At 42.5% G+C, this 62,224-nt stretch overlaps 2 protein-coding genes and 1 pseudogene across 5 annotated transcripts in view; 2 read left to right on the top strand and 1 right to left on the bottom strand.

Moving 5' to 3' along the window:
- Positions 1-2,296, top strand: part of LOC311138125 — a 5,602-nt pseudogene extending 3,306 nt beyond the window's left edge. Inside the window, exons 3-4 of the transcript in view lie at positions 352-576; positions 2,040-2,296. The product of the transcript in view is annotated as an uncharacterized misc_RNA (transcript). The remainder of the gene's footprint in view (positions 1-351; positions 577-2,039) is intronic.
- An 11,409-nt stretch (positions 2,297-13,705) lies between these two features.
- LOC311139012 (uncharacterized protein) lies at positions 13,706-49,907 on the bottom strand. 3 transcript variants are annotated; one of them, XR_014614074.1, is made up of 12 exons: positions 49,519-49,838; positions 37,713-37,902; positions 37,531-37,622; positions 37,200-37,432; positions 33,431-33,667; positions 33,269-33,343; positions 32,853-33,069; positions 31,725-31,933; positions 30,796-30,868; positions 20,892-21,009; positions 14,403-14,650; positions 13,706-14,286 (listed from the first exon to the last, which is right to left on the bottom strand). XR_014614074.1 is itself a non-coding variant. In XM_084173840.1 (11 exons), exons 1-11 carry the CDS (start codon positions 49,532-49,534, stop codon positions 14,455-14,457), a joined length of 1,656 nt encoding a protein of 551 aa, XP_084029966.1. In that variant the 5' UTR covers positions 49,535-49,907; the 3' UTR covers positions 13,706-14,454. The 3 variants fall into 3 exon arrangements, 2 of the variants coding, with proteins under 2 accessions (XP_084029966.1, XP_084029967.1); XM_084173840.1 differs by having other exon boundaries at positions 13,706-14,650; positions 49,519-49,907; XM_084173841.1 differs by lacking the exon at positions 49,519-49,838 and adding an exon at positions 43,086-43,171 and having other exon boundaries at positions 13,706-14,650.
- A 971-nt stretch (positions 49,908-50,878) lies between these two features.
- Positions 50,879-56,800, top strand: LOC311138929 (2-epi-5-epi-valiolone synthase-like). The gene is made up of 5 exons (XM_084173743.1): positions 50,879-51,155; positions 54,634-55,273; positions 55,480-55,716; positions 56,003-56,255; positions 56,369-56,800. Exons 1-5 carry the CDS (start codon positions 50,980-50,982, stop codon positions 56,443-56,445), a joined length of 1,383 nt encoding a protein of 460 aa, XP_084029869.1. The 5' UTR covers positions 50,879-50,979; the 3' UTR covers positions 56,446-56,800.
- The last annotated feature ends 5,424 nt before the right edge of the window (positions 56,801-62,224 follow it).

Here is a 62,224-nt window from a genome sequence, read left to right on the forward strand (position 1 = left end):
CTAACAGCTGGAGGTGCATCACTGTGTAGATTTATGCTGTGGAAACTAGGCTGCAATAGAGGATAGCTTAAAACCAAGCCCAGATGTTATTCTGTGCTGGGGAATGGACAGTTGTCAAGTTCAAGGGAGGTTATTCAATCTAAACTCTTTATAACAGTTTTCAATCAATAATTTCCCCCACTGGATAGCTACATTGCTTTTCAGCGTATTCTGCTTCCCGGTTAAGTATTTTGTGAATGACAGTTTATTTTTATGGAAACGGACAGGGGCGCAACTTTCACTGGGGACGGGGGGGCATGTCCCCCCCCCCCCCCACACACACACATTCTGAAATGATTTCCTGTTTGATAGGGGAGGTTCTGAGCGAGGCCCCAGTCAGTGTCCGGAAGCTGAGCGTCATTCCAGAGAACGAGACAGATCCAGGGAAGGCCGACACAGACCAGGCCTCCCATGATCCTCAGCGGCCCAGGGAGAAGGACAGCTCCACTTCCTCTCTGTTCACTGTGAACAAGTACCGCAGGAACTCCTCCTCATCAGACTCTCTCTCCACCTCCTCTAATCAGACCGACACAGGAGGTAAGTCACACAAGCTGCATTCACACCAGCCTCATGATTGAACTATTATAATGTTCTAATACACTCCACAGTCCAAGTGACAAAGACAAAGTTCCCTAACACTGGTCTCTGTTTCATGGCAATTGTCTTCTATAAACAGGTAGTCAGGACATTAGCAATAGGATGTGCAGTAGCTCAAGTCAAAGCTGTATACTCAATTCACATCCTCCATGGTCAAGCCACAGACCTACTGGTTGATGTTTGTAAACCACTACTTAGTAAGAATGTAAAATGCGACCTATTACTAGCTTCATATTTTACTCTGCTGTAAGCATGTTTAAATGCATTTTTATTATAAGTTATTAAAATGTGTGAATAATTCAGATACAGAAACGACAGTAGAAGAAAATCCTATAATGTAAAAACTGGTCACAGCAGTGGAAACACTTTCACTTAATGCAACACAATTGATTGCATATGTACTTGAATTATTAAAAACATGGATCAGTAAAATTGCAATGCACTGATTAGATACATATTTATTAAGCAATTGATTCAAAATTATGTTTCACTACATAGTTGTAGAGATGTTGGTGTATGGGATAGATTATGAAAGTTAGCCTTTTATTTGTTTGTTTACTGAGTGTATTTGGACACTTATCCAAAAAGCCTGGCATAAGTTGCATAGCTAGTTATACTGCACTTGTGTGTTGCAAAGCTCTTTATATTATAGCATTATCTCCATATTCTAACTGATTAACAGTTATAAAGACCAACTCCCAACATATTTCTCAGCAACAACCCACATTATTGCTGTCTCTTCATGGTCATCATTTTAGCCCAGTGACCTCATGTTTAATGGCACCCAGGGGGGCAAACATTTTTGCCAAGGGTGCTGGGAAGACCCACAGCACATTGTTTCAGAGTAGCCACGGTGCAACTTTAGAATATTCCTAGTGAAAGACCCATAGAGGCTGACGGTAATTGATTATGTCTCCAAACAGCTTCCTCAGTTGTCTCCCTGTAAGGGAGTGAGAGGTGATTTGCTAAATTATGCATGTATAAAGGAATGCCCAGGGAGAGCGTGGAAGCTTTTAAAATGTTCTAAACAATAAGTGAGGACAGACAGCATGCAGGTCTTTTAGGAGCACAGATAATCTATGTCCTGAAGACAAATCCCAAGGTATAGTGGCTGGCCGTTGGAAGCATTTATTACAGTGCAGACTTTTAAATGGGTCACAGTTATGGATTGTCCAGGCTGCCATTTTTGTTTTAGGAGATAACATTTTCCTGTCACATTTTTTGGAATATAATGTCCTTAAATAGACATGTTCATTCATTCATAGTATGTCCTAATTTCACTTATTAATTAAATAAAAAAGTAACAACTTATAAAGTAAGAGGGTTCAGCATTATCTATGTAATGTTGTACTAGAATCTGATCATTCCTAATGTTCTCCCATGTTTTTCCCTCTGCCTCTCAGCTGACTGTGCAGGGATTGTCCTGGACTGCCTCTTCTGTAGGTTCTACGATCTGTTCCTCATGTTGCCAGCCTCATGTGACGAAGCCACCTATTGCTGCTGCCCTTCCTACAGACAGTACTCCTCCTCAGTGGAGGCCATACCTAGCAACGACTGCAACTGTAACTTGGACTTTGACTGTGGCCTGTTTGACACCTGTCAAGAGACAGGTGAGTTTCTGGAGCTGGCTATGGAGCTTTCTGAGATATGTTACCGCTAGGTATCACTAACGTTATGGGCTGAAGAACAAGGAGGCTACGCTAGGGCTAACCTGCAGTAAAGCACAGCATATGTTCAACAAATAGGCCTAAGAATATACTGCTAACATGGGGACCTGGACTGATGTTGATCAGGGAATTTACAAGGCTTTAACAATCAGCCACACCCTGCAGAATGGCTGACTTCAACCTCTATGAACAAAATAAATTATCATTTTCATCATGGGCTTGCATTCACTGAAGGATGGTAGAGGGGTCAAACCATGACCTTTACTAGTTACCTTGTATCAGCACGTATAGATGTTATGTCATGTGCCTGACTCGGACATTGACCTAGCTTGTTGCATGTGAAGTATTGTATGTGTTAGCAAAGCTAAGATGTGCTGAGGTCCTAACTGCTGAGAACAGTGAGGTACACAGTGGGCAATGCCTGCTCTGAGAGTTGTGGATTCCACCACTGAAGTGTTGTACACCAACATACACTTCAGCTTCTGCATGTCACTTCCTTTTCCTTTTTTTCTGAAATACAAACAAATCTTAAAACCTTCCATGTTCACAGGTCTATTTCAATTTAGTGTCATTGTTACCACAGAAGCAGTTGGAGATGGCATGTCTAGGACACTCGTCCGTGTAGTTCCCATCGACCTCTGTTCTCTGTTCGTGAAGATGGTTCTCTCAAGTGGCGGCTGACTGTTTGGATCGCTTCAATCTGAAATGGGTCCTTGTCAAATAATAGGAAATGGACACTGGAGTATTGGTGGGTACGTCACTCTCTCTGGGTAGAGTACCCAGCGAAAGCAGCATGAAGTAATGCATCATCTGTTTCTCTGGGAGGTCAGGCAGAGAGGGCCCGTGTACAGTGACTCTTCACCACCATGCACACAGAGGGTTATTATATTTCTCTACTCGCTAAACATTTATTTTCTGTTATCAGATGTGAGGACCAACAGAATAATCCTGCTGTTCAAACAAGAAGAAAGTCACACCCATGTTGTCGTAGACACTGAGCTCATGTAATGCTGTTGTATTGTTTGCTGAGAGTTACCAAGTTATACTAGTTTATGTGAAAATGCATATGGATAGTATTTGTGAAAACACGTAAGCTTTCGATTGTGAAAGTTAGGCTAAACTATTATACGAAAACTGGATCTTGACGTTTTAAGAAGACTTAACCACAGTATGCTAAATTAAATTGGTGACACTCCTCCCTAGACCGCAGTACAGTAGAACAAACAGTAATACTGTATGTAGACACCTAATGACCATGGATAGTAAGCATGCTGTGCAAAATGGTATGTTTCTGGTCATGTGGACAGGGAACGCTGCTTGTGACCAATTAGCTTATTACCTGACTACTCTAGCTGATGCGGCACCATAGAATCTATTGAAGGTCCTTTGTGGGTTTTCAAACATAAAGTGTGTCTGCATAAACAGAGGCCTGGCTTAAACTGAAAACATCTGCCCGTCTTAAACTCGCTGGAACTCTTTCAAATTACCTGATAGCTTGGGGAGTAGCATGGGTTTCAGGATCTCTAATGCTTTTTAATCACATCCAAATGGCCTGTCCTATAGAGCCCGGTTCACAGGATGTCCCAGCTAGATGTCCCAGCTCAGTCCAGCAGGAGAGGAGGTCAAGAGGCTGTCATTGCTTTGTTCTGTACCACGTGCATGCGGTCAAATGGCTGCTTACAGAATAGTGTTAACCCGTTATCTTGCACATCTCACCACTGTTCACAGCTGAACTCAAAATATGTGTGCAAAGAGTGTAATCTTTTAACATCTGCTTTGTTATTATGGTTATATAATGATGTGCTGATATAATTCTCCATGATTGTGTTTAGTGATGCTAGACTTGCATTAACTAAAGTTGATCTTATTATATGCTGTGTTAGCTGGCATGTTGACATGCATCTCTACTCTCTAATCGGATGTGAGTTTTTCTTTGGAGTTTGAGGCACCAATCGCTTTATTAGCGTGATGCAGGCTCTTCCTCCAGAGCACACAGCCCTAATGCAAACTTCCCTCAGACCCTCTCACACAGCCCTAATGCAACCTCCCCTCAGACCCTCTCACACAGCCCTAATACAACCTCCCCTCAGACCCTCTCACACAGCCCTAATGCAACCTCCCCTCAGACCCTCTCACACAGCCCTAATGCAACCTCCCCTCAGACCCTCTCACACAGCCCTAATACAACCTCCCCTCAGACCCTCTCACACAGCCCTAATACAACCTCCCCTCAGACCCTCTCACACAGCCCTAATACAACCTCCCCTCAGACCCTCTCACACAGCCCTAATACAACCTCCCCTCAGACCCTCTCACACAGCCCTAATGCAACCTCCCCTCAGACCCTCTCACACAGCCCTAATACAACCTCCCCTCAGACCCTCTCACACAGCCCTAATACAACCTCCCCTCTGACCCTCTCACACAGCCCTAATACAACCTCCCCTCAGACCCTCTCACACAGCCCTAATACAACCTCCCCTCAGACCCTCTCACACAGCCCTAATACAACCTCCCCTCAGACCCTCTCACACAGCCCTAATGCAACCTCCCCTCAGACCCTCTCACACAGCCCTAATGCAACCTCCCCTCAGACCCTCTCACACAGCCCTAATACAACCTCCCCTCAGACGCTCTCACACAGCCCTAATACAACCTCCCCTCAGACCCTCTCACACAGCCCTAATACAACCCAGAGTGGCCTACTGAGGAACAGCAACATTAAATATTAACATCATGTGTTTAGTCGGTTTTTATTTCAAACAGCAGGTTTGTCAGCATCTTATGTACTGTTCCTCAAGATTCAGCCTGTGTGGAGATGTGTTCCCTGGAGATGTGTTCCCTGGAGATGTGTTCCCTGGAGATGTGTTCCCTGGAGATGTGTTCCTTCCAATGGCTTTATGTAGCACGGTGCCTTTGGAATAATTTAGGCATGTTTTTCTTATGTTCTTTCTGTGTTCATATTGACAACATTTTCACTGTAATTATTTTAAACAAATGGAGCATTATAAGTGAATTTAGGTAATGCTTACTGTATCTTGAAGTGCAAAATGTAGCCGTCGGAGAAGTGAAGAATGTTTGGGTGTGTTAGGTGGGAATGCGTCATTGCTGACACAAATGTTGATGCATGTGTTTCTCATAAGGCCCTGTAATTCCTCTGTCAAATCTTTCTTTATTTTTATATCCCAAATTACACTCATATTGAAGAATGCACACTCCTTATTTTCCATAACTGCTGTGCTTCAAGGAAAAGTCATTGTACATGAGCACAGAATGATTATAGGAACATGTAAAAACATCTCATTTTTGGGATTGTACTTTTGCTATTGTCCCAGTTTAGTTTACATGTCTGATTTCACTATTACTCCTTTAAATGAACTTGACCTTACTCTTTGAGGAATGGCATGTGAGTTCTATGTGCATCCTACCCAATTAGGCCAGAGGCACTGGAGCAGTAGAAACTAGCACTCCCACAGCATCCTCCAGGATTTGAGCCTGACACTACTGCCTTTCTTGAATCTATATTTGGGCCATATGTGTGGATCTGTGTCACTCAAGAGCACAGGCCCAATCTACAGTCGAGAAGGTAGAGTGAGCTCTGGGCCTGTGGGTGCCAAGGCACAAAGGGAGCTCCCTCCCAGCAGGAACAGTTGTACCAACCAGGCCCTGGGCAGGCTTTTATGATACCTTTCGATCAGCAGCTGATTCCCATTTGAAATGACAGGTGATTTGACTCAGCCTCCAATTAATGGCCTCATTTTAACAATTAAGAGCAGGAGGAAGGGAAAATCTCATGTACTGACTACTGAATGAAGGCTGGAGGCATAGTGATGATCGCCTGATAGTGGAAGAACACTGCTGTCTCATCATCATCACAGTCTCCCTCACCGAACGTAACTGATGCCCATGGTATCCTCCCAGGTTGGGTGGCCCGAAAACTCCACCAGGTGTTGTCCCATACTATAGGTGGGGCCCAGACCTCTGTGAGGGGTGGGTAAGGGGAATGGAGGAGGGGTAGGGAGGGAAGTTGAGTTGAGTTTAGTCTAGGGTGGGGTGGGGGGGGCAAACATGGCAGGGGATGATGGACTGCATCAAGCTTGCCGTGGCCCCCCTCCCCTCCCCTCCCCTCCTGCCTCCACCCCCCACAGCGTAGATGAAATTAAAGAGCTGTGTAGCAGAAGAAGGAGGGGGGAGGAGGGGGTGATTTAGAGTGTGGCGCAGGGGGATGGGGACCCGGCGCATTGGAGTTAATTACTGAATAATGAGGAACAATTTATTGTGTTCTTGTTAGAGACATCAAAACGCTGGACGCTGCCTACAGAAAAAGAGCATGCCTCTCTCTTTATACGTCTCACTAAATGCAGTATTTAACTTGGAGTCATTAAAAAGTCACTGCCTTGCCTCGTTCCAGTCAGCAGGGGAGAGCAGCTTCCCAGGGCTTATGAAGGAACAGCTAACACTGTCCTAACACCAGGTACCTCCTAAGTGCCTGTCCTCTGGAGAATGTATTCAAATAAATAATGAGAATTGCATTAGCTGCAGATCGATCTCTCCCGTATCTTCCAGGCTTCTACTGATGAGCATGGCATAACTCCTCCTATTCACCTTTCAACCCCTGTAAATCTACACAGGCCAACTGTAAAAGGGCTTGTCATTCCCCTCAGGGAATGTGCCTCTTGTCATGTTCATGACTGTTACGGAATCCAGATGCCTGTGGTTTTAAGTTGAAACATGTCATGGAGCAGTTTTAGACATACTGTCATCCAGTTCTGAAGAAAAAATGAATCATCAAAAACTTTTGAGTATAGCTGCTACTGTACATTGAAATCACATCTTCCACCATATCTTCAGTACAGTATATCATACTAATTAGAAGACAAGCTAGCTTTTACATGGTTATCCGATTTGCACAGAGCATTATACATGCACCTTTATGATGTATCCTATTGAGCAGAGGTTCCTAACTCCGGTCCTCCAGTACCCTCAACAGTACACATTTTGGTTGAAGCCCCAGACAAACACACCTCATTCAACTTGTCAAGGGGTGGATGATTAGTTGACAAGTAGAATCAGGTGTGCTTGTCCGTGGGCCACAACAGAAATGTGTACTGTTGGGGGTACTCGAGGACAAGAGTTGGGAACCACTGGTATAGAGGGAGGCAAATGCGGTGTCCGATGTGGTGCGTGAAGCAGAGATACTCTTTGATGTGTTAAATATGAGATCTGACCACAGAACAAAGCAGCTGTCAGACACAGACTGATGTCAGAGGCAATCCACATCGATTATTATTGGGTATCTGTCATGCATGATACAGAGGCTCCAATGCTACTGAGGTATGCCTAAGGCAGGGTTTCCCAAACTCGGTCCTGGGCCACCCCCCTGGACACACGTTTTGGTTTTTGCCCTAGCACTACACAGCTGATTCAAATAATCAAAGCTTGATGATGAGTTGATTATTTGAATCAGTTGTGTAGTGTTAGGGCAAAAAACTAAATGTGCACCCAGGTGGTAGGGGGGCAGGAAACACTGGCCTAAGGGGATTATTGGTACTACAAACATAACCTTCATAAACTCTTTACAAATAAACATAAGACTGGTCAGTTATCTTTATCAAATTGTACTGGAGGCAATTGTCTCGTGTGATCATCTGTGAAGATATTACGTATAGCATGCAAGTTTCACCTACAATCAAATAAATGGTTATTCATTTAACACTCAGATCTTTGAGTTCCTGTGTTACACCACAGTATAACCAGTAATTTGGCCAATTGTATTTCATCACAGCACACAATCATTATATCATATTCTCATACAACTTTATGAGAGTTACATTTTCAATGCCTCAAATGACATCGAGAGAGAGAGAGAGAGAGAGAGGTTGCTGAATGTGTTGTAACCATGCTGTGTAACCAGAATAAACATGTTCAATGTGAGGCCTACGGAACGATCGCACAACACAGATGAGTGCTACTCGAATGTTAATGAGGTCTCCTTTAGACACACATAACTTAAATTATTACATATCTGCACGAATGCAAGGACCTGAGGTGCCCCCTATATATGGCATTTGAAATGTAGCTGGATTTATTTACGACATGTCTCCCTGCACAGGCCTCTCCACCTGAGCAGCGTTTTTAAAAGACACGGTTTTCTTTTAATGACCTGCAAATGAATCACTCTGGCAGAACCATAAAGAAGCAGAATCCCCTTTGAAAATGAACAAAACAAAAGATGAAGATTCTGCCAATAGATCATAGAAACCAACCACAGCAGTGCCAGAGCAGAGGTATAGGAAGCAAGAGGCACGTAAAAATGCCTTTCAGATATGTTGCTATTTATAATCATGATGCAGTACAAGAGACTACTACAGTGTCATCCACTGATGGGTCCAAATTCTTCCTTGTAGGGGGTTCCTCTGATTCTAGAGAAGCCACACAAAGACACCACAGCACAACAGCTAGCTAACTTTATTACAGCATAATTCATCTCTTCAGGCTCCAGTGGTGTGGTCCCTAAGGACAAAACATGTCAAGATCTCAACCAAGGATGAACACACAGTACAAAAGACAGAGATGGGAACTCATTCATCAAAATAACACATTTTACATAATGCTTTCAGTTTCATACTGTAGTGTAAGCCAAGGAAGTCACAGAATCAACTGCAACAAAATAAAATTAACCCCATTTTATTCTAATAAAGCATTTCTAGGACGTATTGCTCATTAATGTAATAATCAACCAGGGTGCTTAAAAGATGCAGCCATGTGTATCCAAATACCCCAGCAAGCTGAATGCTGAATGCCTTTTGATGGAGAGTTGCTAAGTGATTGCTTTTCTATTGAATCATCAGGCCTTTTTTTTAAAGACATCTCAGGGTCTTGAGAACACCCTTGGGTGCACAGGCAGCAACAATGAGAAGTGTATATGTTTGAATCCTCCACTCAAGCCAAATTCAGGGCTTTTTGTGGGGAAGATAAATGTATCTTAAGATTCCCCTCCCTCATTTCCTTCTATTTATTAGGATAATGAATTTCTGAGTGCTGTGCCAGTTCCACTGAGCCTGCTCCTCGGCCTAATTCTCTGTAACATTTCCACATAGCCGCTGGGGAACATTATATGAAGGCAGGGCTTACAATACCATCAATATGCCGAAGACGACAATCGGACGTTTCATAGATATTAATGGAAGTGCAAATTAAATCAAAGTTGGAGTGGAGCTATCGGGTTATGATCAATGCCTTTTGCGCAGTCAGATTTAATAGAGGGTTTGTAATTTGAGCATCCAAACAGAATGTGTATCTTAAATGGGGAAGATGAAAGTAATCCCACATGGGGAGGAAATAACACGTTAGCAGCATTATAATTAGAGAACTCGCAGTACAATGTTTCCCTCACACAGTATTGATGTTGAATAAAAATCGTATACATCTGTAATGCAGACACAGGATATGGATATTGGAATGGGATTTTAGCCACCTGTTATTAAGATGTCATTAGAGGTATTTGTCTAAAGCAAAAGTGTCAACAGAGTATTGTATTAGATGCATAACATAGTCTACCCAAATCATTTAGATAATTCAGTGGGCAGCTGAATCAAACAGAACAGCTTTGGCAATGGACCCACTCATTTTATTGTTATGTTGATGGGCAAAGAGCCATTGTTAGGGACAAATATACTGTAACCACCTTAGCTATGGTCATTACAATAATGACAGAAAACAATAAAGGCACAGTAGTTGAATTATTAAAAATGTGAATCATTTTATAAAGTCAATTTAAAATGGACTTGACAGCAATTTGCTCGGTCAGCAAAGCATTGGCTCAATTGATGCATCATTGGTCATGAAAATCATGAATTCATAAGTTTTACTGTGGATAACAAAAACACAAAGAGAAAAGCAATTCATAAAAGACATGAGCAGAAAGGGGCCTTCCCAGAAAAATGTATTTTAATAAAGCATGTGTATGCATCTAGTTTGCTACCTCTGTTCAAATATAATACAATATTATAACACAGGTTGACAAAATGTTCACCTTTTTATGATTTATTGGAAATCCATCTCCCAGTACATAGCACAGCAGCCACCTAAAATTAAATTGTGGAAGTCACCAGGTGAGCATGATACCAGCCAACAGCACAACTAGACTGCAATGAATAACACATGAGCTGACCAACAAGGCTACACAGAGCTCTACATACCAGCTATACAGCTAGTAACCACACACACACACACACACACACACACTAGAGCAAGATACAAGCAGGTGAGCTGATGCAACCCTCACCATCAGAGAAAACACATCTGTGGTGGTATAATGAAAATTAAATGTACTTGAAGGAGCTTTAAAAAATGAATTAAACAGTCTTGACGGCCATTTCCATCCCCTGGGCTTGTGCAACTAGGTTGTATCAATAATTGCTCATTTAAACATGCATATAATTAAAACCACTATTATTCCCAAGTTTGAATCAAGGTCCCTAAAATGTCAACCAGTCTGCAGTTTGGAAAGGTTACTTGGCGTCTGTGTGTCTTTCCCTACATGTGTTGCCATTGTTTTATCTCGCTGGAGTGGGGTGGATAAACTTTGAAGGACAATGGCTAACTCATGTTAAAGGCCCAGTGCTGTCGAAAACGTCATGTCCTGTGTTTTATATTTCCACACTATGAGGTTGGAATAATACTGTGAAATTGTGAAAATTATGGTTATGCCATTTTAGTGTAAAAACTGTTTGAAAAGACAGCCTGAAATGTCAAGTTGTTTTGCTGGAAGGAAGTGAATAGACCAATAGCAAGGAGAGTTTCAAACCTCTCTGCCAATAACAGCTAGTTTTCAGGTTACATATCCCTCTCATTAGGTTCCTCCAATAAGGCCCCTCGCTTAGGCCACTCCCAGACAGTCCTAGCTAAATTCTTGCTAGAGAAATAGCTTTCTACCAAGACACAAAAATAAACAATCACAGTAATTGGACCTTTAACCTACTACAGAGTTGTGACACCGTTGTTAAAATTGACAGAGGCTTTTATTGTGTCAATTGTCTTTCAACACTATCAAGGTACTTGGTCCCCCATTTTCTACTCTCTACCCTTCCTAATTTTGATAAACATATAATCTCAATATGGTTGAGATGTGATTTAATTTGATTTACATCAGTAAAATTAAGCATTTATTGAGCTGTTGAAAGCTAAATTATTTTTTATAATTGATTTTTGTCCACACTTCTTATTGACACGATAGGCCATTTAGACTTGCTGTAGTAGGAGCCTTAGCTCCATTTATAAAGGCTATACATTTCATTTTCAAATATCTCACTCACTAGACTAGGCCTGAGGCACAATAAAATACATAAATAAAAGGGTATTGATGTTGTCAAATATTAATATGTCATCTATAAACCCTGACGTACTCTCTCACCCAGATACAGGCTGTGCTCCACTCTGTGTTGTCTCCTCCTGTTGTCGCATCGACCCAGGGCTACTCACGATTCACTTCTGCTGTAAAATGTTGCATTCCAGGACAGGCATGGACATTAATCAAAGTTGATTTGAAGTGCGAGGGCACAAATGCTTTATGCTGAAGAACCCTTTCGCACAACACCGGCATGTTCGCGTGCCCCGCTCCTGAGCATAATTGCAGGAGGTCATAAATAATGTATTCAAGATCACTTACACCTCATGAAGCAAGCCATAGGTTTGGAGAGAGATCACATTTTCAGCTCAAAATACTTGATTTGGCTCTTGTGGCTGCACTTTCCAGGGAAAACAAGACCTTCAAAAAGGGCTTTGAAACCGTTTAGAGCAATACAAAACATAATAACATCAAAACAGTTTAGACTGTGCCACAGAATTATGCTGTGAATAAACTCCTGACTAAAGTGAGGTGTTGTAGGCAGCAGTACAGAGGATGGAGTTTACATTTTACATTACATTTTAGTCATTTAGCAGACGCTCTTATCCAGAGCGACTTACAGGAGCAATTAGGGTTAAGTGCCTTGCTTAAGGGCACATCGACAGACTTCTCACCTAGTCGGCTCGGGGATTAGAACCAGCGACCTTTCGGTTACTGGCACAACGCTCTTACCCACTAAGCTACCTGCCGCCCATGTTGCTGTGGATGCTACAATAGTTATGCCTTAGAAACTATAGGCAACACTTTAATGAATTGACAAAATTATACACCTACTGTTTGTATGACCCGTCAACCTGTGTTTAGGTACATCTGATGGAAAATCACAACTGAAGTTGTTAACTGACATGTCTTTACTTAAGATTATGACGGTAGATTACAATCAGAACAGTTATTACAATTCCCAACATAAACTGGCTAGATATTTGCATAACAATTACTGTGAACCTTGACAATTACTCACCTCATCTCTTGGCAAGCAGTAGCAACAGATGAATATATAGTAATTACATTTTTCATACATTGGAAATGTAACCATTTCAGTTAAACTGCATTTTAAATCGAAAGTACTGTACATTGTGTTTGTTCAACATTTCATCATAGATTCATCCCATGTCCAGCTGTTTGCACTCTAGAATTGCAGATGTCCTTTTAATCATAATTTCCTCACATATACATATAGCAGACCCTTTGTTATTACCCTCGGATAGTGGCAAATAATGTTCTTGATAACCCCACATTCAAACAGTGATTATCCTGTATCCTGAAAGGTGGAGATGGCAAATATCTGTGGCTTCCTGTCTCTAGACTGCCCCTTTGTGGCCATCTGACGAAATGCCTAACTAATATTCTACCCTCATTACATTAACATGTTTATTAGCTCATTCTGGATAGATTCTTACATTCACTGATTACATAAATCTAATTTCTGATACTGTCCTGTGAGGAAGATGTATCTATCTACCATGCAGGTTTGGTATGTCTTCTACATCAAATCCAACTGAAATGCAGAGATCGTCAGATCTTTCCATATCTAAATGGGATCCTCTCACTCACTAGCCCAGTTAATGACCAGACCCCATTATGTAAATCTGAGTATGGCCACTAATAGTGAGAAGTTGCTCACACAAACACAAGCACTGTCTCATAGCATAGATGGTGCTAATTGGACACTCCTTTGGTATAATTGCAGTGACTAAGGTCGTGCCCTCAGCTAACCTCCTTTAAGCATTGTTTTTCAGCACATAAACAGATCAGGGAGCAATTAAGATGCAGATTGTAAGCACCACTTGAGGGACCAATCAGCAAAACCATGAGAGAGAAGAGCTGAGGGGGGGTGGGGGTACGCTATGGTACCCAGAGAAACACAACCAGCCCAGGACTGTCAAACAGGGAGATATTACACATTTCTATGCATACAATGTCTAGATAGTTTTGAAACCTTATTTCTGTGTTCAGTATGTAGTCCCCATAAGGAAAGGATTACGTTACAATATTAGTTTTGATAGTGTTTATTTGAGAAACAGATAGCATCTTGTCATACACATCTCAGTACTGTCTACTATGCCCAACCCATCTTTTGCAATCTAATATCCAGTATGTACTGTACTTGCACAGTAGAAAGCAGCATGCATTCAGTGTATTAAAATCTTGAACTATGAACCCTATTCAAGTACTTTGCACTTATGAAACAAATACCTCTGACGGGGCCAATGGTGTCAATACTTCTATATAAGAGTCACTCACAGATACCAGCGTGAAAAATGTTTCTGTATAAAAACACAGATGTCCAAAGGATAGCACCATGTAGAAGGGATATGATCAGCATACAAAGGATGGCAACAAAGTGTGCATTTCTGTCAAGAAAATTAACAGAGATATAAAAGCACAATTGTGTCTAAATAAATGTCCCTTTTATGTGAACAGTACTGTATGAAACTAAAATAATCTCCAATCTGACATAGATAATGGTAAACCAGTGAGGTAATCAGTCTGACCTAATCTCTCTGTTATCCAATTCTCCCTGTGGAGATCAGTCACAGTGGGTGCCACAGGAGGCTGATGAGGGGAGGACGGCTCATAATAATGGCTGGAATCGAGTGAAATCAAACACATAGAAACCAAGTGCTTGATATCATTCCATTTATTCTGTTCCAGCCATTATTATGAGCCGTCCTCCCCAATTAAGGTGCCACCAGACACCTGTGGTTCCAAGAGTGGAAAATATGAAGCTTCTCCCCCTCTCTACCACAGACTTTGCCCACCGTCTATGACTAAGTTATGCCCTGTCATGTAGTCGGAGGCGTCAGATGCCAAGTAGACCACTGCAGCTTGCAGGTCTGTCACTAGAGCCAGTCGTCCAGCAGGGATATCTGACAGCCAGCGCTTCACCAGAGGCCTCAAACTCTCCGAGTGGATGAGAGGGGTGTCAACAATCCCCCTGAAAAGAGAGAGGGAGAGACAGAGATGGAGGGAAAGAGAATTCAGAGACATCAGACTACAAAGCCAGGAGTGACAGCAGTGGGGCATTTCAGAGCCACCATTTTGGTAACCAAAATAAAATAATAAATAAACCCAATTACCCTTCAGAAAAAGGGTACATCTCTGATGATATTTACAGTGAGACCCGTGGTGTTAAATGACTGGCACGTCGCAGGAAGCGCCACCGGGTACGACAGGATCCTAGGTGTAACTTGCCTTCAGCAGCCTGTACATAATCACTTTCTCTGCGTCTCCCTGATTCCTGCTTGATATGTGCTTGAGCCGGTTTGATTCTCAGGCATAGTGCTTGAGTGGCATTTAAAGGAAACAGGTGTGTTGGTACTGTAGTGATTTCCTAATTGGATTTCCTCCTCTGAGACATAGGTACTTTCAAGTTTAGACGATACTTCATCCAATCTAATGTCAGAATTAATCTATCATGACCAATGATTTTCTCTCCACCTATTGAAATATATAATTTGGATAAACATGTCAACACAGCTGTGTCTAATGTGAGACGACTTCAGGCTTTTCACACAATCAATATGACAGTAACTAAAAGCTTCACGGTCGACTCATCTTTAGCCCGTACCCAACATGTTAGGCATAGAGAGTATTCCTGGCTGTGCCTTGATACAAATTCCAACATTTGGATAAATTAGCGGCTCCAAGAAGCATGTGACACCTTGGTTAACATATTCCACCTCAATTATATTTCTCTTCAGCACCCTGTTATCTGGAACCTTTCCTGGCAATCAGAGGTGCTGTTTTCCCTCAGCCAATTTTCTAGATAATGCAGCTTATCACTGACGCGGCTAAAGTTGCCAATGAAATCAGGCTGCAGTCAACCTCGCACTCGCTAATTGTGTCCCTTTATGCATATTTACCGACTGTCACTTCTAAGAAATCAGCGCCCCATTGAGACCACCAGTTAGAGGGGGGAAAGAATTGCTTCTTTGCAAATTAAAATTAGCAAACAAGCTAGCGATAAATAAAGCAGAGTGGCGTGAGAGTGGGCGCTTTGTTCTGGGGGCGGTGACGGGGCCCCGCACGCCGAGCCACCGGACAGATTTGCTCAGGGATGGCTAAGGGATGCTCCACTTAACACACACACACACACACACACACAGCAAAGAGCTCTTCCTCTGTCCTCTTCTTCCCACCACACAGCTTCACAGACAACTAGACACAAACAATGTGCTATTGTTGTGGAGACACTTTGAGTGAGGATGCTCATTTGATTCCCTAATTGAATATAACAATTAGAGCAAGAGTTTGGTTGATTCCTCCCTCAAGACACCATCTAATTATGCCTGAGCACATTGTTTGAGGGCTTAAATGGGTGCCTCATTCTCAAATGGAGCCTTTCCAATGGGGGAAAACAGTCAATCAACACCTCATCATTACTGTTCTTGGCAGCTCAACAAATAACAATATATACTGAACAAAAATATAAACGCAACATGTAAAGTGTTGGTCCCATGTTTCATGAGGCGAAATAAAAGATCCCAGAAATGTTCCATATGCACAAAAAGCTTATTTCTCTTTTGGTCACAAAATTGTTTACATCCCTGTTAGTGAGCATTTCTCCTTTGCCAAGATAATCCATCTACCTGACAGGTGTGGCATATCAAGAAGCTGATTAACCGCTTAAGGAACGGACACTTAATATAATATCGCAGTTTAGGCGCAATTTATATTTTGTCCACTAGACAGAAGCAGTGTGTGCAAAGTTTCAGATTGAGTGAAGCATTGCAATACTGGACTATTTTGTATCAAGTCTGCCCAAAAGTGCCGAATTGGTCAATTGATACATTTTCAAGTACATAACTATAGAGAACATACAAAAATGATATGGAAATACAAAATGTAAGTTTACACACTCCCAGGAATGTCATACATGATGGATCATTAGCTTATACACTAACTTTCACACATCTAGATGGCCGGGCGGGGTGGGTGTGGAGCCAGAGACAGCAGGGATTCAAACAGTAGAACCCAGTTCCTACATTTGAATATAAAAATGGATTTTATCATACAAAAGTACGCTACATTTTATCTCTGGGACCATTAGGATGACAAACAAGAGCAAGATTACTGAATGTAAGTACATTATTTACCTTCAGAGGTGAATGTATCAAATCACATTTTATTTATCACATACATGTGTTTAGCAGATGTTATAGCGGGTGTAGCGAAATGCTTGTGCTTCTAGCTCCGACAGTGCAGTAATATCTAACAATTTCACAACATATACCCAATACACACAAAAAAGTAAGGAATGGGATTTAAGAATATATACATATATGGACAAGCAAGAGCGGCATGGACTAAGATACAGAATAATATTATAGAATAGAATGCAGTATATACATATGAGATGAGTAGTGCAAGATATGTAAACATTATTAAAGTGACTAGTGTTCCATTTCTTAAAGTGGCCAGTGATTTCAATAGGCAGCAGCAGCAGCCTCTAATGTGCTAGTGATGGCTATTTAACAGTCTGAAGGCCTTGAGATAGAAGCTGTTTTTCATTCTCTCGGTCCCAGCTTTGATGCACCTGTACTGACCTTGTCTTCTGGATGATAGCGGGGTGAACAGGCAGTGGCTCGGGTGGTTGATGTCCTTGATGATCTTTTTGGCCTTCCTGTGACATCGGGTGCTGTATGTGTCTTGGAGGGCGGGTAGTTTGCCCCCGGTAATGCGTTTGGCAGACCGCACCACCCTCTGGAGAGCCCTGCGGTTGTGGGTGGTGCAGTTGCCGTACCAGGCGGTGATACAGCTCGACAGGATGTTCTCAATTGTGCATCTGTAAAAGTTTGTGAGGGTTTTAGGTGATAAGCCACATTTCTTCAGCCTCCTGAGGTTGAAGAGGCTCTGTTGCGCCTTCTTCACCACACTGTCTGCGTGGGTGGACCATTTCAGTTTGTCGGTGATGTGTACGCCAAGGAACTTGAAGCTTTCCACCTTCTCCACTGCAGTCCCGTCGATACGGATAGGTGGGTGCACCCTCTGCTGTTTCCTGAAGTCCATGATCATCTCCTTTGTTTTGTTGATGTTGAGTGAGAGGTTATTTTTCCTGACGAGCCCTCACCTCCTCCCTGTAGGCGGTCTCGTCATTGTTGGTAATCAAGCCTACTACTGTTGTGTCGTCTGCAAACTTGATGATTGAGTTGGAGGCGTGCTTGGCCACGCATTCATGGGTGAACAGGGAGTACAGGAGGGGGCTGAGCACGGACACTCGTGGGGCCTCAGTGTTGAGGATCAGCGAAGTGGAGATGTAGTTTCCTACCTTACCTGTGCAGTGTGATGGCAATTGCATCGTCTGTGGATCTATTGGGGCGGTAAGCAAATTGAAGTGGGTCTAGGGTGACAGGTAAGGTAGAGGTGATATGATCCTTGACTAGTCTCTCAAAGCACTTCATGATGACAGAGGTGAGTGCTACAGGGCGATAGTCATTTAGTTCAGTTCCCTTTGCTTTCTTGGGTACAGGAACAATGGTGGCCCTCTTGAAGCATGTGGGAACAGCAGACTGGGAAAGGGAGAGATTGAATATGTCCATGAACACACCAGCCAGCTGGTCTGCGCATGCTCTGAGGACGCGGCTAGGGATGCCGTCTGGGCCGGCAGCCTTAAAGGGTTAACATGCTTAAATGTCTTAATCACGTCGGCCATGGAGAAGGAGAGGCCACAGTCCTTGGTAGTGGGCCTCGTCAGTGGCACTGTGTTATCCTCAAAGCGGACGAAGAAGGTGTTTAGCTTGTCTGGAAGCGAGACGTTGGTGTCGGCGACGTGGATGGTTTTCTTTTTGTAGTCTGTGATTGTCTGTAGACCCTGCCACATACGTCTCGTGTCTGAGCCGTTGAATTGCGACTCCACTTTGTCTCTATACTGATGTTTTGCCAGTTTAATTGCCTTGCGGAGTGAGTAGCTACACTGTTTGTATTCTGCCATATTCCCAGTCACCTTGCCATGGTTGAATGCGGTGGTTTGCGCTTTCAGATTTGCGAGATTGCTGCCATCTATCCACGGTTCCTGGTTAGGGTAGGTTTTAATAGTCACAGTTGGCACATCATCACCTATAGACTTCCTGATAAACTCAGTCACTGTTTCAGTGTATATGTCAAAATTATTTTCGGAAGCTACCCGGAACATATCCCAGTCCACGTGATGAAAACAATCTTGAAGCGTGGATTCCGATTGGTCAGACCAGCGTTGAATAGTCCTTAGCATGGGTACTTCCTGTTTACATTTACATTTTTAAATTTTTTTGTCATTTAGCAGACGCTCTTATCCAGAGCGACTTACAGTTAGTGAGTGCATACATTATTTATTTTTCATACTGGCCCCCGTGGGAAACGAACCCACAACCCTGGCGTTGCAAACGCCATGCTCTACCAACTGAGCTACATCCCTGCCGGCCATTCTCTCCCCTACCCTGGACGACACTGGGCCAATTGTGCACCGCCCCATGTTTGAGTTTCTGCCTATAGGAAGGGAGAAGCAAAATGGAGTCGTGGTCAGATTTGCCGAAAGGAGGGCAGGGGAGGGCCTTATAACCATCCCGGAAGTTTGAATAGCAATGGTCGAGGATTTTAGCTGCGCGAGTACAACAGTTGATATGTTGATAGAACTTCGGCAGCCTAGTCCTCAAATTTGCTTTGTTAAAATCCCCGGCTACAATAAATGCAGCCTCAGGATATGTGGTTTCCAGTTTGCATTAGGGCCAGTGAAGTTATTTGAGGACCGTAGTGGTATCGGCTTGAGGGGGGATATACACGGCCGTGACTATAACCAAAGAAAATTATCTTGGGAGATAATACGGTCGGCATTTGATTGTGAGATATTCTAGGTCGGGTGAACAGAAGGACTCGAGTTCCTCTATGTTAACTACAATTACACCACGAGTCGTTAATCATGAAACACACACCTCCGCCCTTCTGCTTCCCGGAGAGATATTTATTCCAGTCTGCGCGATGAACTGAGAACCCATCTGGCTGGACCGATTCTGACAGAATATCCCAAGAGAGCCATGTTTCCGTGAAACAGAGTATGTTACAGGCCTTGATGTGTCTCTGGAAAGAAATCCTTGCCCGTAGTTCGTCGACTTTGTTAACTAAAGACTGAACATTAGCGAGTAGAATACTTGGAAGCGGTGGGTGGTGTGCACGCCTCCTTAGTCGGACCAGCAGGCCGCTCCAAGTGCCTCTCTTCCGCCGGCGATGTTTTGGGTCAGCCGCTGGAATCAGTTCAGTTGCCCTGGGGAGAGCAACCAAAGGATCTGCTTCGGGAAAGTCGTATTCCTGGTCGTAATGCTGGTGAGTTACCGCCGCTCTGATATCCAATAGTTTTTCCCGGCTGTATGTAATGATGCAAAACACTTTCTGAGCTAATAATGTAGTTGCCGTGATAAGTTTTTTGATGCTATGCACTCTCCTCAAACAATAGCATGGTAGTTTTTCACTGTAATAGCTACTGTAAATTGGACAGTGCATTTAGATTAACAGGAATTTAAGCTTTCTGCCTATATAAGACATTTCTACGTCCTGGAAAGTTTGATGTTACTTACAACAGTTATGCTAATCACATTAGCGCACGTTAGCTCAACCGTCCCGTATAAGGGACACCCGATCCCGTAGATGTTAAACAGCATGATCATTACACAGGTGCACCTTGTGCTGGGGCCAATAAAAGACCACTCTAAAATGTGCAGTTTTGACACACAACACAATGCCACAGATGTATCAAGTTGAGGGAGCGTGCAATTGGCAGGCTGACTGCAGGAATGTCCACCAGAGCTGTTGCCAGAAAATGTCATGTTAATTTCTCTACCATAAGCTGCCTCAAACGTTGTTTTAGGGAATTTGGCAGTACGTCCAACTGGCCTCACAACCGCAGACCACGTGTAACCACGCCAGCCCAGGACCCCCACGTCGGGCATCTTCACCTGCGGGATCGTCTGAGACCAGCCACCCGGACAGCTGATGAAACAGATTAGTATTTCTGTCTGTAATAAAGCCCTTTTCTTGGGAAAAACTATTTCTGATTGGCTGGGCCTGGCTCCCCAGTGGGTGGGCCTTATTTGTGATGTGTAAACTGTTGTGGCATGGGGATACAGATAAGACCTGACATTGATACTATAGGCCTATTCTGAAGCCAGGCCATTTATATAAAACAAACATGTGGGACACAAACTTACGGTGAGATGCAGTTAACACGGACCCCTCTGTCGATCCACTCTGTGCCAAGTGTCTGTGTCAGTTTGACCACTCCTGCCTTTGAGGTGTTGTAGGCAAGCTGCTTCTGTGGATGGGGCACTGCAGAGGGGACAAATTAAATCAAGTAGTATTGGTCCAACTACACCTGCACACTTTTTTTGTATTTGTTTTTATCTGTATTGTTGTCTATCACTTGTTTTAAACTAAACTTAAAACTAAATAAAACACATACAGTGCCTTCAGAGAGTATTTATACACCTTGACTTATTCCACATACAGGCTGAATTAAAAAATTAATTAAATAATTTTTTTCCTCACCCATCTACACACAATACCCCATAATGACAAAGTAAAAACATGTTTTTAGAAATGTTAGCAAATTTATTTACATAAGTATTCACACCCTTTTGCTATGACACTCCACATTTTGCTCAGGTGCATCCAATTTCCTTTGATCATCCTTGATATGTCACTACAACTTGGAGTCCACCTGTGGCCAATTCAATTGTTTGGACATGATTTAGAAAGGAACACACCTGTCTATATAAGGTCCCACAGTTGGCAGTATACACAATAAATACAAAAAGGTATGTGGACATCCCGTCAAATTAATGGATTCGGCTATTTCAGCCACACCCGTTGCTGAAAGGTCTATAAAATCGAGCTCACTGCCATGCAATCTCCATAGACAAACATTTGCAATAGACAGGCCTTACTGAAGAGCTCAGTGACTTTCAACGTGGCACCGTCATAGAATGCCACCTTTCCAACAAGTCACATTTGTGCCCTGCTAGAGCTGCCCTGGTCAACTGTAAGTGCTGTTATTGTGAAGTGGAAAAGTCTAGGAGCAACAACGGCTCAGCCGCGAAGTGGTAGGCCACACAAGCTCACAGAACAGGACCACCGAGTGCTGAAGCGCGTAAAAATCGTTTCACTACCGAGTTCCAAACTGCCTCTGGAAGCAACATCAGCACCAGAACTGTTCATCGGGAGCTTCATGAAATGGGTTTCCTGCCCCAAAGCGTAGTGCCAACTGTAAAGTTTGGTGGAGGAGGAATAATGGTCTGGAGCTATTTTTCATGGTTCGGACAAGGCCCCTTAGTTCCAGTGAAGGGAAATCTTAATGCTACAGCATACAATGACATTCTAGATAATTATGTGCTTCCAACTTTGTGGCAACAGTTTGGGGAAGGCCCTTTCCTATTTCAGAATGACAATGCCCCTGTGCACAAAGCGAGGTCCATACAGAAATGGTTTGTCGAGATCGGTGTGGAAGAACTTGACTGGCCTGCACATGACCTCAACCCCATCGAACACCTTTGGGCTGAATTGGAACTGACTACGAGCCAGGCCTAATCACCCAACATCTGTGCCCGACCTCACTGATGCTCGTTGCTGAATGGAAGCAAGTCCCCACAGCAATGTTCCAACATCTAGTGGAAAGCCTTCCCAGAAGAGTGGAGGCTGTTATAGCAGAAAAAAGGGGGGACTAACGCCATATTAATGCCCATGATTTTGGAGTGAGATGTCCGACGAGAATGTTTCCACATACTTTCGGTCATGAAGTGTATGTCGAAGCAGAAACTATACCATGAAGTCTAAGGAACTGTCCGTAGGTCTCCAAAATATAATTGTGATGAGGCACACAGTGCCTTGCAAAAGTATTCATCCCCCTTGGCATTTTCCCTACTTTGTTGCATTACAACCTGTAATTTAAATGGATTTTTATTTGGATTTCATGTAATGGACATACACAAAAGTCCAAATTGGTGAAGTGAAATGAAAAAAATGAACTATGGAAAAGTGGTGCGTGCATACAGTGGGGAAAAAAAGTATTTAGTCAGCCACCAATTGTGCAAGTTCTCCCACTTAAAAAGATGAGAGAGGCCTGTAATTTTCATCATAGGTACACGTCAACAAAAAATCCAGAAGATTACATTGTAGGATTTTTAATGAATTTATTTGCAAATGATGGTGGAAAATAAGTATTTGGTCAATAACAAAAGTTTCTCAATACTTTTTTATATACCCTTTGTTGGCAATGACACAGGTCAAACATTTTCTGTAAGTCTTCACAAGGTTTTCACTCACTGTTGCTGGTATTTTGGCCCATTCCTCCATGCAGATCTCCTCTAGAGCAGTGATGTTTTGGGGCTGTCGCTGAGCAACACGGACTTTCAACGCCCTCCAAAGATTTTCTATGGGGTTGAGATCTGGAGACTGGCTAGGCCACTCCAGGACCTTGAAATGTTTCTTACGAAGCCACTCCTTCGTTGCCCGGGCGGTGTGTTTGGGATCATTGTCATGCTGAAAGACCCAGCCACGTTTCATCTTCAATGCCCTTGCTGATGGAAGGAGGTTTTCACTCAAAATCTCACGATACATGGCCCCATTCATTCTTTCCTTTACACGGATCAGTCGTCCTGGTCCCTTTGCAGAAAAACAGCCCCAAAGCATGATGTTTCCACCCCCATGCTTCACAGTAGGTATGGTGTTCTTTGGCTGCAACTCAGCATTCTTTGTCCTCCAAACACGACGAGTTGAGTTTTTACCAAAAAGTTCTATTTTGGTTTCATCTGACCATATGACATTCTCCCAATCCTCTTCTGGATCATCCAAATGCACTCTAGCAAACTTCAGACGGGCCTGGACATGTACTGGCTTAAGCAGGGGGACACGTCTGGCACTGCAGGATTTGAGTCCCTGGCGGCGTAGTGTGTTACTGATGGTAGGCTTTGTTACTTTGGTCCCAGCTCTCTGCAGGTCATTCACTAGGTCCCCCCGTGTGGTTCTGCGATTTTTGCTCACCGTTCTTGTGATCATTTTGACCCCACGGGGTGAGATCTTGCGTGGAGCCCCAGATCGAGGGAGATTATCAGTGGTCTTGTATGTCTTCCATTTCCTAATAATTGCTCCCACAGTTGATTTCTTCAAACCAAGCTGCTTACGTATTGCAGATTCAGTCTTCCCAGCCTGGTGCAGGTCTACAATTTTGTTTCTGGTGTCCTTTGACAGCTCTTTGGTGTTGGCCATAGTGGAGTTTGGAGTGTGACTGTTTGAGGTTGTGGACAGGTGTCTTTTATACTGATAACAAGTTCAAACAGGTGCCATTAATACAGGTAACGAGTGGAAGACAGAGGACCCTCTTAAAGAAGAAGTTACAGGTCTGTGAGAGCCAGAAATCTTGCTTGTTTGTAGATGACCAAATACTTATTTTCCACCATAATTTGCAAATAAATTCATTAAAAATCCTACAATGTGATTTTCTGGATTTTTTTTTCTCAATTTGTCTGTCATAGTTGACGTGTACCTATGATGAAAATTACAGGCCTCTCTCATCTTTTTAAGTGGGAGAACTTGCACAATTGGTGGCTGACTAAATACTTTTTTCCCCCACTGTATGTATTCACCCCCTTTGCTATGAAGCCCCTAAATAAGATCTGGTGCAACCAATTACCTTCAGAAGTCACATAATTAGTTAAATAAAGTCCACCTGTGTGCAATCTAAGTGTCACATGATCTGTCACATGATCTCAGTATATATATATATATATATATATATATCACACACACCTGTTCTGAAAGGCCCCAGAGTCTGCAAAACCACTAAGCAAGGGGCAACACCAAGCAAGCGGCACCATGAAGACCAAGGAGCTCTCCAAACAGGTCAGGGACAAAGTTGTGGAGAAGTACAGATCAGGGTTGGGTTATAAAAAAAATATTAAAAACTTTGAACATCCCACGGAACACCATTAAATCCATTATTTAAAAAATGGAAAGAATATGGCACCACAACAAACCTGCCAAGAGAGGGCTGCCCACCAAAACTCACGGACCAGGCTAGGAGGGCATTCATCAGAGAGGCAACAAAGAGACCAAAGATAACCCTGAAGGAGCTGCAAAGCTCCAAAGCGGAGATTGGAGTATCTGTCCATAGGACTACTTTAAGCCGTACACTCCACAGAGCTGGGCTTTACGGAAGAGTGGCAATAAAATAGCCATTGCTTTAAGAAAAAAATAAGCAAAAACGTTTGGTGTTCGCCAAAAGGCATGTGAGACTCCCCAAACATATGGAAGTAGGTACTCTGGTCAGATGAGACTAAAATTGAGCTTTTTGGCCATCAAGGAAAATGCTATGTCTGGTGCAAACCCAACACCTCTCATCACCCCGAGAACACCATCCCCACAGTGAAGCATGGTGGTGGCAGCATCATGCTGTGGGGATGTTTTTCCATTGGCAGGGACTGGGAAACTGGTCAGAATTGAAGGAATGATGGATGGCGCTAAATACAGGGAAATTCTTGAGGGAAACCTGTTTCAGTCTTCCAGAGATTTGAGACTGGGACGGAGGTTCACCTTCCAGCAGGACAATGACCCTAATCATACTGCTAAAGCAACACTCAAGTGGTTTAAGGGGAAACATTGAAATGTCTTGGAATGGCCTACTCAAAGCCCAGACCTCAATCCAATTGAGAATATGTGGTATGACTTAAAGATTGCTGTACACCAGCAGAACCCATCCAACTTGAAGGAGCTGGAGCAGTTTTGCCTTGAAGAATGGGCAGAAATCCTAGTGGCTAGATGTGCCAAGCATATAGAGACATACCCCAAGAGACTTGCAGCTGTAATTGCTGCAAAAGGTGGCTCTACAGTCGTGGTCAAAAGTTTTGAGAATGACACAAATATTAATTTTCAAAGTCTGCTGCCTCAGTTTTTATGATGGCAATTTGCATATACTCCAGAATGTTATGAAGAGTGATCAGATGAATTGCAATTAATTGCAAAGTCCCTCTTTGCCATGAAAATGAACTTAATCCCCCAAAAAACATTTCCACTGCATTTCAGTCCTGCCACAAAAGGACCAGCTGACATGTCAGTGAGTCTCTCGTTAACACAGGTGAGAGTGTTGACGAGGACAAGGCTGCAGATCACTCTGTCATGCTGATTGAGTTAGAATAACAGACTGGAAGCTTTAAAAGGAGGGTGGTGCTTGAACTCATTGTTCTTCCTCTGTTAACCATGGTTACCTGCAAGGAAACATGTGCCGTCATCATTGCTTTGCACTAAAAGGGCTTCACAGGCATGGATATTGCTGCTAGTAAGATTGCACCTAAATCAACCATTTATCAGATCATCAAGAACTTCAAGGATAGAGGTTCAATTGTTGTGGAGAAGGCTTCAGGGTGTCCAAGAAAGTCCAGCAAGCGCCAGGACCGTCTCCTAAAGTTGATTCAGCTGCGGGATCGGGACACCACCAGTGCAGAGCTTGCTCAGGAATGGCAGCAGGCAGGTGTGAGTGCATCTGCACACACAGAGAGACGAAGACTTTTGGAGGATGGCCTGGTGTCAAGAAGGGCAGCGAGAAAGCCACTTCTATCCAGAAAAAACATCAGGGACAGACTGATATTCCGCAAAAAGTACAGGGATTGGACTGCTGAGGACTGGGGTAAAGTCATTTTCTCTGATGAATCCCCTTTCCGATTGTTTGGGGCATCCGGAAGAAAGCTGGTCCAGAGAAGACAAGGTGAGCACTACCATCAGTCCTGTGTCATGCCAACAGTAAAGCATCCTGAGACCATTAATGTGTGGGGTTGCTTCTCAGCCAAGGGAGTGGGCTCACTCACAATTTTGCCTAAGAACACAGCCATGAATAAAGAATGGTACAACACATCCTCAGAGAGCAACTTCTCCCAACCATCCAAGAACAGGTTGGTGACGAACAATGCCTTTTCCAGCATGATGGAGCACCTTGCCATAAGGCAAAAGTGATAACTAAGTGGCTCAGGGAACAAAACATCGACATGTTGGGTCCATGGCCAGGAAACTCCCCAGACCTTAATCCCATTGAGAACTTGTGGTCAATCCTCAAGAGGCGGCTGGACAAACAAAAACCCACAAATTCTGACAAACTCCAAGCATTGATTATGTAAGAATGGGCTGCCATCAGTCAGTATGTGGCTCAGAAGTTAATTGATAACATGCCAGGGCGGATTGCAGAGGTCTTGAAAAAGAAGGGTCAACACTGCAAATATTGACTATTTTTATAAACTTAATGTAATTGTCATTAAAAGCCTTTGACACTTATGGAATGCTTGTAATTATACTTCAGTATACCATAGTAACATCTGACAAAAATATCTAAAAACACTGAAGCAGCAAACTTTGTGAAGACCAATACTTGTGTCATTCTCAAAACTTTTGACCATGACTGTACAAAGTATTGACTTTGGGGGGGTGAATAGTTATGCACGATAAAGTTCAGTTTTTTTGTATTATTTCTTGTTTGTTTCACAATAACAAATATTTTGCATCTTCAAAGCGGTAGGCATGTTGTGTAAATCAAATGATACAAACCCCCCAAAAAATCCATTTTCATTCCAGGTTGTAAGGCAACAAAATAGGAAAAATGCCAAGGGGGGTGAATACTTTCACAAACCACTGTGAAGGGTATAAAACAATTTCTAGTGTTGAAAGTTTCCAAGAGCAGTGGTCTCCATCATTGGGAAATTGAAAAAAAATATGGAACTACGCAGACTTTGCCTAGAGCTGGCCGTCTGACCAAACTGACCAAGAACCCAATGACATAACTACAGAGTTCATTGGCTGAGATGGGAGAACCTGTCAGAAGGACAACAGTCTCTAAAGCACTTCACCAATCTGGGCTTTAAAGGCCAGACAGAAGCTACTCCTGAGAAAAATAAATCACTGCACGCCTGGAGTTTGCAAAAAGGCACGTGAAAGACAGAGCATAAGGCAAAAGATTCTGTGGTCTGAAGAGACAAAAATTTAACTGAATGCAAAGCGCTGGAGAAAACCAGGCACAGTTCATCAACTTTCTAACACCATCCCTACCCTGAAGCATGGTGGTGGCAGCATCATGCTATGGTGATGCTTTTTAGCGGCAGGGACTGGGAGACTGGTAAGGAGAGAGGAAACAATGAATGGAGCCAAATACAGGCAAATCCTTGATGAGAAGCTGCTTCAGAGTGTAAACGAATTTAGACTGGGGGAAGATTTACGTTCCAATAGGACAATGACCCAAAGCAACACTGGAATGGCTTCAGAACAAGAATGTGAAAGTCCTTGAATGGCCCAGCCAAAGCCCAGACTTAATCCCATTGGAAATCTGTGGAAAAACTTGAAGATTGCTGTTCACCGCTGCTCCCCATGTAACTTAACAGAGCTTGAGAAAATCTGCAAGGAAGAAAATCCCCAAATCCAGATGTGTATAGCTTATACAGACATACCCGAGACAACTCAAAGTGTAATCGCCGTCAAAGTTGCTTCTACAAAGTATTGACTCAGGGGTGTGAATAATTATGTAAATTAGATATCTGTATTTCATTTTAAATAAAATGTGCTAACATTTCTCAAAACATGTTTTCACTTTGTCATTATGGGTTATTGTGTGTAGATGGGTGGGGAGAAATCTATTTAATCCATTTTGAATTCAGGCTGTAACAACAAAATGTGGAATAAGTTAAGGGGTATGAATACTTTCTGAAAGCACTGGATTTTGCAGATGTTATTGCAGGTGCAGCGAAATGCTTATGTTTCTAGCTCCAACAGTGCAGTATACCTAACAAACAGACAAAAGAACAAAGACACCAACGTCAACTGTTTTATCCCAGACCATATAAAACTGCACTCAATGTCTAAAAGACTAACCTTACCCCTCTAATAACCATGAAACACAGATTACAATATAGACGTTCTCTGAGCGTACCCCTGCATATTATTAATTCAATGCATTACTTAATTTCAATCATAACTCATCTCCCTGGTTTCTACTGCATGCTACATGAAAACACCTCCATTAGCTATTGGGGACCCCGTGGATGAAGCCATGTCAAATTAATTGCTTGTAATGTCCAGTTACGCTCCGTCTTCAGCAACAAAGGCAACACACCATTTGTTTGCCTTGACCATCACAGATGCTGCACAATGCATGGGATGCTGGGACAGCGGCTCATTTTCCTCTGGTTGATTAATCATCACAGGGAAGCCTCCAAGTTACATACAACTTTAGTAGTTACCTCGTCGCCCCTTGATCTCACTGCCAAATTGCTTCGGTCGGAACAGAGAGAATAAATATGACAGCTACAGAGCGGCAGGGGCTGGTCCTGGGGAGACAGACTGGACCAGAGATTCACTGTCCCTTGTTTGTTTAGAAAGGAAAAGAGCTGATGTGAGGAGAGAAGCGGATAAAGGATGCTTCCATGATGGAGTGAGGAGGCTGAGGAGGATGTGCAGGCCCTTGGGTAGGACCCCAGCCTAGGAGGAGAGGAGGCGCATGTGAGGAGGAGCAGAGCCCAGGGCTTACACCCAGATTGAAGGTGAAAGCCAATTTATCAGGACAGGAAACACAGCTAAAAAAGCCTAACAGCGCTAATCCTCACTGAAGACCTGATGATACAGCTCCAAAATACCATTCAAAACAGGCGTTCATCCTTCAAATAAACCTGCATTGATGTTTTCCGTCTTTAAGAGTAGTAATCCTTAGAGAGGGAGAAAGAGGCAGAAAGGGAGCACTGTCTAAAACCCTCCTTAAACATTCCCCCTGCTACTTATTGCCCATTCTATGTGGGGGGAAACAAGCCCTTTTCATCAGACAGGCCTACACGTACTCAAGTCCTCAGGACAGATAGGAAGTAAAGATGGCTGAATGAGCGTAACACTGTCATGATTCCCTCTATCCTCCTCAGTCAGGTCAAATTCTTTACATCTACTCTCCAATACAGCCAAACAGCATGGAAAATAAATATTAGAGTTTGTTAGCATGTAAAAATACTTGTAATGCTCTTCCTTCTGTGTGGCCTACCATCATTCTCTTGTGATGTACAGGGGAGGGGAAAAACACATTTTATTCAGCAGATGGACAAAAAGCTGTCATTGAGCATTTTAAATGGACATTCACGGCTGCTTTTTGGTACCCTACTTGGCTAGAACAGGTCCCATCTGATTATGCATTATGACAATATTATAACAGATGTCCAGTACAATAAAGTAAATTCCTGCAGGACTTCACATTGTGTGTGTAATTGATCAAATTGTTATGCAGGCCTCTATTTACCAGCATGGCCCTGTTTTTCAGATTGCCCCTGCAGTTGGGACTCAGGCCCATATGGTGCAGCAGTTTATTGGCGATTTGACTATATTGCTGATTAAGTGTTACTGTTCCTCTGGAGGAACCTGTAGGAGGATTTACACTGGGCTGTGAATAACTCAAATTTCACAATGCATTCTAAAAGCATCTTCTGCTGCTTAAACACAGCCCTTGACAAAGGCAGACAGGGTTGTTGCACAGGAAGCCCCTTTACATGTTGGACCTCAGGTTGCCTTCCTGGCACTTCCTCCCCAGAGCTCAGGAGATGGATGTTTATTATGATGCAAAACTGCCTTGATGAGCAGCAATCACAACTAACTGTTTGCAGCGGGAGAATAATGTGGGTGGATGAATTACTATAGCATTGTCCTGAATAAACAGTTATATGGTGAAGATTAGCAGTAGTAGCAATTATACTTTTAAACAATAAGATTGCATCTGAGAAATGGGTCACCAAGTTTCCTCCTCTGTCATTTTCAGTTCACTAAAATACACTGAAATGGCAAGACCGTAGAATACCAAGCACAATGAAGTCTGTTTGCAACATTATAGAAACAAACTGTATACAATTATGTTCTGGTGCACAAAAGCACTGTGATGAGTATTACATTACTGTACTTCTCAGTGTACTGTAGGAGACATATCAATGCAGCAACAAAGCTAATCTCATTACTCATCACTTTATTCACAATACATGGAGATGAAAAGAAGACATTCTCCCTCTAAAACGTTGATGAAATCTAAAGGAAACATACAGGATAGATAGAATATTCACTCACCTATTAGACTGGCCATGGATGCTGTGTTAATAATCTTCCCATATCCTTGCTTCAGCATCACACGACCTGCAGCCTGAGGCAAGAATTCAGGGGGAATGGGCACATATTAGAAACATTCATCACACTTTTAGTACTGACACCCTATTTATACACTTTTCATTATTATTCATACTAACTCAAAGACCCTAACTCAAAATATCATATATTCCATGTGTATCTTACATGTCAAACATTCCCTACCCAAAACTGTTAGATATGCAACTGAAGTGCAAACTACTGTACATGTTTCCCATTTTCCAGACAGGCCTACGCCACTGGTATGATCCTCTGAGTAATGAAATAGATCACACAGGCCTACAGTAGCATGCTAGCCTACATTTACATTTTAGTCATTTAGCAGACGCTCTTATCCAGAGCGACTTACAGGAGCAATTAGGGTTAAGTGCCTTGCTTAAGGGCACATCGACAGATTTTTCACCTAGTCGGCTCGGGGATTAGAACCAGCGACCTTTCGGTTACTGGCACAACGCTCTTACCCACTAAGCTACCTGCCGCCCCGCAGCCGATAGTGGGCGCTAGATCTGCGCTATCTAGGATTGATGTGCCCAACCGGTAATACACTTGTGTCCTCCGTGGACCGGCTCGTACATAAAGCATCCTCCATTCAGGCTGCAAAGGCATCATTTTCCTTTTTAACTACCTTTAATGGCGGGCCGTTGAAAATAAAAACTGGAAAAATATGTGTACCATCTTAATAAAACAATTTTCCACCACCATTTTAACTTAGGATGTCGCGCACCGCATTCAGCCGGTCCACGAGGGACACGAGTGTATTACTGGCTGGGCACATCAATCCTAGATAGTGCAGATCTAGCACCCCCTACAGGCGGCCTAGGCTTACAACAGAATACAGCAGAGAAATCACACACCTGACAACACATGAAGGTCCCCCTCAAGTTGACATCAAAGGTTTGGTCCCACTCTTCCAGACTGGTGTCTTCACTGGCTGAGTTCATGTTGATCCCTGCGTTGTTGCATGCTATTTGGATCGCTCCCCATTTGGACACAATGCTGTCAATCATCCTCTCAACATCCACCGATTTGCTGATGTCAGCAGTAATCGCAATGCAATTTATCCCTGGATTAGAAAGTAGTGGCTGTTTAAAATGCAATAATAGGCAACATGTCTAGCCTTTTAAAGACTGAAGTTTGGAATTATTGATATTATCATTCATTTGTGTCTTCATATGCAAAATATGTTTTCTTGAGCGGAGGGTCAGGGGACCAGAACATAATTAAAAATAATTTGTAGACTGCAAATTGACCGCAAGAAGCCCAAACAGATATAATATTTCACTAAAGCAATCATTTCAAACCTTGCTTATGTTTGTATACGATCGCATACACTGAGTGTACAAAACATTAGGAACACCTGCTCTTTCCATGACAGACTGACCAGGTGAATCCAGGTGAAAGCTATGATCCCTTATTGATGTCGCTTGTTAAATCCACTTCAATCAGTGTAGATGAGGGGAGGAGACAGGTTAAATAATTTAAGCCTTGAGACATGGATTGTGTATGTGTGCCATTCAGAGGGTGAATGGGAAAGAAAATATTTAAGTGCCTTTGAACGTGGTCTGGTAGGTAGTAGGTGCCAGGCGCACCGGTTTGTGTTAAGAACTGCAACGCTGCTGGGTTTCACGCTCAACAGTTTCCCATGTGTATCAAAAATGGTCCACCACCCAAATACATCCAGCCAACTTGACAACTGTGGGAAACATTGGAGTCAACATGGGCCAGCATCCCTGTGGAACGCTTTTGACACCTTGTAGAGTCCATCCCCCGACGAATTGAGCCTGTTCTGAGGGCAAAAGCAGGGGGGGGGGGGGAATAAAACTTGGGGGGCCAAATAAAATCTTGGCCCGCTAATTGGGGAACCATGATATACAGTATTTCCTTGACAGTAGAGCACCATCTGCTGGCAGTACATGGAAGGTTAATATGAAAATCCAGCATTGTAACAATCATAGTGGTGTGCTCTAATGCCAAAGCCTTACCTTTCAGTGTGAGCTCCTCTGCCACGCCCTCAGCCTTCCCTTGTTCCAGGTCTACCACAGCCACTTTGGCCCCAGCCTCTCCCAGGGCATGTGCGAACGCCCTGCCTATACCCTGGCCTGCCCCTGTCACATAGGCCACCCTGCCGTCCAGACGCATCCGGTCCAGGATCGACCTCCCGTTCAAACCCCGGAATACCTCATCGTCTGTTATCTTGCTCTGAGACAAGTCAAACACAAACGAGTTATAAGTGAGAAGGGAAAAAGTCTGTATGAACTTTTAAGCACTGTAAAGTCACCATTTGACTCATGGTAGTAACTACCGCTGTCAATGACAACAATGGTAGTGTCAGTGCTAAAAGTAAAATCTGACAAGAAAATTCCTAAGTGTGGTTCCGACTGAGGATGTCTTATGTTACCTGTGTGCCTGCACATGCTGTTGACATAGGTACTCTGCGGATGATGCTGATGCCATCTCTGAGAGGGACAATGACCTTAAAAAAGCAAACACTTCTTTATTAACACAGGAGAAAACACACAGAAAGAATCAGACAGATTACAAGCCATGTCTCTCCACTGACCTGCTCCACACGAGGATCACTCATCACAAACTGGTTAAAATCCCGAAGCGCCAATCCGTTTTCATCAGCGGTGTCCTCTAGGTAGACCTTAGCCTTAAACAGAGAGTTATCCACACATATCACACCACTCAGCCGTAGGAGGTTATGGTCCAGAATCAACTTGTAGTAGTTGATGTAGTTGTTCTTGTCTGCGTCGATGAAGACCATGTCAAACTGCTCACCTGCCGCAGCCAATTCCTTTCAAAATAGACAATATTAAAAGAGAGCTGGACCATTCACTGTCAATGAGCTTGATATACTGATACAGTGTATAGCCTTTTACTCCTGCCAGTCATTCAATTAACAGGGGTAATGGTTGCTATATATACAGCACCAGTCAAAAGTTTGGACACACCTACTCATTCAAGGGGTTTTCTTTATTAAAAAAAAAAAAAATTACATTGTAGAATAATAGTGAAGACATCAAAACTATGAAATAACACACATGGAATCATGTAGCAACCAAAAAGGTGTTATATCAAAATATATTTTATATTTGAGATTCTTCAAATAGCCACTCTTTGCCTTGATAACAGCTTTGCACACTCTTGGCATTCTCTCAACCAGATTCATGAGGTAGTCACCTAGAATGCATTTCAATTAACAGATGTGCCTTGTTAAAAGTTAATTTGTGGAATTTCTTTCCTTCTTAATGGGTTTGAGCCAATCAGTTGTGTTGTGACAAGGTAGGGGGGTATACAGAAGAAAGTCCATATTATGTCAAGAACAGCTCAAATAATCAAAGAGAAACGACAGTCCATCATTACTTTAAGACATGAAGGTCAGTCAATCCGGAAAATGTAAAGAACTTTGAAAGTATCTTCAAGTGCAGTCGCAAAAACCATCAAGCGCTATGATGAAACTGGCTCTCATGAGGACCGCAACAGGAATGGAAGAACCAGAGTTAACAATGCTGCAGAGGATAAGTTCATTAGTTACCAGCCTCAGAAATTGCAGCCCAAATAAATGCTTCACAGAGTTCAAGTAACAGACACATCTCAACATCAACTGTTCAGAGGAGACTGCGTGAATCAGGCCTTCATGGTCGAATTGCTGCAAAGAAACCACTACTAAAGGACACCAATAATAAGAGACTTGCTTGTGCCAAGAAACATGAGCAAAAGACATTAGACTGGTGGAAATCTGTCCTTATTTGAGATTTTTGGAAGAGGAGATGTGATGGTGTGGGGTAGCTTTGCTGGTGACACTGTCTGTGAATTATTTAGAATTCAAGGCACACTTAACCAGCATGGCTATCACAGCATTCTGCAGCAATATGCCATCCCATCTGGTTTGGGCTTAGTGGGACTATCATTTGTTTTTCAACAGGACAATGACCCAACACACCTCCAGGCTGTCTAAGGGCTATTTTACCAAGAAGGAGAGTGATGGAGTGCTGCATCAGATGACCTGGCCTCCACAATCACCCAACCTCAACCTAATTAAGATGGTTTGGGATGAGTTGGACCAGAGAGTGAAGGAAAAGCAGCCAACAAGTGCTCAGCATATGTGGGAACTCCTTCAAAACTGTTGGAAAAGCATTCCAGGTGAAGCTGGTTGAGAGAATGCCAAGAGTGTGCAAAGCTGTCATCAAGGCAAAGGGTGGCTATTTGAAGAACCTCAAATATAAAATATATTTTGATTTAACACTTTTTTAGTTACTCCATGATTCCATGTGTTATTTCATAGTTTTGATGTCTTCACTCTTATTCTATAATTTAGAAAATAGTTAAAAATAAAGAAAAACCCTGGAATGAGTAGGTGTGTCCAAACATTTGACTGGTACTGTATGTATGCATGTATGCATGCATGTATGTATCTACAGTGAAGGAAAAAAGTATTTGATCCCCTGCTGATTTTGTACGTTTGGCCACTGACAAAGAAATGATCAGTCCATAATTTTAATGGTAGGTTTATTTGAACAGTGAGAGACAGAATAACAACAACAAAATCCAGAAAAACACATGTCAAAAATGTTATAAATTGATTTTCATTTCAATTAGGGAAATAAGTATTTGACCCCCTCTCAATCAGAAAGATTTCTGGCTCCCAGGTGTCTTTTATACAGGTAACGAGCTGAGATTAGGAGCACACTCTTAAAGGGAGTGCTCCTAATCTCAGCTTGTTACCTGTATAAAAGACACCTGTCCACAGAAGCAAGCAATCAAACTCTCCACCATGGCCAAGACCAAAGAGCTCTCCAAGGATGTCAGGGACAAGATTGTAGACCTACACAAGGCTGGAATGGGCTACAAGACCATCGCCAAGCAGCTTGGTGAGAAGGTGACAACAGTTGGTGCGATTATTCGCAAATGGAAGAAACATAAAAGAACTGTCAATCTCCCTCTGCCTGGGGCTCCATGCAAGATCTCACCTCATGGAGTTGCAATGATCATGAGAACGGTGAGGAATCAGCCCAGAACTACACAGGAGGATCTTGTCAATGATCTCAAGGCAGCTGGGACCATAGTCACCAAGAAAACAATTGGTAACACACTACGCCGTGAAGGACTGAAATCCTGCAGCGCCCGCAAGGTCCCCCTGCTCAAGAAAGCACATATACATGCCCATCTGAAGTTTGCCAATGAACATCTGAATGATTCAGAGGAGAACTGGGAGGAAAGTGTTGTGGTCAGATGAGACCAAAATCGAGCTCTTTGGCATCAACTCAACTCGCCGTGTTTGGAGGAGGAGGAATGCTGCCTATGACCCCAAGAACACCATCCCCACCGTCAAATATGGAGGTGGAAACATTATGCTTTGGGAGTGTTTTTCTGCTAAGGGGACAGGACAACTTCACCGCATCAAAGGGACGATGGACAGGGCCATGTACCGTCAAATCTTGGGTGAGAACCTCCTTCCCTCAGCCAGGGCATTGAAAATGGGTCGTGGATGGGTATTCCAGCATGACAATGACCCAAAACACACGGCCAAGGCAACAAAGGAGTGGCTCAAGAAGAAGCACATCAAGGTGCTGGAGTGGCCTAGCCAGTCTCCAGACCTTAATCCCATAGAAAATATGTGGAGGGAGCTGAAGGTTCGAGTTGCCAAACGTCAGCCTCGAAACCTTAATGACTTGAAGAAGATCTGCAAAGAGGAGTGGAACAAAATCCCTCCTGAGATGTGTGCAAACCTGGTGGCCAACTACAAGAAACGTCTGACCTCTGTGATTGCCAACAAGGGTTTTGCCACCAAGTACTAAGTCATGTTTTGCAGAGGGGTCAAATACTTATTTCCCTCATTAAAATGCAAATCAATTTCTAACATTTTTGACATGCGTTTTTCTGGATTTTTTTGTTTTTTATTCTGTCTCTCACTGTTCAAATAAACCTACCATTAAAATGATATACTGATCATTTCTTTGTCAGTGGGCAAACGTACAAAATCAGCAGGGGATCAAATACTTTTTTCCATCACTGTATGTATGTATGCATGCATGCATGCATGCATGCATGCATGCATGCATGCATGCATACATGCATACATACATGCATACATGCATACATGCATACATGCATACATGCATACATGCATACATACATCTCACTGGCTATTTATTATACTCATCATATTTATTACACTAACAAATAGTTTTGTTACCATAAGTGATTTGGTTTGCATTGTATATGCATGTAACTATATGATGTGGTTATTAATCAAGTAGACCAACATGTGTAATCACTGCAGGCTAAACTTAATCAATGTAGTTACACAACATGTAGTTAGTCACCTTCAAGCTATCCATGGCAGAACCAATCTTCACCGTTATCTTCTTGCCATGTGGAGACCTGTCAAATATGGGCTTAGCAAATTCTTTAAGATATTGCTCAAGCTCACAGGCAACAAGTGAACCATCCTGGGGCAGTCCTTCAGCCATTGAGAGTGCACCATACCCTGTGAACATGCCTATCTCTAGGATCCTCTTGGCTTTACTCATGTGGACCAGCATTTTCAGAGTCTGGCCTGCCAATGAAACATCAAGACAAATATTTAGCACTTCTTAAAATATGCATCTCTCTAACCAACCATCCACACAACTGTACCCAATAGAGATGTCTCACCTTCCACAAGCCCAGTGATGCACTCTTTTGGAAGCCGAAACTGAGTCTTGCCCTCCTCGAATACTTTATCCCAGTTGTGTTCCATTGTTTTCCTACACATCCATATGAGTTTAAGTAAGAAATGTGCATGAGAAACCATCCATGTGAACTGTGTCTGTGGGACAGACAAGGGAAATACTCACTTATACAGCTCAGCAAGAGGTGCACTTTCCTGGCTACTCATTTTCTCCAGGTAGCCGTCTAGACCACACGCTATGTCCAGGGCCTTCTGTAGGTTGACCCTCAGTTCCTCTGGAATGTTGGCATTGCTATCTGCTATCTCCTTGGCTTTGGTTAAGAAATCCACCATGAATTCCATCGGTGTGTCAGAGACTGCAGAGAACACAAGACGAAAACTGTACACAAGCCTATAAAGTATAGGCCTAATGAGTACAGTAGGCGATGATACTAATGAAAAATGTGAGACAGGGAGGGGGGAGAAAAAGGTGATTATGGTGAAGGTATACAGTGAAGGAGTGATTCTAATGACACATATGTTATAATAATATGGAATTCCAGTGGTATAAAGTACTTCAGTAAAAATACATTAAAGTCCTACTTAAGTTGTTTTTTGGGGGTATCTGTACTTTAATATTGATATTTTTGACAACTTTTACTCCACTACACTCCTAAAGAAAATAATGTAGTTTTCACTCCATGCATTTTCCATGACACCCAAAAGTACTTGTTACATATCGAATGCTTAGCAGGTCAGGAAAATTGTCCAATTCACACACTTATCAAGAGAACATCCCTGGTCCTCCCTACTGCCTCTGATCTGGCGGACTCACTAAACACAAATGCTTCGTTTGTAAATGATGTCCGAGTGTTGGAGCATGCCCCTGGCTATCTGTAAATAAAAATAACAAAATACATTTGTGCCATCTGGTTTGCTTCATATAAACAATGTGAAATTATTTATAATTTAGCAATTACATTTACTTTTGATACTTAAGTATATTTAAAAACAAATACTTTTACTCAAGTAGTATTTTGCTGGGTGACTTACTAGAGTCATTTTCTATTATGATATCTTTAATTTTACTCAAATATGACAGTTGGGTACTTTTCACACCACTGGAAAATTCACAGACTACTCTGTCATGACAGAACTATACCACTAGATGGACATAGAGCTCTTGGAAGGACTGATGAGAACTATAAATAACTGCAACTGGTGGGGTTATAATTTTGGTATATGGATTTTCACCATTGGAGAGGAACATCGTATTTGCGGCTAGGAACACACATCTCTGTATGTTCCTAGAGATGCGGTAATGAAGTCAATGGAACTCGACCAAAACAATGGAAATGCGTGGTGAAAAGACGCCTCCTACATTTTGGCTATTGTTTGTGTATTTCACACTGTTGATGTAAAAATCGGCGTATACTGCTTGTATGGATGTCAACCCCAATACATGTTCATGTCATCGTCACCAATCAACTGCATTACAGTTAAAAACGACTAAGGGGATGGCTGCCGTTTTATGGACTCTTAACCAACCGTGCTATTTTGTGTTTTTTTCACATTGTTTTTAACTTATTTTGTACAAAATGTTGCTGCTACCTTCTCTTATAAGAGCTTCTGGACATCAGAACAACATAATTTTTATTTTATGAGTCGGACGAGAGAGATTTGCTCCAGACAGCCGACAGGGCCCTCATCCACGTCATTCGCAGTACAAAGAAAAGGAGATATCGTGGAAGGAGATCGGGGTGCTTGCTAATGAGCCGGTGACGAGTTGGCAATCTGCCTTTGCCATCGATACTATTGGCCAACTTACAATCGCTTGATAATAAAATGGACGAACTACAGGCACGAATATCCTACCAACGGGACATTAAAAACTGTAATATCTTATGTTTCACAGAGTCGTGGCTGAACGATGACATGAATAACATACAGCTGGCGGGTGGTGGTCTATGTATATTTGTAAACAACAGCTGGTGCACGATACGTGAGGAAGTCTCGAGGTTTTGCTCGCCTGAAGTAGAGTATCTCATTATAAGCTGTAGACCACACTATCTACCAAGAGAGTTTTCATCTACATTTTTCGTAGCTGTCCATTTACCACCACAAACCGATGCTGGCACTAAGACCGCACTCAGTTAACTTTATACAGCCATAAGCAAACAGGAAAACGCTCATCTAGAGGTGGCGCTCCTAGTGGCCGGGGACTTTAATGCAGGGAAACAAATCAGTTTTACCTCATTTCTACCAGCATGTTAAATGTGCAACCAGAGGGAACGAAACTCTCCCTTGCCCTCCATTTGGAAAATCTGACCATAATTCTATCCTCATGATTCCTGCTTACAAGCAAAAACTAAAGCAGGAAGCACCAGTGACTCGGTCAATATAAAAGTGGTCAGATGAAGCAGATGCTAAGCTACAGGACTGTTTTGCTAGCACAGACTGGAATATGTTCCGGGATTCTTCCGAAGGCATTGAGGAGTACACCACATCAGTCACTGGCTTCATCAATAAGTGCAACCAGAAGCCATGGATTACAGGCAACATCCACACTGAGCTAAAGGGTAGTGCTGCCGCTTTCAAGGAGCGGGACTCTAACCCGGATGCTTATAAGAAATCCCGCTATAACCTCAGACGAACCATCAAACAGGCAAAGCATCAATACAGGACTAAGATCGAATCGTACTACACCGGCTCCGACGCTCGTTGGACGTGGCAGGGCTTGCAAACTATTACAGACTACAAAGGGAAGCACAGCCGCGAGCTGCCCAGTGACACAAGCCTACCAGACAAGCTAAATTACTTCTATGCTCGCTTCGCGGCAAATAACACTGAACCATGCATGAGAGCATCAGCTGTTCCGGATGACTGTGTGATCACGCTCTCCGTAGCCGATGTGAGTAAGACCTTTAAACAGGTCAACATTCACAAGGCCGCAGGGCCAGACGGATTACCAGGACGTGTACTCCGAGCATAAGCTGACCAACTGGCAAGTGTCTTCACTGACATTTTCAACTTCTCCCTGTCTGAGTCTGTAATACCAACATGTGTCAAGCAGACCACCATAGTCCCTGTGCCCAAGAACACTAAGGTAACCTGCCTAAATGACTACCGACCCATAGCACTCACGTCTGTAGCCATGAAGTGCTTTGAAAGGCTGGTCATGACTCACATCAACACCATTATCCCAGAAACCCTAGACCCACTCCAATTTACATATCGCCCCAACAGATCCACAGATGATGCAATCTCTATTGCGCTCCACACTGCCCTTTCACACCTGGACAAAAGGAACACCTATGTGAGAATGCTATTAATTGACTACAGCTCAGCGTTCAACACCATAGTGGCCTCAAAGCTCATCACTAAGCTAAGGACCCTGGGACTAAACACCTCCCTCTGCAACTGGATCCTGGACTTCCTGACGGGCCGCCTCCAGGTGGTAAGGGTAGGTAACAACACATCCGCCATGCTGATCCTCAACACGGGTGCCCCTCAGGGGTGCGTGCTCAGTCCCCTCCTGTACTCCCTGTTCACTCATGACTGCATGGCCAGGCACGACTCCAACACCATCATTACATTTGCCGATGACACAACAGTGGTAGGCCTGATCACCGACAGCGACGAGACAGCCTATAGGGAGGAGGTCAGAAACCTGGCCGTGTGGTGCCAGGACAACAACCTCTCCCTCAACGTGATCAAGACAAAGGAGATGATTGTGGGGGGCTGTAGTGGAGCAGGTTGAGAGCTTCAATTTCCTTGGTGTCCACATCACCAACAAACTAACACGGTCCAAGCACACCAAGACAGTCGTGAAGAGGGCATGACAAAACCTATTCCCTCTAAGGAGACTGAAAAGATTTGGCATGGGTCTTCAGATCCTCAAAAGGTTCTACAGCTGCACCATCGAGAGCATCCTGACTGTTTGCATCACTGCCTGGTATGGCAACTGCTCGGCCTCCGACCGCAAGGCACTACAGAGGGTAGTGTCCCAGTACATAACCCTCCCGAGTGGCGCAGTGGTCTAAGGCACTGCATCGCAGTGCTGGCTGTGCCACTAGAGATCCTGGTTCGAATCCAGGCTCTGTCGTAGCCGGCTGCGACCGGGAGACCCATGGGGCGGCGCACAATTGGCCCAGCATCGTCCAGGGTAGGGGAGGGAATGGCCGGCAGGTATGTAAGCTCAGTTGGTAGAGCATGCTGTGGGTTCGATTCCCACGGGGGGCCAGTATGAAAAATAAAAAAATAATGTATGCACTAACTCACTGTAAGTCGCTCTGGATAAGAGCGTCTGCAAAATGACTAAAACATTTTTACAAAATAAAAATAACTGGGGCCAAGCTTCCTGTCATCCAGAACCACTTTACAAGGCGGTGTCAGAAGAAGGCCCTAAAAATTGTCAAAGACTCCAGCCACCCTAGTCATAGAGCGTTCTCTCTGCTACCGCATGGCAAGCAGTACTGGAGCGCCAAGTCTAGGTCCAAGAGGCTTCTAAACAGCTTCTACGCCCAAGCCATAAGACTCATGAACATCTATTCAAATGGCTACCCAGACTATTTGCATTGCCCCCCACCCCTCTTTTACGCTGCTGCTACTCTCTGTTTATTATCTATGTATAGACACTTTAATAATTCTACCTACATGTAAATATTACCCCTATTACCTCGACTAACCGGTGCCCCCGCACATTGACTCGGTACCAGTACCCCCTGTATATAGCCTCGCTAATGTTAATTTTACTGCTGCTCAATTTTTTTTTGGTATTCTTTCTTAAAACTGCAATGTTGGTTTAGGGCTTGTAAGTAAATATTGACCTGTAAGGTCTACACCCGTTGTATTCGCCGCATGTGACAAATAACATTTAATTTGATTTGAATTATGTATGCTAGCGTTACTACGAACGGGTGTTAGCAAACTAGCATTAGCAGTCACTTATTCTAAACCTGAAAAGGGACAAATTCTAAATGTTATGCAACGAAAACAACCAAATATATTCAAATTGGACGTTAGCAACTACATTGTGGGCATGTTACAATACATCAATCTTGATGGATTTGAAGAATTTCAACCCGTTTCAGTTGTGTAAATGGCTTTTGATTGATGGTTTACGAAACTCCGCTAAATAAGCTGCTAGTTTTTCACACGGTAGTTCCGCCCACGTGTCCGTTGACCTATCAGATCTGTCTATCCGTGTCAAACTTTTTGTGTAAACCTTTCGCAAAAAAGTGTTTTCTCCATGAGGGTATTTTTACTGACATCACGTGGGCGCAAACCGTATAACGCCGCTTTTCTCCTGTAGCCTATGTCTAATGGAGCTGACCTTCACGTGTATGCGAAAGACCAAGTCATGCGCTACTGTATGTCCATCTCAGGCATCCACACGTTAAAAAAGCCACTTGTGTAAAGAAATAAAATACTATGTTTCCATCATGTCTACACTTTTGTCATGAGGAGCTGAAGAGTTCAAATGAACCATGTAAAATCATTCAAATTATATAATAAAATAGAATGTATTCCCAGCCCAAACACAAAAAGACATGAATACCTTACTTCAAGTAGGTGCATATTTCCTATTATCATACATTTACTCTACATAAAAGGTTGATCTTAAACTGTGATCTTGGCTCATCCGAGACTGACATCTGCTTTTGTTGTCAGCTGCACGTTTTATTACTCTTTATTTTCAGGTGTAGGATCTTAATTTGATGAACCTGTTGCTGGACATCTTTCCTGCAATGCATATTCTATTTGAGATTTAAAAATGCTTCTGAAGTTTGTAATTTCCACTTTGAAATGTCAAACCTGATGTTTCAAAATGTATCAAAATGTTAATTAATTATAATTCACATTTCCTGTTGCTGCAGGCTTATTTTCCTGCTGTACCAAACTGGCTCAAATTAAGATGCTACATGTATATTTACTCTTCAAACAGAACACCATGAACTCACCAGATGCGCCCAGATGAAAAAGGGTCAACTGAATGTGCTTGTATACAGTAACTGGTCAGGTTAACCTCTAACAGGTTGACATATTTTTTTCATATAGAATGTAGGCTAAATAATTATAGAGACTATTTTGGAGGGGGGGGGGGGGATCCCTCTTTACATAAATCTATAGTTTCATTGCGTCACTCCCAAACATTGTGTAAGGATCATGTTGGGGCATGTGTTACACAATGGTTTTGGCTACACTTTCGTAAGCACACTGGAAATACTAGCTCCTCCCTTGGTAGAAGTGAAGTGATCTGCTGTCGAATATATATATATATATATAGTGAGGGAAAAAAATATTTGATCCCCTGCTGATTTTTTACGTTTGTCCACTGACAAATAAATGTTCAGTCTATAATTTTAATGGTAGGTTTATTTGAACAGTGAGAGACAGAATAACAACAAACAAATCCAGAAAAACGCATGTCAAAAATGTTATAAATTGATTTGCATTTTAATGAGGGAAATAAGTATTTGACCCCCTCTCAATCAGAAAGATTTCTGTCTCCCAGGTGTCTTTTAAACAGGTAACGAGCTGAGATTAGGAGCACACTCTTAAAGGGAGTGCTCCTAATCTCAGTTTGTTACCTGTATAAAAGACACCTGTCCACAGAAGCAATCAATCAATCAGATTCCAAACTCTCCACCATGGCCATGACCAAACAGCTCTCCAATGATGTCAGGGACAAGATTGTAGACCTACACAAGGCTGGAATGGGCTACAAGACCATCGCCAAGCAGCTTGGTGAGAAGGTGACAACAGTTGTTGCGATTATTCGCAAATGGAAGAAACACAAAAGACCTGTCAGTCTCCCTTGGCCTGGGGCTCCATGCAAGATCTCACCTCATGGAGTTGCAATGATCATGAGAACGGTGAGGAATCAGCCCAGAACTACACGGGAGGATCTTGTCAATGATCTCAAGGCAGCTGGGACCATAGTCACCAAGAAAACAATTGGTAACACACTACACCGTGAAGGACTGAAATCCTGCAGCACCCGCAAGGTCCCCCTGCTCAAGAAAGCACATATACATGCCCGTCTGAAGTTTGCCAATGAACATCTGAATGATTCAGAGGAGAACTGGATGAAAGTGTTGTGGTCAGATGAGACCAAAATCGAGCTCTTTGGCATCAACTCAACTCGCCGTGTTTGGAGGAGGAGGAATGACCTTAATCCCATAGAAAATCTGTGGAGGGAGCTGAAGGTTCGAATTGCCAAACGTCAGCCTCGAAACCTTAATGACTTGGAGAAGATCTGCAAAGAGGAGTGGAACAAAATCCCTCCTGAGATGTGTGCAAACCTGGTGGCCAACTACAAGAAACGTCTGACCTCTGTGATTGCAAACAAGGGTTTTGCCACCAAGTACTAAGTCATGTTTTGCAGAGGGGTCAAATACTTATTTCCCTCATTAAAATGCAAATCAATTCATAACATTTTTGACATGCATTTTTCTGGATTTTTGTGTTGTTATTCTGTCTCTCACTGTTCAAATAAACCTACCATTAAAATTATAGACTGATCATGTCTTTGTCAGTGGCCAAACGTACAAAATCAGCAGGGGATCAAATACGTTTTTCCCTCACTGTATATATACACACACACACACACACACACACACACACACAGAGAGAGTAATGAGAGGTCACTCATTAGCTTCCTATACATAAATCTATATCAAGATGTCTGTTGTTGCAAACACTGTCAAGACACATGTGGAAGAGCCAATGGAATGCAACAATATTGCAGTAATAAAGAAGAACGAGTTTCACTTAGTTCAAGTCAAGGGCACATGGAAACGCAAAACTGGAAATAATTTCATTAAAAACTTAAAGGGTTGAGTATCAGCTGCCAAGATGTGAGTAAAAACTTGTATTAAAATATAATTAAGGGATGCAATTGATTCAAATAAATTAAAACGTTATGCAAAATATAAGGTTTGTGCACATTATCATCATACAAAGGATAATGATTTTATACGGTTTATACATCTAAATTAGTTTTCTTGATATTAGCATTATTTTTTAGACTCACTAGCTTGACTTTAAGTTAAAAAAAAAGAAGTAGCCTCCCACTGGGCAAAACTTTTTTGGGGAAAACTGATTGGATTTGCAAAAAATCATCAATGTAATGGAATGTAATATTTTTTTTAAACCAACTTTTAACCTAAATCCAATGGCATGGTGAATTTTGGACGTTTGTGCCTAGAGGGCTTGCACAAGCCTTGGCTTGGCTTGATTCGATTCGGAATGGCTCATAGGAGCTCATAGGAGCAGGAGACTATCCCCTGTTTCTGTAGCGTGAGGCATCTTGATGTACAAGTACACCCCCTGGACAGGACACTAGTCTCCTTAATACTGAGTGCCAAGCAGAGACTCATCAGGTCCCATTTTTACAGTATTTGGTATGACTAAGCCTGAGATCCAGGGCCGGCACCAGAACTAATCAGTTGGATGGGCATTTGATTTCTACAGGCGGCCCGGTTTTTTTTCACGGGACTTCCTGTGTGCACCAATTTTGTTCATGGGTGTTATAATAAAGACCATAGGCAGCTCGTGGGTTTCAAGTTTGGGGAAGCTTACAATTTATCCCAATTTCTACCTATCTGCGTGTCAGTTATGATTATTTTTATATGCGCTTTTTCGTGGAACAGTTTCATTTCAATACTAATGTCTTCATTTCTCTAAATTGTTGTTGCGTGGTTAATCATACAAATATTAATTTAAATGATAAAAATCTATCAGTTAAAATTCAACTGATGCAAGAGCACCAGCCTTTGCCATATGGACACATTGATAGCCTACACCGTGATCCAGTCGCGGTTAAAGAAATTAGCGCATGGAACTCAGAGCAGTAGGCCTATAACTTCCATCTTCAACTAAGTAAAATACATAGGCCTAAAGCCAACAAATGAAAACAGTAGAAACTATCCTGATAAAAATGCAGGTTCTTTCAATTGCATTAATCTCTCTACTCCGCCTGTCTGCCTCCCTTTCTATCTGTCTTGATTTGAGCTCTAGCTAGTGAAGTGCAACATTGAATCAACTCAGCAGGTTGGCGTGCTGAGGCGCATGCGCTCTCTCAAAGTTATCAGGACAGAGAAACCACACACATGCTCATTGCTCACATGGACCACTCCAAACAAAAGACAATGAAAAAATTGACAAAACTCCTAAATGATGGTTATGAAATTAACCAAAACTTGTTTCTCACAAGTGTAGCAGGTTGTGAACTCTAAACAACATTTGCACTCCGAGAATGAGAACGGCAAATAACTGTAATACAGGCATTAACATAGATTAATGTAACCAAATGACGGAGATTAACGGAACATTTACTAAGAATATTTTCGCCATACACCCCTCCCCTTCTTCTTGTCTCAACATTTTAAATTATACTCAAGACACATTATCTTCACACATTTAGATTATTTTCACTGACAGCCACAACTCAATAATTAGCTAGGCCTATTGCCATGCTCGCTGCCCAAATTGCTGGCTTTCCAAATAGGCATAGGCCTATGCACTTGTGATAATCCACAGCAATTTAAAAAAAAGAAGCTAATGATCCTCTATGGCTAAATCAAGCTCGCTGGTAAAGTCTTTTGACTGGAGTAATTATATAATTTTGGCAAAACATCCATTTACTTTAGGGAAAGCCAGAATCCGAACAGTGCTAACTTTCCGTTCTAATTCACATGTGGCTGAAAGCAGAGATCTGTGTATAATGACGAGATGCTCATATCTCCACCCTAACAATGCAAGTCGTTGTCCCGAAGGTGGGAATGCAGGCGATAAGCTTAGGTCTGCATATTATGCCCATAGAAACGCATTGGGTTTATTCAGGACAGAGTTTGTCGAGAGCCCTCTCACTTGGCCTCTTCCTCTCTGCTGAAACTAACGAGCGAAACAGCGCTGCTCTGTCTTACTATATGTAGCCCATGTATATGACATGCCAAACTCCTTTTGTCCAGATAGCATCAGATACATTGTTTACACAGCTTTGTTCTCTAAACATTTACTGTACATACTGTACTGTACATAAATTACTCTGACAAATACATCACATGTTCCAGCTATGAGAGCACCACGGAGCAAGGCACCTCCTGGACAGTGGTCAGCCCTATCGTCTTCACTTACAAGGTGACTGAGTCCCTGGGCCTGCTGGACCCCAGCAACGACACCCTGCTCCTGGGGCACATTAGGGACCCCCAGCAGCTGGAGGCCCTGAGGAACAGCATCAGCACCAAGCCCCTCAGGCGCTTCGTGGTCATGGACCAGACCGTCTACAACCTCTACGGCTGCCAGCTCACAGACTACTTTGAGGCCCGTAATGTTCTCTACAGGATCCTGCCCCTGCCCACCACCGAGGAGAACAAGTCCATGGAGCTTGTGATGAGGATCCTTGAGGAGGTGATTATGGTGAAGGTATACAGTGAATGAGTGATTCTAATGACACATATGTTATAATAATATGGAATTCCAGTGGTGTAAAGTACTTCAGTAAAAATACTTTAAAGTACTACTTAAGTCGTTTTTTGGGGGTATCTGTACTTTAATATTGATATTTTTGACAACTTTTACTCCATTACATTCCTAAAGGAAAGAATGTACTTTTTATTCCATACATTTTCCATGACACCCAAAAGTACTTGTTACATATCGAATGCTTAGCAGGTCAGGAAAATTGTCCAATTCACACACTTATCAAGAGAACATCCCTGGTCCTCCCTACTGCCTCTGATCTGGCGGACTCACTAAACACAAATGCTTCGTTTGTAAATGATGTCCGAGTGTTGGAGCATGCCCCTGGCTATCTGTAAATAAAAATAACAAAATACATTTGTGCCATCTGGTTTGCTTCATATAAACAATGTGAAATTATTTATAATTTAGCAATTACATTTACTTTTGATACTTAAGTATATTTAAAACCAAATACTTTTACTCAAGTAGTATTTTGCTGGGTGACTTACTAGAGTCATTTTCTATTATGATATCTTTAATTTTACTCAAATATGACAGTTGGGTACTTTTCACACCACTGGAAAATTCACAGACTACTCTGTCATGACAGAACTATACCACTAGATGAAGCTCTTGGAAGGACTGATGAGACCTATAAATAACTGCAACTGGTGGGGTTATAATTTTGGTATATGGATTTTCACCATTGGAGAGGAACGTCGTATTTGCGGCTAGGAACACACATCTCTGTATGTTCCTAGAGATGCGGTAATGAAGTCAATGGAACTCGACCAAAACAATGGAAATGTGTGGGGAAAAGACGCCTCCTACATTTTGGCTATTGTTTGTGTATTTCACACTGTTGATGTAAAAATCGGAGTATCCTGCTTGTATGGATGTCAACCCCAATACATGTTCATGTCATCGTCACCAATCAACTGCATTACAGTTAAAAACGACTTACTACCACCACCGATAGCTGTATGCTAGCGATACTACGAACGGGAGTTAGCAAACTAGCATTAGCAGTCACTTATTCTAAACCTGAAAAGGGACAAATTCTAAATGTTATGCAGCGAAAACAGCCAAATATATTCAAATCGGAAGTTAGTAACTACATTGTGGGCATGTTACAATACATCAATCTTGACGAATATTCACTTTGTTAGATCAGATTTGTTGAATGTGCGCCAATCCGGCGTCATAGAAAATAGTCCCGCACCACCGTCTGCGTTCCATGCATTGACCTCTTAACCGCATCTAATTAGGCCTATATGTAGGTTATTTCATTCAATTAAAATTAATATAAATGTTTCATTTTATAAAGCAAAAATAGTGGATTATTATGAGTGGACTATTCAAGTGTCCTACCATCTTTCCAGTTGATCTTTCCCCGCGACATTCTGCTGCATCCTACAGGCAGCAACTAAGTTAACTAAAGTCAGCCCAGCCACATTCATTATTTCGAGCTTCTGCATTGCCATCATACTCATAGCTAGTTCTGTGAGAAAAACCCAACATACCTTTGGCAGCCTGCATTGTGAATTTCCACGGCGTTCGTAAGACAAAATACACAACAAGTTGTCAAATCTGTTTGCTCCCACGAAGGGCGACTGGCGAAGCAGCTGTCTATCTATATACCTTAAAACCCGTTTCAGTTGTGTAAATGGATTTTGATTGATGGTTTACGAAACTCCCCGAAATAAGCTGCTAGTTTTTCACACGGTAGTCCTGCCCACGTGTCCGTTGACCTATAAGATCTGTCTATCCGTGTCAAACTTTTTGTGTAAACCTTTCGCAAAAAAGTGTTTTCTCCATGAGGGTATTTTTACTGACATCACGTGGGCGCAAACCGTATAACGCCGCTTTTCTCCTGTAGCCGATGTCTAATGGAGCTGACCTTCACGTGTATGCGAAAGACCAAGTCATGCGCTACTGTATGTCCATCTCAGGCATCCACACGTTAAAAAAGCCACTTTGTGTAAAGAAATAAAATACTATGTTTCCATTATGTCTACACTTTTGTCATGAGGAGCTGAAGAGTTCAAATGAACCATTTAAAATGTGAAATAATTCAATTGATATAATAAAATAGAATGTATTCCCAGCCCAAACACAAAAAGACATGAATACCTTACTTCAAGTAGGTGCATATTTCCTATTATCATACATTTACTCTACATAAAAGGTTGATCTTAAACTGTGATCTTGGCTCATCCGAGACTGACATCTGCTTTTGTTGTCAGCTGCACGTTTTATTACTCTTTATTTTCAGGTGTAGGATCTTAATTTGATGAACCTGTTGCTGGACATCTTTCCTGCAATGCATATTCTATTTGAGGTTTAAAAATGCTTCTGAAGTTTGTAATTTCCACTTTAAAATGTCAAACCTGATGTTTCAAAATGTATCAAAATGTTAATTAATTATAATTCACATAATAATTCACATTTCCTGTTGCTGCAGGCTTATTTTCCTGCTGTACCAAACTGGCTCAAATTAAGATGCTACATGTATATTTACTCTTCAAACAGAACACCATGAACTCACCAGATGCGCCCAGATGAAAAAGGGTCAACTGAATGTGCTTGTATACAGTAACTGGTCAGGTTAACCTCTAACAGGTTGACATATTTTTTTCATATAGAATGTAGGCTAAATAATTATAGAGACTATTTTGGAGGGGGGGGGGGGGGGGGGGGGGGGATCCCTCTTTACATAAATCTATAGTTTCATTGCGTCACTCCCAAACATTGTGTAAGGATCATGTTGGGGCATGTGTTACACAATGGTTTTGGCTACACTTTCGTAAGCACACTGGAAATACTAGCTCCTCCCTTGGTAGAAGTGAAGTGATCTGCTGTCGAGAATATATATATATATATATATACACAGAGAGTAATGAGAGGTGAACATTATGCTCCATTAGGTTACTTGACTCTGCATCGGTCACTCATTAGCTTCCAATACATAAATCTATATCAAGATGTCGCTTGTTGCAAACACTGGGAAGACACATGTGGAAGAGCCACTGGAATGCAACAATATTGCAGTAATAAAGAAGAACGAGTTTCAATTAGTTCAAGTCAAGGGCACATGGAAACGCAAAACGGGAAATAATTTTAATAAAAACTTAAAGGGTCGAGTATCAGCTGCCAAGATGTGAGTAAAAACTTATATTAAAATATAATTAAGGGATGCAATTGATTCAAATAAATTAAAACGGTATGCAAAATATAAGGTTTGTGCACATTATCACGATACAAAGGATAATGATTGTATATCTAAATTAGTTTTCTTTATATTAGCATGCTTTTTTAGACCCACTAGCTTGACTTTAAGTAAAAAAAACTGGGAAAAAACTTCCATGGAAAACTGATTGGATGTAAGGGAATGTAGTATTTTTTTTTAACCAACTTTTAACCAAAATCCAATGGCATGGTGAATTTTTTGGGGGATTCAAGTTAGTTGACAACTAAACCAAATGTACATCAAAACTAGATGTGTTGAACTGACGTTTGTGCCTAGAGGGCTTGCACAAGCCTTGGCTTGGCTTGATTGGATTCGGAATGGCTCATAGGAGCTCATAGGAGCAGGAGACTATCCCCTGTTTCTGTAGCGTGAGGCATCTTGATGTACAAGTACACCCCCTGAACAGGACACTAGTGTCAAAGTTGTGTCAATTCAAATCTGGTATTAGGAACAAAAGAGGTCAACACGACTTCTAAGATATACTAGTTATTTTAATTAATGCAAAAACCTTCAATGGTAAATATGATGTTTCGTATATACGGGCTCTTTGAAATACCTCGCAGGGCACTTCAGAGAACTAATCCATTGTTCCAGGTTCAATATTCAAATACTCTGACAGAGAGAGTTTCCCACCTCTCTGCTGGCCAATCAGAGCAAAGACTTGAGCTTGGTTTAGACTTACTCAGCAATCCGTTGATGAACCCCTGTTGCCAGGCATAAGTCCATATCATAACAACCTGTCATAGTGAGAAGAGCCAGCTCCCTTAGACACCATTCCTACGTCCAAGGAAGGTTCACAGATCACAAAGAACCAGTATATTCCAGTATCTGGAGACACAAATCCCTATCTCATCTTACCCCCCAAAACAGCTCTTCACATCAATCACAGCCTGCCAGGTGACACAACCTACATTAGCCCAGTCAAGAAAGCATTCTTTCTAAGTTAGTCATCCCATCAATTATAAAAAATAATACATCTCTCACACTAGTCTCCTTAAAACTGAGTGCCAAGCAGAGACTCATCAGGTCCCATTTTTACAGTATTTGGTATGACTAAGCCTGAGATCCAGGGCCGGCGCCAGAACGAATCAGTTGGATGGGCATTTGATTTCTATAGGCGGCCCGGTTTTTTTCACGGGACTTCCGGTGTGCACGCGCTTGCACCAATTTTGTTAGGGTGTTATAATAAAGACCATAGGCAGCTCGTGGGTTTCAAGTTTGGGGAAGCTTACAATTTATCCCAATTTCTACCTATCTGCGTGCCAATTATTATTATTTTTATATGCGCTTTTTCGTGGAACAGTTTCATTTCAATAATAACGTTTTCGATTCTCAAAATTATTGTCACGTGGTTAATCATACAAATATTATTTTCAATGATAAAAATCTATCAGTTAAAATTCAACTAATGCAAGAGCACCAGCCTTTGCCATATGGACACATTGATAGCCTACACCGTGATCCAGTCGCGGTTAAAGAAATTAGCGCATGGAACTCAGAGCAGTAGACCTATAACTTCCATCTTCAACTAAGTAAAATACATAGGCCTAAAGCCAACAAATGAAAACAGTAGAAACGATCCTGATAAAAATGCAGGTTCTTTCAATTGCATTAATCTCTCTACTCCGCCTGTCTGCCTCCCTTTCTATCTGTCTTGATTTGAGCTCTAGCTAGTGAAGTGCAACATTGAATCAACTCAGCAGGTTGGCGTGCTGAGGCGCATGCGCTCTCTCAAAGTTATCAGGACAGAGAAACCACACACATGCTCATTGCTCACATGGACCACTCCAAACAAAAGACAATGAAAAAATTGACAAAACTCCTAAATGATGGTTATGAAATAAACCAAAACTTGTTTCTCACAAGTGTAGCAGGTTGTGAACTCTGTAAACAACATTTGCACTCCGAGAATGAGAACGGCAAATAACTGTAATACATGCATTAACATAAATTAATGTAACCAAATGACGGAGATTAACGGAACATTTACTAAGCATATTTTCGCCACAAACCCCTCCCCTTCTTCTTGTCTCAACATTTTAAATTATACTCAAGACACATTATCTTCACACGTTTTAGATGGTTTTCACTGACAGCCACAACTTAATAATCAGCTAGGCCTATTGCCACGTTCGCTGCCCAAATTGCTGGCTTTCCAAATAGGCATAGGCCTATGCACTTGTGATAATCCACAGCAATTTTTTAAAAAGAAGCTAATGATCCTCTATGGCTAAGTCAAGCTCACTGGTAAAGTCTTTTGACTGGAGTAATTATATAATTTTGGCAAAACATCCATTTACTTTAGGGAAAGCCAGAATCCGAACAGTGCACCCGCTAACTTTCCGTTCTAATTCACATGTGGCTGAAACCAGAGATCTGTGTATAATGACGAGATGCTCATATCTCCACCCTAACAATGCAAGTCGTTGTCCCGAAGGTGGGAATGCAGGCGATAAGCTTAGGTCTGCATATTATGCCCATAGAAACGCATTGGGTTTATTCAGGACAGATTTTGTCGAGAGATCCCTCTCACTTGGCCTCTTCCTCTCTGCTGAAACTAACGAGCGAAACAGCGCCACTCTGTCTTACTATATGTAGCCCATGTATATGACATGCCATACCCCTTTTGTCCAGATAGCATCAGATACATCGTCTACACATACGGAGACAGAGGGGCGCTGTTTCGCTCGCTCGGATGCTTTATCTGAGATTGTTGCGTCTTTCTGTCAGCGCGCGTCTTGGTCAAATACATTATAAATATTTCGATATTTTATTTGGACGGGCAGGCAAAGCCCTCCAGGACCCGCGTCATTTAGCAGACGCTCTTATCCAGAGCGACTTACAGTTAGTGAGTGCATACATTTTCATACTGGTCCCCCGTGGGAATCAAACCCACAACCCTGGCGTTGCAAGCACCATGCTCTACCAACTGAGCTACACAGGACTGCAGAGATTGAACTCCCAACCTTAGGACGGACACTCTTAACACAAGGCCACTGAGTAGCTCAGTTGGTAGAGCATGGCGCTTGCAATGCCAGGGTTGTGGGGTCGATTCACACGGGGGGCCTGTATGAAAATGTATGCACTAACTGTAAATTGCTCTAGATTAGAGTGTCTGCTAAATGACTAAAATGTAAAAAAATTTAGACAATGGATGAAAGTGAAATATTTATTTCACCATGTGAATAGGTGGCATAATGATGTTTATCCAGCCATCACAACACTATCATAGTCATTTGCAAACACATTCTTCCACTTTATTTAGCTACCACCACAGAAAGTGAAATGGTGTGAAGTTACATTTACTCCCAGGCTTTGTTCTCTAAACATTTACTGTACATACTGTACTGTACATAAAATAATCTGACAAATACATCACATGTTCCAGCTATGAGAGCACCACGGAGCAAGGCACCTCCTGGACAGTGGTCAGCCCTATCGTCTTCACTTACAAGGTGACTGAGTCCCTGGGCCTGCTGGACCCCAGCAACGACACCCTGCTCCTGGGGCACATTAGGGACCCCCAGCAGCTGGAGGCCCTGAGGAACAGCATCAGCACCAAGCCCCTCAGGCGCTTCGTGGTCATGGACCAGACCGTCTACAACCTCTACGGCTGCCAGCTCACAGACTACTTTGAGGCCCGTAATGTTCTCTACAGGATCCTGCCCCTGCCCACCACCGAGGAGAACAAGTCCATGGAGCTTGTGATGAGGATCCTGGAGGAGGTCCATAAGTTCTCCTTGGACAGACGCACAGAGCCCATCATCGCCATCGGAGGAGGGGTCTGCCTGGATGTTGTGGGCCTGGCGGCTTCCCTGTACAGGAGACGCACCCCCTACATCCGTGTCCCGACCACCCTGCTCTCCTATGTCGATGCCAGCGTGGGGGCAAAGACTGGGGTGAACTTTGCCAACTGTAAAAATAAGCTAGGTGGCTACATACCCCCGGTGGCTGCTTTCCTAGACCGCTCCTTCCTTCAAACTGTTTCTCGAAGACACATCTCCAATGGGCTGGCCGAAATGTTAAAGGTACAGTGGCAATGCCTGAGAGCAACAGAGATGGATTGGATATATGACTGTCCATTAACTTAAGATACAATACTGTACTATCTGACTGTATACTGTAGAGAGCAATATACAGTACATCATCAGTCTTAGAGAATATGTTGATGCTCATTTAGCTCTGTAGATCGGGTTTTATGTACAGGTATTCAATGTAAATGTGTGTTCTACAGATGGCCTTGATGAAACACAGAGGTCTCTTTGAGCTTCTGGAGACCAACGGCCGGTTCCTGTTGGACTCAAAGTTCCAGTCTGACAGTGGTCTTCAGGGGGACAACAAAGATGCTGCCTCCGTGTCCACACGCATGGCCATAGAAACCATGCTAGAGGAGTTGGCCCCCAACCTGTGGGAGGACGATTTAGACAGACTGGTAGACTTTGGTCACCTTATCAGCCCAGAGCTGGAAATGGTACAGTACAACCAATTATGTACCGCTTCACTTTAAATAACCACAAAGTCAAATAGTTCCATAAGCTACTATATGTAACCGGGTTTGAACCAATATGTCATCATGTCATGTTTGTCACCTCTTGTTCCATTTTGAGTGTAACTATGTGTCAGATGAGCATGGTGTCAGGTTTACTCACATCTGTTCATGTTAGCTAGCGGCAATAAACAGTGTGGCTATGATCAATACTCCACTCTAAAGAGTTGTGCATGGATACAGTACTTAATGCTGAACCTCTTGATTGCAGAAGGTTCTCCCTTCCTTGCTGCACGGAGAGGCGGTGAACATCGATATGTCCTACATGGTGTACGTGGCCCGTGAGAGAGGCCTCATGACGGAGGAGGAGAAGCTGCGGATTATAGGCTGCATGGTGGGGCTGGAGCTGCCTGTGTGGCACCAGGACATTAACATGGCACTAGTGCAGCAGTCACTTTGCGAAAGGCTGAAACACTCTGGTGGGCTGGTCAGGATGCCTCTACCCATTGGCCTAGGGCACGCAGGTAAGGAGACAGACATGTATTTGTCAGCTAGAGTTCAGCACATTAACAAATATTAAAAATGCATATATTTTCAAAGCTGGCATTAACGATATCGTTTTTCTCTCCATCTGCAGAGATCTATAATGACACAGGTGATGACACCCTGTACAGAGCGTTTGAGAAGTGGTGTGATGAGCTGCGACCTCAGTGACCTGAACTAGTCCAAATATTTTGTATTGCTATAGATTATTTACTTTGAATGATTAAAAATATTAAAATAAGGATGTGGCATTTCTGCTTGACACATTGACACAGATATCTAGAATGCTCAACAATTGTTAATTAATGTAGGTGATATTTAGAAGGTCCTGTTGATTGTTCAGGTTGACTTGATTTGATAGAAAATGGCAAGCCCTGTATTGTCCTATTGAACAATACCAGCACCTCACAGTTTTACTACAACATTACAAAAAGGGGTTTATCAAAACTTTATGTATTATGACCTTGTATTGTTATTGATGTTTTTGATGTCTCAAATGTTTTCATTAAATACTTTTTAAGAAATGAAAACTTTTTGTGTCTTAAATACATAATTACAAACACTTATTTTTGGGAGCAATGCACTTTACAGTGGGGAAAACAAGTATTTAGTCAGCCACCAATTGTGCAAGTTCTCCCACTTAAAAAGATGAGAGAGGCCTGTAATTTTCATCATAGGACAAAATGAGAAGAAAAAAAATTTATTTGCAAATTATGGTGGAAAATAAGTATTTGGTCAATAACAAAAGTTTCTCAATACTTTGTTATATACCCTTTGTTGGCAATGACACAGGTCAAATGTTTTCTGTAAGTCTTCACAAGGTTTTCACACACTGTTGCTGGTATTTTGGCCCATTCCTCCATGCAGATCTCCTCTAGAGCAGTGATGTTTTGGGGCTGTCGCTGGGTAACACAGACTTTCAACTCCCTCCAAAGATTTTCTATGGGGTTGAGATCTGGAGACTGGCTAGGCCACTCCAGGACCTTGAAATGCTTCTTACGAAGCCACTCCTTCGTTGCCCGGGCGGTGTGTTTGGGATCATTTACATGCTGAAAGACCCAGCCACGTTTCATCTTCAATGCCCTTAAATAAATCGGTCATTTAGCAGACGCTCTTATCCAGAGCGACTTACAGGAGCAATTAGGGTTAAGTGCCTTGCTCAAGTGCACATCGACAGATTTTTCACCTAGTCGGCTCGGGGATTAGAACCAGCGACCTTTCGGTTACAGGCACAACACTCTTAACCACTAAGCTACCTGCCACCCCTTGCTGATGGAAGGAGGTTTTCACTCAAAATCTCACGATACATGGCCCCATTCATTCTTTCCTTTACACAGATCAGTCGTCCTGGTCCCTTTGCAGAAAAACAGCCCCAAAGCATGATGTTTCCACCCCCATGCTTCACAGTAGGTATGGTGTTCTTTGGATGCAACTTCTTTGTCCTCCAAACACGACGAGTTTAGTTTTTACCAAAAAGTTATATTTTGGTTTCATCTGACCATATGACATTCTCCCAATCCTCTTCTGGATCATCCAAATGCACTCTAGCAAACTTCAAACGGGCCTGGACATGTACTGGCTTAAGCAGGAGGATGCGTCTGGCACTGCAGGATTTGAGTCCCTGGCGGCGTAGTGTGTTACTGATGGTAGGCTTTGTTACTTTGGTCCCAGCTCTCTGCAGGTCATTCACTAGGTCCCCCCGTGTGGTTCTGGGATTTTTGCTCACCGTTCTTGTGATCATTTTGACCCCACGGGGTGAGATCTTGCGTGGAGCCCCAGATCGAGGGAGATTATCAGTGGTCTTGTATGTCTTCCATTTCCTAATAATCGCTCCCACAGTTGATTTCTTCAAACCAAGCTGCTTACCTATTGCAGATTCAGTCTTCCCAGCCTGGTGCAGGTCTACAATTTTGTTTCTGGTGTCCTTTGACAGCTCTTTGGTCTTGGCCATAGTGGAGTTTGGAGTGTGACTGTTTGAGGTTGTGGACATGTGTCTTTTATACTGATAACAAGTTCAAACAGGTGCCATTAATACAGGTAACGAGTGGAGGACAGAGGAGCCTCTTAAAGAAGAAGTTACAGGTCTGTGAGAGCCAGAAATCTTGCTTGTTTGTAGGTGACCAAATACTTATTTTCCACCATAATTTGCAAATCAATTCATTAAAAATCCTACAATGTGATTTTCTGGATTATTTTTCCTCATTTTGTCTGTCATAGTTTACGTGTACCTATGATGAAAATTACAGGCCTCTCTCATCTTTTTAAGTGGGAGAACATGCACAATTGGTGGCTGACTAAATACTTTTTTCCCCCACTGTAATATTGTACAAAATATGTATATTGAGGTTCAGTGAATATATTTTAGGGTGTTTTCACATATAGTCCTCTTTAAAAGAACCAATCTCAGTCCTCTTTGCATTCACATTGCTATGTTCAAAAAGTAACCAATATCTTTTTCCAACATTCACTCAATGCACTCTGGATGTTTACAAAGTTTAGGACAAGCCATTTCACCAGAACGTGTTACCGGACAGCTAGATATACCTACTTACATTTTGTAAGCTAATAGATTGCAATTAGTTAAAAGATTAGACATAATAATTGTAACCAGAAGATACTATTAACATGTAAATATTATTGGTAACAGAATAAATAGCAGAAGAATAACTGCAGATTAAATAATGTTGTAATTGAAAATTGTACACCCAATGTAGACTACTGCTAGAATAGATTTTGTACCCTATGTTGTGATTCTCACCAAATATGTTGGTGTCTTCTCACACTATTCAAACCCCACAATTGAATAAACTGGAGTTTTTATCCCTCGTCCCCAGTGAAAGTTGCGCCCCTGGTTCATACTGTACAAAAAATTAATGAATCGCACTGAGTTCACAAAAATTGTCTGTAAGGGACCAAGTGTGAAAACACCCTTAAACGACCCATAATATTTCTGAAATTAAAGGCACTTAATTGTTCACAGAGCTCCACTGATACACAACTGTATTGGGTAGGCGTGTCAAACATATGGCCCGTGGGGATATGGGGATGCTCTACCGAGATAACCCAATAGCGTGAAAAAAAAGTAATCGCACATGACGCATTCTCAGTATGCAAAAATATAACGTTTTATAGTATGTGAATTAAATGCCAGGATGTTATACTAATTTCGGCGTTTCGTCTAGTAGAATTCGCTGCACACTTTTTGGGAATTTCACAGCCACAATGCATTGGAAGAGGGGGGCTAAGAGTTTTGATAGCTAGATCTATTCTAGTAAACAACAAAACAACTTGTAATATGGGGAATAGCAAAGCTCCTGCAGTGGTGTTCAAATGTAAGTTGTTTTTGTTCTCCTTAAAATGATCACGACTATTTCATCGTATATCTTTGAAAACAGATTTGCAGCCTGCTGCCTTCTGTCCCTTTAGCTAGCTACATGCTTTAGTAGGACTAGAAGTTATAACTGTTCGAACACTAACGTTAGCTACAGGGTTACTTGCTGTTGAGCAACAAATTCATATTTAACATTAGACTAGTTAGCTAGCAAGCTAGTTTCATTGCACATAACCTGTTATGGTGAAAGTAATGGTAAGCTGCACTTGTTACTGTTTCACCTTGGCACTCCAATTTGATAAAGTATGTGGCAGTCTAGGTACAGAAAGTTCACACAACTCTGCTCACGTTTTGGTTAATGTTGTACTTCTTCTTATGTATTTTCAGGATCTAAGTGAATGAGTGTGAGCTGGAGGGGCAGCTGTCACCTGCAATTTATTTACATTAATTGCTGTACTGTTAATAAAAGTCCCCTTTTCTCTGAGAGCAACAACACTATCCCATCAATTTCTTATCCTTCACCTGCACATGCATGTACATTTCACATTTACATTTTAGTCATTTAGCAGACGCTCTTATCCAGAGCGACTTACAGGAGCAATTAGGGTTAAGTGCCTTGCTCAAGGGCACATTTACGTCATTTAGCAGACGCTCTTATCCAGAGCGACTCACCAATTGGTGCGTTCACCCTATAGCCAGTGGGATAACCACTTTACAATTTTTTTTTGGGGGGGGGGGGGTAGAAGGATTACTTTATCCTATCCCAGGTATTCCTTAAAGAGGTGGGGTTTCAAATGCCTCCGGAAGGTGGTGAGTGACTCCGCTGTCCTGGCGTCGTGAGGGAGCTTGTTCCACCATTGGGGTGCCAGAGCATGTATGTGTGAAGATACAGTGCCTCTGGAAAGTATTCAGAACCCTTGACTTTTTCCAGATTTTGTTACGTTACAGCCTTATTCTAAAATGGATTAAATAAAAACAAATCCTCAGCAATCTACACACAATACCCCATAACAACAATGTATTCAGACCCTTTGCTATGAGGCTTGAAATTGAGCTCAGGTGCATCCTGTTTCCATTGATCATCCTTGAGATGTTTCTACAACTTGATTGGAGTCAACCTGTGGTAAATTCAATTGATTGGACATGATTTGGAAAGGCACACACCTGTCTATATAAGGTCACACAGTTGACAGTGCATGTCAGAGCAAAAACCAAGCCATGAGGTCAAAGGAATTGTCCGTTGAGCTCCGAGACAGGATTGTGTCGAAGCACAGATCTGGGGAAGGGTACCAAAACATTTCTGCAGCATTGGAGGTCCCCAAGAACACAGTGGCCTCCATCATTCTTAAATGTAAGAAGTTTGGAACCACCAATACTCTTCCTAGAGCTGGCCGCCCGGCCAAACTGAGCAATCGGGGGAGAAGGGCCTTGGTCAGGGAGGTGACCAAGAACCCGATGGTCACTCTGACAGAGTTCCAGAGTTCCTCTGTGGAGATGGGAGAACCTTCCAGAAGGACAACCATCTCTGCAGCACTTCACCAATCAGGCCTTTATGGTAGAGTGGCCAGACAGAAGCCACTCCTCTGTAAAAGGCACATGACAGCAAGCTTGGAGTTTGCCAAAAGGCACCTAAAGACTCTCAGACCATGAGAAACAAGATTCTCTGGTCTGATGAAACCAAGATTGAAATCTTTGACCTGAATGCCAAGCATCACGTCTGGAGGAAACCTGGCACCATCCCTATGGTGAAGCAAGGTAGTGGCAGAATCATGCTGTGGGGATGTTTTTCAGCAGCAGGGAGACTAGTCAGGAACGAGGGAAAGATGAACGGAGCAAAGTACATAGAGATCCATGATGAAAACCTGCTCCAGAGCGCTCAGGACCTCAGACTGGGGCGAAGGTTCACCTTCCAACAGGACAATGACCTTAAGCACACAGCCAAGGCAACGCAGGAGTGTCTTCGGGACAAGTCTCTGAATGTCCTTGAGTGGCCTAGCAGAGCCCAGACTTAAACCTGATCGAACATCTCTAGAGAGACCTAAAATAGCTGTGCAGCAATGCTCCCCATCCAACCTGACAGAGCTTGAGAGGATCTGCAGAGAAGAATGAGAGAAACTCCCCAAATACAGGTGTGCCAAGCTTGTAGCGTCATACCCAAGAAGACTCGAGGCTGTAATCGCTGATAAAGGTGCTTCAACAAAGTACTGAGTAAAGGGTCTGAATACTTATGTAAATGTAATATTTCCGTAAAAAAAAAAGAAATTAGCAGACATTTCTAAAAACCTGTTTTTGCTTTGTCATTATGGGGTATTACAGCTGCAAGTCTCTTGGGGTATGTCTCTATAAGCATGGCACATCTAGCCACTGGGATTTTTGCCCATTCTTCAAGGCAAAACTGCTCCAGCTCCTTCAAGTTGGATGGGTTCTTTAAGTCATACCACAGATTCTCAATTGGATTTAGGTCTAGGCTTTGACTAGGCCATTCCAAGACATTTAAATGCTTTAGCAGTATGCTTAGGGTCATTGTCCTGCTGGAAGGTGAACTCCGTCCCAGTCTCAAATCTCTGGAAGACTGAAACAGGTTTTCCGCAAGAATTTCCCTTTATTTAGCGCCATCCA

Source organism: Coregonus lavaretus (genome assembly GCF_964263955.1).
Source record: "Coregonus lavaretus genome assembly, chromosome: 12".
Taxonomy (NCBI): Eukaryota; Metazoa; Chordata; class Actinopteri; order Salmoniformes; family Salmonidae; genus Coregonus; species Coregonus lavaretus.

Bases quoted from the DNA above. Each gene is read 5' to 3' on its own strand.
- LOC311139012 (XM_084173840.1), bottom strand. The intron at 37,623-37,712 runs GTGAGTATTTCC...ATGGATGTGTAG, and splicing joins CCTCTTGCTGAGCTGTATAA to GAAAACAATGGAACACAACT. The intron at 30,869-31,724 runs GTGTGTGATTTC...TTCTTGCCTCAG, and splicing joins GGACCTTCATGTGTTGTCAG to GCTGCAGGTCGTGTGATGCT.
- LOC311138929 (XM_084173743.1), top strand. From the start codon at position 50,980: ATGTCGCTTGTTGCAAACACTGGGAAGACACATGTGGAAGAGCCACTG. The intron at 55,274-55,479 runs GTACAGTGGCAA...TGTGTTCTACAG, and splicing joins GGCTGGCCGAAATGTTAAAG to ATGGCCTTGATGAAACACAG. The intron at 56,256-56,368 runs GTAAGGAGACAG...CTCCATCTGCAG, and splicing joins CATTGGCCTAGGGCACGCAG to AGATCTATAATGACACAGGT.